This window comes from Aythya ferina, assembly GCF_964211825.1.
Source record: "Aythya ferina genome assembly, chromosome: Z".
Taxonomy (NCBI): Eukaryota; Metazoa; Chordata; class Aves; order Anseriformes; family Anatidae; genus Aythya; species Aythya ferina.
This window is the reverse complement of record NC_140299.1, coordinates 62048232-62120320: the sequence shown is the minus strand read 5'-3', so window position 1 is coordinate 62120320 and position 72089 is coordinate 62048232. Positions and strand designations below refer to the sequence as shown.

Here is a 72089-nt window from a genome sequence, read left to right as displayed (position 1 = left end):
TTAGTTATCAGTATCCAAGTGGAAAAATTAACCTTTTATCTGGTACCAAATCACTACAGTTAACACAGAAAAGTGATAGATCAAGTGATAGTCTGGGTGTGTCAAAATAACTCCAAAATGCATCTAAATATTGAAAATATGTGTAATATAGAGTACTAAAATCCACTCGGTGATGACATCATCACATCCTAGCATTGTGTTATGATTAATTCATGATTTTTTACAAGCTGAAGCTTTTATGTCCCATAAGTATCCCATAAATGGCAGAGTGACTTTCAATTTCTTGTGCTCCATTTCTTCTAATTGAATTTGAAAGAGAAAGCCAAGACATAAGAGCTAATTTATGGGTTTTAACTAGGAGTTCAAGCAGTAAAAACACTTCCCCTTACATGTTCACCAGTGTTACACTTCTCCCTGTCACTCCACATTGAATTTCCTATTTGGATTTGGCAAGCCATCATGCCACACTGCAAAATGAGAGGAAGCAAAGTACAATGACTAGAGAGATAGCAAAAGACTTGGGAGACTTACCCTGATACATATCTCTAACATGTCCCTGAGTCCTCAGCTTTTCTGGTTACACTGACATCATCTCAGCTTTTAAAACAAACTCACAGGGTGTCCTGCATGAATCCCCCTCTGGCTGCAGTGCAGACCAGGTTGCCATAGCCAGGTTATCAGTTGTGCTGCCCAGAAAACCTGCAGAGATAGCTCAGATCCCACCAACAATGCTTTGAGCTTCCATCTCAGATCACAGGGCTGTCAGCCTTAGTCCAAGTGAGCAGCCCTGAATCTACAGACAAAGAGACCGTAGATGCTCGCTGCTGACCAAGATGCTTGCTTTGCTGCTGACACAGAGACAGACTGACAAAATGAGAGTAACAGTCTGAGCTTGTGAGGCTCAAGATGGGCTCCTGATTTCTGGGCAAACACTGCCAGTGTGGGATTTCAGGGATGGAAACTGCTCTGCTGTGTCAGAAGGACTCAGGAGCAACAGTGCAGGAAAGAGCATAGGCAGACAAAATGGAAGGCATGAAGAAACACTGCTTTCTGATGCAGAAATAGGTGACAAGCACCAAAAAGAGATGGATGAAGAGTTAAAATGTAAAGAAAACAGCATATCTCCTACCCTGGCAATTTCCACACCTAAAGACAAATAATTGTAATGCATGGTTAGTGACTGGCACTGACTCAGGAGCAATGACAATTTATTTACAGCCCTACGGTGCTTATATAATACCGCTAGGAAATGGGCAAGTGTCTTCAGGAGGAAATGGCTCTGCATGTTCCTACCCTTTTAATTTTGCCATTGGAAATATTCTGGTTCAATTTTTAAAACATAATTAGATACATTCTCTCCTTACTCTTACTTGATTTAAATGTTTCCTTCTCTGTCCACCCTCAGGAAAACATTAAAAGAGTGGACCAAAGTGGTCTGTCTCCAGAGCACTTGGGAAGAAACTGAATGCTATTTTTCTGGAAGCTTAGGATTTTAAGAAATCTGTTCATGTTGAAGGCATTCCATATCTCTAATAAGTCACTGGGAAATGAAAGCACACCACTTAATATGTAAAAATAATTATGAATTAATTAGCACAGCTTAAGGCAACAATCACGAACCTGAAATACTGTCTACATTACTTTTACAACAGTTACATATTTAAAAAAAAAATACGTATTAAAAAAAATAAATAGTTTGAAGTACTGTCATGTCCTCCCTTGGAGATTTTCAAAACTCAGCTGGACTAAGCTATAAGCAATCTGATATGGCTTTGAAGTGAGATCTCCTCTGAACACAGGGTCAAGTGGACAAATTCTAAACTAAATTTCTATATGACTCCATTTTAATAATATTTTAATTGTGTTATATTTATATGTAGGACCAAGAAAGAAAACAAAAGGAACAAGAGATTTTTTTTTTTTTTTCAAAAAAAAAAAAAAAAAAAGTAGGTTTTCACACCATAAAATTAATCTTGTACAACTGGAAGGAATGGTCTTAAAGCATTTGACACAACACAAAAGGATGAAGGCAAAAAATTGAATAAAATGGTACACAATTGCAGGAAACACAGATTTGCAACTGCAGAGGAAAAGAGGGAAAGGGGAGGAAAGGAGAGAATGGGGGAGAATGGGGGAGAAAACAGAAGAAAGGGGAAGAAAGGGAGAAGAGCTGAACATGTATTAAGAAATATTCAGGAAATAAGCAGAATAAAATCTGCATGACTTACGAAACAATCCTTTTGTCCCACTCTTTTGGTTGGCTATGAGTTACCAGAGAAAATCCGAAAAACAATGAAATTGTGAAAATATGACCCCTGAGAAAGATCAAATTAATTGGGGTGTTTCTGACAGGCAGAAATAGATTGAGGACATGCTGTTAACTGACAATTAGTTGTCCTATTATCAATGTAATTATTGTAATTAGTATACAATAGCTAAAGAAATTATTGAATGTTTCTACAAGTAAAGAATACTTGCAAGCACAAAGAAGCTTACAAGGCACATGGGGGTTTTATTTCTGGAGACGGCAACAAAAGAAACATGAGATATATTGTCTCAAATGTTAGAGAAATGTTAATTGTTACTTATGCTATTTTAGATTGACCAAAATTGTAATGATAGCAGGAAAAATCTGCAGATGTGGGTTTATTATATACCTAACTCTGCTAGCGAATTTTAGACTTAGAACAAAAATACGGGGGTGCCAATAAGGAGGTGAGGTAGAGGTCTGCTGTGGGATGTTTTTTAAGGTTGCACTTTTAGCAATGCATATCCTACAAAATCCTTGACGCTGAACAGAAAGTAAGTTTTGTAGATGTGAATAAAATTTAAGTTTTCACAAAGAAAAAAAAAAAAACTATAAGCATCTCTTTTCCTACTGAAGGCTTATTTGAAAAAGCAAGGGAAAAAAAAAAAAAAGCAAAACTCTAGCACAGGAGTGTATTCAGACTTATGGTTTAATAAGAGATGGTGCAATAGTGCAAGGAAAATTAAGTTTGGTGCAGAAAGCACATGCACCCTGATTTATACATGGTTGAACAACACTAATAGTCTTATAAAGTCAGGCTTTAGGGCTTATGTATTCATGAATTTACTTTGCTCTTTCAATCTGCATTGTGTTGAGAAAGGGAAAAAGAAAAAACAACATTAAATAATAGTCTCCTCTGAATAGGACAAAAATATAGAAACAAGTATATTAAGCTGGCAGATGGTTTGGTGACCACAAACCTGTCTAAAGAACAAATAATTAAAGTAATATTTTCTTGAGAGTGTAATTTCTTCAGTTATTCTTTGACATTAAGCTGAGCACCTAACAAATAAACTGAAATCAGAAGACTTAGGGGAATCAGCCAAGCTCCTCTCCACTTCTCCTTCTCAAATTAAGGCATTATACAGCAAAAAAAAAGGTTGTACCAGATTTTATTTACACAGGTCATAACTATAATTCTGGCCTGAACTTTTCATGCCAAAAGAGAACAGTTTGGATTGGATCTCTGGTTTCTTACTGGCTGTTCAGTACTAGCACAAATAATGGTATTCTATTTTCTAAATGACAAACAGCATTTACAATTACTATATCTTCTGCAGAGATCTCTAATCATATCACTATCTCTAATTAATTAAGGTATATACTTCCCAGAGGCTTTAGGAAAAAAAATAAATAAATAAATAAAAAGTTTCTCATTTGAAATATGACATCAATGAAATACATCTGCTCAGAGGGAAATTAAATACAAGTACTTCAGTCCTTTGAACTGAATGCATATAGCAAAATAAGCAAAGATCTCAACAAAAGCACTATAACTAACCCACATTTTTACAAGACATACATGAACTTCACCAGAAATTCAATGATTCAATGTTAAGTCAGCAGTGAAATTCCTCTTATTTAAATGCAGTCAGAACTTAGTCCTGACTTTTGAAAAAGATTCAGCAAAGTGTTTTCTCCCCAAATATCGTTTCTCTTCATCTTTGAAGAGCTACTTGGTTTTCCTCATGAGCCAATAGAAAGAGCACAAAGCCAGATCATTGACAAAAGCTGCTTCTTAGGCAGTTCTTTGTTACGGGCTTGCAGGGAATTAACTGCAGCAAAATATGGTCTAAAATAAATGAAAGGATAGAAGGAATAAAAGTGACTCAAAGCTCCCAAAAGCAGTGAGTGACCTACCTATAAGGAAGATTAAGTGTGTGATGCTTTATGGAGACTAAACACAAATCACAGAAACTCAGATTGTTCTTGCTCATTTTATGCTGGTTCTTTCAGTTCTCACTCATCACTGGAAATAGATTAAAAGGTCAATACCATGAAGTGTGTGAGTTTGCTTATTGTCTATAGAGGACTGCCCTGTTTGAAAGCTTTAAACAAAGACAGCATTCAAAGAATTCTGATAATTTATTTCAAGACTAACCCTATAAGTCATGGAGAAAAGGAGAAAGGTCACTGTGATTCAAACCCATGCTTCCAATTCACATCCACTGGGTTACAAAAGCCAGAGCAGATTCAGCCCCAGGGCTCCACTCTCTAGCACAGCTCTTGCACAAAGATATGGACCCCACTTTCTTGGTCCTGCATTTATACAAGCAGACCCTAAGTCAGTCTATACACATATGGCACCATTACATACAGAGTAAACAAAGGCTTTTTTTTTTTTTTTTTTTCAGGAATGTCCTTACAGAAGTATTACAGAAACACTTGTACTAAAGATTCCCATAAAGGCATTCAGACTGATACTGTATTCACACCACTTCATCATGGCCTTCATGAACCAAAACCATCAACATTATACTAAAACCTCACTCAGGAGAGATAAATGGTGCCAAGTAGAACAACATAGGTCTTACCATTGCTAAACAGCCATAATAAATGATAAATAGTAAATAGTAAATAATAAATGATAAATAATAAATAATAAATGATAATAAATCTTGGTGGTTTTTGTTTGTTTTCTGAAACAAGCAAAAGCAGAATATCATTAAATAAGGATGACGTTTGCTATAAACTTTCCACTGATGAAAATTTTTTTTATTCTTACAGTGAGGCAGAACAGTAATTACGTATGAAAACCATTTAAGCTTTGCTTTTAGGCAAGATTCCATGAGAACTGAGAATGGTCCAGTCTGGAGTTCAACACATTCTAGAAACAGTATGCAGTTTTAATTCCAACTAGAGAGAAATAATACATTAGTTTCAGGTCCATATTTTAACCCATTATGCCTGTGACTGGTCATTCAGGACATCTGCTGCTCAGAGAACATGAATGGCACCAAAGTCACAAACTATGGACTCTGAAGAGATGCAGGAACTGAAGCAGATTGGTTTTCTCAACTTGCAGCCAGTTTATCCTTGGGAGGAAAATTAAAAAAAAAAAAAAAGCGCCAGGAGAACCTACATTTCCATCATTTCCCTTGAAATATAAGTTGAGAAGCCTCATTTTTCATTTTCACACACCAAAGACCCTGGGCTTCAGAAAGCTATATTGCAGAGAGATCTATTTGGAGAATTAGACATGGAGAAATTTGCAAGGCATCAAATCTTAAACCTTAAGGCCTACCATGGAAAATATCATTAAACTGCACAAACAGTATCTTGTCTGTCTCCAGCATACAACTAATCTCTAGCATACAAGTTCATCAGACTGTCTCATGAACCTGTCTTGTACTTGATGACGTTGGTGTGGTTTTAATCCAAGCCTCTATTTCCACAACACCATTTTGCCTAGGGACCACAGATTTGGCAAACATCTGCCAGGTACCGTGAAGTAAATTACCAAGTCTCAGCCACCTGAAAACATTTCCATGTGTTCAGAACAGCTCCAGTTTACACAGACTCTTTCAAACAAGAATCTCAAATGCTTTGTAGGTATCCATTAGACTTCACCCCTTAAAGCAAACTGGGTACTTAAAATAGAAGAGTGAACTGGAGACAAAGAAACCCAACAGCAAAGTTCTTATCTGCCTGAGCCAGCATTGTTGTACATGCTCTCCTCTGTGACTGTGACATGAAAGCAAAATGTTGGGAACCAGGAGAAGCTAGTCTTAATGTTTTTCTGAGATCTGAACAGGACTGAACTTGTGCTAGGACAGCTCTGGAAGGAACAAAGCACAAAAGGCACTAGTCTGATCTCTGCTGGATACTCTGCTTTCTTTCCTGAGCAAAGAAACTACACACGGTATTTTACCTTCTACAGTACTCCCTAATACTAATTAAATTATTGACTGTAGATGTTTGTGTTCAGTGTTCTTCTATAAGTTTAACCCCAAGATTGTCAAGTTAGGCCACTTAAATTGAAGACAACTTCATCCATAAATTAACAGCAATAGCTTTTTGGTCATCTGGGAACAGAAAGTTGACTGGTGCAGTCAACACACTCTGATGCCATCAGAGGGACATGGACAGGCTTGAGAGGTGGGCCCGTGAGAACCTCATGGAGTTCAACAAGGCCAAGTGCAAGGTCCTGCAACTGGTTTGGGGCAATCCTGAATGTAAAAACAGGCTGCACCATGAGTGGAATGAGAGCAGCCCCATGGAGGACTTGGAGGTGTTGTTGGACAAAATAACAGGAGCCAGCAATGTGAACTTGAAGCCCAGAAAGACAGCTGTGCCCTGGGCTGCACCAAAAAGCAGTGTGGCCAGCAGGGCAAGGGAGGTGATTGTCCCCCTCTGCTCTGCTCTTGTGAGACCCCACCTGGAGCCCTGTGTTCAGCTCTGGGGTCCCCACCACAAAAAAGGACAGGAACATGTTAGAATGACACCAGAGGAGGGCCATGATCAGAAGTCTGAAGCACCTCTCCTACGAAGAGAGGCTGAGGCAGCTGCGATTGTTCAGCCTGGAGAAGAGCAGGCTCTGTGAGACTTTACAGTGCCTAAAAGGGGGCCTACGGGTAGACTGGGGAGGGATGGTCTTTAAGGTGGTCTTTAAAGTCCCTTCCAACCCAAACAGTTCTATGATTCTACGATTCAGTCTCCCAGACACATTTCTCTTGACAGTAGATGAATCTTCTTCCTCTCGGATACCTAAGGTCAAAGTTTCATTATGTCAATAGCCTGATTCCAGCCATTTTCTTGTGGAAATAAGGAATAAGCTCTTGTGTATCTTAATATTCAATACTGGCAAGAAGTCAAACATGTAAACTGCAGCTTCAATAAAAACTGAAGAATGATTTATTTGGTTCTGCAAGCTTTAAAAATATATGAATAGAAGCAGAACAAAAATAATCAGAGATGATTGATAGAGCATACACGATCTTTTTGTTCCAGTCAGTTGTTTCACAGCCAAAAAATACAGATCCTGTCACTGATGGCTTTTGTCTCTAGCAAAGCTGAGAACTGTGATTATCTTGTTGGTACTGCAGTTTGGTACTATCCTTACTTGCTCTGCAAGATTATGAACAGAGTAAACCTTCAAAGGAAATACCTTCTCTAATCATTTACAAAGATGAGTTGTGCAACCAGATTCTTTGCACTTCATACAGTGTTCTAGTTGCTGGCACTTTGCTGTCACCATCCTCTGTTAATGCAGACTTCAAGATTTCTAAGGCACGGAAGTGTATTCCTGGCAGCAGTTTCAGTTTTCATCTCATAGAAACCTTTTCATAACAAAGTCTATGTAATTTTGAGTTCTGGGTCTCAGAAAGTGCAAGACTTTTTTTTTTTTTTTTTTTTTTTTTTTTTTCTATATACACCATTCAGACTCATTGCAGCACCTACTTGTTACCACTACAGAAACAACAACAAGAATTAAACAGCAACGATGCAGAAAGGAGGCCAGTACTCCTATCATCCCCAAAAGAAATTTCCTGCAGAAGCACTGATGTTTGCTAACTATATTTATTTCCCTCTTTCCTAACAACGAAATTTCCCTTCAAACTCCTTTTAGATGACCCTAAGCACATAAGGTTATCTCAGGTAAGAATCAGATTACATTACTTCAGGCATGTATCAAACAGGTAACAGCAAGAACTTGCAAAAGATTACAAGCAACCCATGGATGATATAAGAAGTAACTTTACAGAACAGGGAGGATAAAAATCAAAGCAATTAAATATTTCAAATAAGGAGAAGAAGTTTTATCCCACTTCTCACCTGGCCCATATTACATAGAATGATATGCAGCTGTAACAGAATCATACTGTTTAAGGAGAGATTTTAAGGATTATTTTTACAAGACTTTTAGAATTTTTACATTCAAACATATTCAAGAAGCTCAGAATTAATAAATAAAATAAAATAAAATAAAATAAAATAAAATAAAATAAAATAAAATAAAATAAAATAAAATAAAATAAAATAAAATAAAATAAAATAAAATAAAATAAAATAAAATAAAATAAATGCACCACAGAGTGGAATAGGGAAAAGTGGTAAGTGACACTAAAGAAAAAAATTATTATATCTGGTGTGATGCAAATGAAAAAAATTTACCACACAACCATAGAAGGATTTTGAGAAACTTTAGGAACAAATAAAAATGTTAATCATGCATTTAACTGTGGTGGATCCTATTTCCTTAACACTGCTCCCCAGAATGTTTTAACCTAGCGTGTGAAACAAGCCTTGGTCATTACTTGTTTTTCAATTTACAGTGGCATTAAAAATTGGGGCTTGTGACCTTCCCTTAGAATTCATTCAGACAAGCCCCTGGTCTGCACTGCCGGCATGTGTGTATTTTGGAAGATGTCATTAAAGAACTGTCTTCACATGGTGATTAGGAGAGCACAGCACAAACAGAAAATGACCTGAAAAAGTATCTTCTCTCACCAACTGCCTCAAAATGGCATCACTTAGCAATTAGCATTTCATTGATTGAGGTACACACTGCCCAGTACCAAGGAAACAGCATGCTGGTTAAATGTCAGACTAACAGTTCTCTGACAAATTGTATGTCTCAAATGTGAGTTTGTTCATTAGACACAAGGAGAACAATATGTCTGTTCACAAAAAAAAAAAAAAAAAAAAAAAAAAAAAAAAAAAAAAATCTGTAGCAAGAGAACTACAGAACTACTCTGCTCTTGGCCCCAGAACAAGAAGGACATGGACCTGTAAGACTGGGTCCAGGGGAGGGCCACAAAGATGATCAAGGAGCTGGAGAACCTCTCCGATGAAGAAAGACAGAGAGAGCTGGCGATGTTCAGCCTGGAGAAGAGAAGGTTCTGGGGAGACCTCATTGCAGCCTAAAGCAGGCCTACAAGAAAGCAGGAGAGGGACTCTTTTTCAGAGATAGGACAAGGGGGATTGGCTTTAAACTAAAAGAGGACCGATTTAGATCAGATATTAGGAAGAAATTCTCTCAGACATTGGTGAGGCACTGGCTCAGGCTGCCCAGAGAAGCTGTGGATGCCCCATCCCTGGAGGTGTTCAAGACCAGGTTAGATGGGGCACTGGGCAACCTGATCTAGAGGGAGTCGTCTCTGCCCATGGAAGGGGGGTTGGAATGAGATGGTCTTGAAGGTCCCTTCCAACCCAAACCATTCTGTGATTCTATGATGATATGAGAACTTTTGTAAATATTCAAAAGTCCAAGAGTACATAACTGATCTACTTCCAGTTCTCTTATGTTAGTTACTGTGAATGGAGCCACAGTGTGAAGTAAGATGCCATTAATTCTCCATAAATATTAGTTTATTGTTATAACTTGAAAATTGACAGATTGCTCAATGTAATTTATTTGGTATTTTAGCTTGGAATAAGGAAGTCAACAGATATATATATAGATATACTCAGATATATATATAAATTTATAAATGTATATATAATTTTATATATATAAATTTATATATATATATATATATACACATACTCTTGCTTGGCAAAATTGAAGCAAACAGGCATACAGATTTGATTCCAAAGTTAAAATGGTACACAAATACAAAACAGTTCTTTGAAAGGTACTTGAGTCTAAATGGTTGTCTAAAAATGGCTAGACTCAATGTCTGTCAAAGCTGAACTGAAGTATAGTAGCCTTAAGATCCCATTTGCAACAATGAGGAAGAAATTAGCTGGGAAAACAATTATCACCTAGATATCATGTTGGGGATCAACAGAGAGTTAAACTTCATCCCAAGAGGTAAACCCACTGTCTCAAACAATATTGGAAATTACATGTTTTAATAAATCTTGGGTATTATTGGTAGAATGTAGGTTTTGATTTTGTACAGTGGAAGTGTCCTATCAGAAAGCTATAGTTAACAACTGCACTGATCCAGGTGGAGAAAATAAAAAGTTTTGCCAAAATATTAACATACAGTTAAAATGTCTAATACTTTGAGAATTTAGAGACAGCAGGTCAAAAGCATTTAATAATTCATTTTCACTGTTTATTTTCTTGCAAAAGTAGGATTAAAAATTGCAGGACTCTTTTCTTTCTTTGAGTGAATACTTACAGCTTTCCTCACCAACCCAATTGTTTATTCACAATGAGGCACTCATCTCCCCTTTACAGAAAGCAGCAACCTTGCATTTAGTTAATACCTTCAATTTCCTCCTCTTACCAGATTTAGAAGTCAGAGACAAGCATGAAATGCAAAACTGAAGAAAGCTGGATATTGTACCACACTTTTTGTTGCTTTTCTTGTTTTGTCTGTTTGTTTTTACCTTAAAAATAACCAATGTGTAGAAAAGCAGAAAGTGCAAAGGCTCTGACAGATCAGACAGAGACAAGAGCACTCCGAGGCACCCATCTCTAGATGCTTCTATTAGTCATCGTTGTGCACTTCAGGAACCAAAAGTATTTTGAGCCCCACTGGGGATCCGAATGCAAAAGGGAAATTACTCTTGCACTGACCAGAGGACCATCTGGGTGGATAGCCTTGAGAGCACTCAAAACTTGCTTCCTTTCACAAGGACACCAACAGACTAACAATTCTGGCAGATGTTCAAGCAGTTTGAAATGAACTAAACGAAAGTAATTTAAATTAGGCATGTTTGGTTTGAGTCCATCAGTAATTCAACGCCAGCACGGTTCTACTTAAGAGATTTTAAACAATCCAATTGCTAGGCTTACAAAACTCTCAGTCCAAAACTGTGTCAGGCAAAATCAGTACAAAGCAATTTTATGCATGAATAAGATCGTGTGGCAGTTTACACATTAATTTTGTTTGTGAAATGGATTATTTTTCAAAGAATTTCACAGATAATGCATCTCATATTTGATTTCTGTGACTTGGAGAAAAGTGTAACATTGTATTTAAGAGTATCTTGTGTCTTTGGCCTTTTAAATAATAGCAATCAGCAGCAATTATACACAAAGCCTGCATAATCACTTCCATAAAATGCATTGGCAGTCTCTTCATCCTGGAAAAGAGCTTCTTTGGCATGGCCCATTATCACGTGTATTAAAGAGGTTAAGCTGGGGAAATCAGAGTGTGCCTACATTGAAAACTTTGCAAGTATTCTTCTACCCCATGTAGTTCTAAGGAATCAGTAGCACAGACAGGGCACAGTGGGAATAAAGCAACTATCTGGTAACTCAAAACTCATGTGTCTTCAGCTTCCAAGCTTTGCAGCATTGCTGGAACTGGAGGGTTGTTTAGCAGTGTCTCAGGGCACGCATACCGTAAGACATTTTTCTTAGTATTAATGGTAAGGTAGAAGATAGAAAAAGAAAGAAAGATAGAAAATAATCATTTGAGGAGGAACGTGTTAAAAGTCCTTCAGACTTTGGAGGCATGGAGAGACAGACTCTTTTAAGGCTTGTAGAAAAAGAAAAAAGAAAAAAAAAAAAAAAAAAAACTTTGTTTGGAATACGTTAAATTATTTTTGAGTGGTAAAGAAGATCCAGGATAGAAGAGTCAGCAAGACACAGACAATTGGAAATACGGATTACAAAAGTAAAGGGTTTATTAAAATAATTTTTGCCATCAGCTCCCCAAGAATACTCAGGATCCAGGTAGCAACATCACACTCTTGCTTCAAAAAAGCCTTAGCTGAAGCATAAGATCTTTCCTGCTAGTACTGGGCACAGTCAGGGAGGTTCTGCTTATTAATTCTTGCTAACAATGGGATTTAATCTTCCTCAACATAGGAATAACAAAGATTTTTCTGCTATATAATACTGTTACACCTAGCATGTATCTGCTTAAAATGACAGAAAACAGAAAATCCCTGTCAAAAAAGCAGTGCTGCTTGTCCACCACTAACTGTTCCCCTGGGTATGAAGACTGGTCAGTCAGACCAGAGAAAACCCAGAACTTGGCTATACAACACCTAAAACATCTGAAGGTAAGCAATGAGATGTTTCGACAGAAGCATGAGAGTTCAAGTGTCTTTTCACTTTTTGAGCCCAGCCTGGCCTCTTTCTGAATGAAAATATTTGCCTGGCAAGACCCTGGAGGTCCATTATTCCCTAAAGGACAGAAGTAAGGACAAGATTACCTAGATTCCAAAATCTAGGTTTGGAAATGTAAATTCTCTGCTACTCTCTATAAAAACAAAATAATATTTGGAAAGCATTTTCCACCTGTCTTATTTTTTGTGTTTCTATAGGCTCATGTGCATCAATATGAGTATATAGTTGTTAAGATCACTTTTTGCAACTGTAAGATCAAGTTAGAAAATTACTAGCATTAAAAGCTTCGTAATAGCTTAATTAAGCAAACTTCACAATCTGCAAGTCATTGGCTATATGTGGCCTCCTGAGTTCAATTGATAGACACTGTTCTTATATGTGTAAAAGATTATAATGAAGATAAATTCTCTACATGTAGAGACCAAAACAACAGCAAAAAAGAATTAGGTAAAAAATCATCCTTTGCAGAGACATGCAAAGTAATTCCTTCTTACTCCTCACCACTAGGCTGTGAACACGTTCTATGATGGTGTTAGCTCAAGCAAATAAAACCCTTATCCTTACAGGGGAAAAAAAGACGTGTTCCAGAAATAGTAGCACAGGGAGGCTGTTGTTGGGCTTACTACAGTATGTTCTAGTTATTCTTTTATCACCCATCACGAAATGCACAAAATATCAGCATGTGTTTTCTCAAGAAGCCCTACATTTTAAGATCTAAAGAGAGTATCTAAGTTTCTTAAGTCAAGCATACAGGGGATAACAATTCGGGTTTAAGTGCACCCAAATGAAGTTTGTGACTTTGGCCACCCAACATATTAGCACAGTAGTTTGAATGCAGTGAAAGAAATTAATTTTCCAACAAAATATTCTCTATTTCAGGGAGATAGCTTTGCTTACATAGCACTGCCAAACTAACACTCTTTTTTTTTTTTTTAATCTTTTTTTTTTTTTTTCACTTCTGTTCTTTCCAATTGTATTTCAAATCAATACTCCTTCAGTGGAATTAATTTACTTTGTGCCCAGGTAGACAAAATTGAAAATGTAATCAATACAAAAGAAAACTTGTTTGACACATCCGGGTGATAATGACCAATGTTTTTTATTTTCTGTCCTTTTTCTCTAGAATTGCTGTGCGAGCAGCTTTAAGAATAGTACTAACATGATACAGAAAGCTGTCCCATCCATACCACTGCCCCACCTGCCAGGCACGCGTTGGTGGCACAGCAGCATTCTAAAACAAAAGAAAAGTGACAAAGGAAGGAAAGACCTTAGAGTTTAGCAGGCCTGTGAGCACTGTACTAGGAAGCTGTTATTTGATTACATTCCAATAATAAAGAGAGGCTTACTTAAGAGATAATGGCACCCTATTATTTACTGGAAGGTGCACATAATGCTCCTGGAAACATTGGAAAAAAAATTCAGACAAAGACAATCCAATTTTGCCTCCCTCCCTCAGCCAGTAAACTGTGGATCCATCAATTCTGAAGTTACTCTTCATCCCAGGAGTTCAATTCATTTCAATCCAATCCAACCCTATACAAAATGCACTAGCAAAGTATACAGATTCTGTATCATGGACAATCATCCAATTTGGGCTACTACATGACAACAAACTGTTTGAAGTCCTACAGTGTTCGCAAAGAATATCCTGTTATCAGCATTTCTTCCACACAGAGATGAGGATTCAATTAAAAATGAGTGGTTCACTTGCAGTGGCACCATGTCACAAGGGAAAAGGCAATCTCACAAGTAAACAATTGATCTAGTGGAAGACAGAATCAGAGGGTATATAACAATAAAAGTGACATGTATAAACATCTTCATCACTGGAGAGGAAAAAGTATGAGAAAATAAACATTTAAATACTTGACAATCCAACCTTTCTCAAAAGGCATGACAGCTGCAGTTGCAAATGATGGCACAACATTTTAATCAGACATCTATAAAAGCATATGAATTATTTGTCATATAGAAGTATATGTATATAATACACATATATGTATATCATTGCTTCACATCGATGTATACCTGTAGTAAAAGCACTTCCACAAATAGACAGACTAGAGGAACACAGAATCACATTGACAGTCTTCAATCCCCCATGACTTCCCATCCCAAATCTTGGTTTCCGAGCTATTCAGAATGCTGCAGAGCACTTAAAATTAAATGCAGCACAATTCAGCAGGAAATTCATGACTGGGACACTAGCCCTACTTTCTCTTTGCCATTCTAGAAAACAGCAAGGTCACTCTACCACTCAGAAAGTGTGAGGATAAGTTAAGTACAAAAACATTAACCGGATTCCCTACCTTGGCTGAAAAATAATAGCATTGGAAGTGGCAATATGAAGTATTTCTACTAATTTGCTGCACTGTATTTTTGGTGACCTGAGTCACCAAATTTACATGCTTCTTGGCCTTAATGTTTACAAGTGTTTAGTCATTTTATCAGCATTTTAATTTGAATAAAATTTTCAGGACTTCCACTTCTTGTTCACAAACCTTTCAAACCACTAGATCTTTGCCAGAGCAATTTTTATAAGCATAACAAGCCTCTGGGAAATTACTGTTTTGAAGACCACAGTAACCAATGTCTCGTTATGGAGGATTTCATTTCCCAGAATGTTGATTCTCTAAGACAATCTGTATCTGGCTCTTCCTACACCCTAGCATTATTTTCTTCAATAAACCATCCCTATGTTTTTAGCATGTTTACAACGTTTTTTTGGCATTTGCAAAGCCTTCTGAATATTCCTTATTCCAGCCAAAAGTCTAAAACTTGTTACACTGGACAGGAAATTGCTCTAGAGACTTGAAATTTAGTGTTGTTGGAAAGCCTGGAGTATTTAGATTCTGTATACATACCTTGCTGAACAATGCTCCCACAACCCAGCCCAGGTTCACTTCCTCATACTGACTGGGAGACATCTCAAGACCGCTCCTCTTCCAAGTATGGACTAGAGACACTAGAATACCTGGGAAATCCACGTGGGGAAGTAGCAGCATCCTTTTGATCCGATGATCCACTGGCAAAACAAGTTCACAATTTCTGTAAACTGCACTAAAGTAGGAAGTCTCTTGTCCTCAAGGAAAATTTAGTGCACAAATAGAGTAATGCTTTAAGAATATTGTATTTGAATAAAACACATAGTTGTGTGTTTTATTCAAATTCATGTAGTTTATTCATGTAGTGGGAGGAGTATTACTAAAAGGAGCTCAGCTTGCAGCAAAGCAGCCAACTGCAAATTAATGTATAAATAAAGATTATCTGTCATATTCTTATGTTCTATAGAGCCAGATACCCATGGGAAAAAAAAAAAAAAAAGGAAAAAAAGAAAAACACTCATGTATAAACAAAACCCCATATGCAATTAAATGTCCTGCTGGAATAGCCACTGACTGCACAGTGATAGAGGTCTGTAATTATTATGTAAAATATCAATCAAAACCAAAATGATGAATGATGGGCAGCATTTCTTTAACAGACACAACCTGTTGACAAATGGAGAATCAGTGCTGCTACTAAACAAAATATATAGAAATAGCCAATTGAAAGGAGCCTGTATAAGTCTACTATAAAAAAATCTACAAGTTTTGTAGTGATTCCATTCCCTACAGTGCAAAAGAACAAACTGCATAAAGGGAAGTTGCTCCATAAGAACAACAATGTTCTTTCATAAGAACAACTTTTCCTCTACAGGAAAAACTTGCAGGAAGCAGCTCTTTTACATAAGATCACTACATCAGGGACAGGAGATCAGGGGCAATGCCCTCACACAGGAGGTACTGGCATAATCCTTCAAAGTTACATAGCCTGAGATCCTCAGGAGAAAGAAAAAAAAAAAAAAAAAAAAAAAAGAGTTACATCAATACCAGCAGCTTTTTCTCAGCATCTTATAAAGATTCTACAAAAGTCAACTATAAAGAAGCAGTCATCCTATTTCGGTGAAACCCAGGAACCCTCACCTCCTCTGATCCACAGCATGTAAATAACTGTGTGCTCTTTATTCTTACTCCTTATTCTGACACAGCTGTTTCATTCTAGCATTTTAATCTAGGCAGCATGGAATTTCAAAAAAAAAATAAAAATAAATAAATAAATTAAAAAAAAAAAAAAGAGCATTTGGTCAAATACTCACTCAATATTATGGAAACCAAGCCATTTTCAAAATATGTGTGTTCGCATGGATGAGAATTTGGAAACCCCAAAATATCGTTAGAGAAGACATCCTTATAGTACTTCTTGCCCTAAAAAAAAATGTATGAAAGTTTTCTAACTCTGCAGATTGATTCTGAAGGCTCTAGGAATTGAGGCAGTTCAGATAACAAAATGGAAAGTACAGGCAAATTGATTTACCTCATTAATTTACATAATCACCAGTAAATCTAGCTCACAACAAAGAGGAAATTGCAGAAGGTTTCTAATGAGTGAAACATTACTCATTATGTGGAATAACATAAAGCTTTATAAAACAAAAAACAGCAACAAATCTGACTACCTTAATGGTGGGATTGTTAACACAATTGTTATTAAACCTCTCTGGTACTTCCCTTTCTTCAATTTCCTATAGCCTTGCTGATTTTCACTTAAATGCAGATAGAGCCTGCCAGGGTAGCATTGTCGTAACTACTGGTTCATTCTTTCTCCTCCTGCTCTTCTCTCTGTTGTCCACTGCACATCTTCCAGATTGTACATTAAATGAGACATAAGTTTGACAGAGACAGCCATTCTATGATTCTACGATATGACGTGATAGACCACAACCCCTTTTGCAAAAGAATACTAATTAAGCCTCAAAGCAGCCCATCTTCTGCACAGAAAGAAACAATCTTTCTGTAGAAAAATATCCAATCACATCATCAAGGGCTTAATAAAAACATCTCCTAATTTTTATAAGAGTAATATGTTCTTTTCAACATCATTTCTCATACAATTACTGTACCTTACTGTGAGTACCATTCTGCAGACAAAACAGGCACCACTGTCTTCAAAAAGCAAGATGAAAAACACTTTCAATATGCAGCTGCAGGAAACAAGTTTAAAAATATATCTTAAGTACACAATGATCAATAATCCCTGTTTTTCTCTACTCCTATCCATTATATCAGCAACTACTCACTAAAATGTGTTTGCCTGGGAGACTTTTTGTATTCCCATTGGTACTTTAGGGATTTTCCAATATTCTTTACTTCGTTTTCTCAGAGATGAAAGCCTTATAAGAAATTACAACTTTACAGCAGATTGTTCCTCTACGCCCTAAATATTCTTTTCCACATTAGCTATGCCCAAAAGAACAAAGGACCCAGTGGTTTAGTGGCTTGACTTGCAGCTCTAGCTTTCGGGAACAGCCAGCCAGCAGCAACTAATGAGCAACTAAGCACTGCCAGTACCAGCCCAGAATTAGTACAACAGTGTGCAACCACTGATGGAAGCTCCCGCAGGATCCCCACTCCCAGGCACAACAGGAAGCAAGCCAGTGAAAGCCACTAACACAGCACCAGCAACCCAGGTATGGGATCAGGTACATGCCCTGTCCTTGGAAATTCTGGCACGTGGTTTGGGGAAGTTGGCTTCCTCCTCATTAAATTGTCACAACATGATCCCTAAACTGCATTTCTTGGCTCTCATGGAGATGTTACTTGTCCACATCCAAATCACACCATGGCTAAAAGAACACTTACATTTGCAATGTCCATGCATTTCATTTTGGTATTTTCCACTGCTACTGTCCTCCTAATACTTCAAATCTTTGCAACAGAGTGAGAGGATCAACAAACACCTAAATACCTCATAAAATTAACTAATCATTACATACAGAAAAGTTATGATTAGTGGATATTCCACAGCCATCCCATTGCAAAGAACAATATTTGTTAAACAAGGTTTGAAAATAAACAAGTTCATGGAAATCAGGATAATATTTTCCTGCTTGGCATAACTTTTCGGATAACTACGTTTTTTTCCTGTGTAAAAATTGCAGTATTGTGCCAAACTCTTAAGAGCAGATGGGTCTGTGAGATTTGTAATGATGTTGTCCTATAATATTTTTCAGGAAAGGAGAGGGTAAACAGGTTTAATTTACAGGGCTACAAGTTGTCAAGTTTAGGTCTTATTTTAGTCTGCTGGGATCCAACAGCATTGTCTTTATATGTCATCAACAGTATATTTCCAGTCAGCCTGGGAGGTCACTTAGTGAAGTCTGAACTTCTCCATATGGAATTTTCCTAGGTTAGCAATTAGAGACTGTTCACACAGGGAAGGAAGCATCTTAAGAAGAAGCATGGGAGAGGTATTTTTAAGCTGAACAGTCACCACCTTTCTCAGCTAGATGAGTGGAGTGCACAGATCATCTCTGTGCTGTTCGGGAGATGCAGGAGGGGTGGATCTCTCACAACTTACAGGAGAACAGCCATCTGTGGCCATGCTTCTCCCTCCAAGCACAAAGTCCCAGTGGCTTTACACAGGTTCTGGATCAGAACCTCCATCTGGGGAGTTTCTCAACTCTCATTATGTGATTTGTATGGCCAGATAAGTTTTCTTAGTGGTAAACAGAGATAGTTAATTCTATTGCAAAATTCCCCTTATTATAACATTAAAAGGTAAGGAATAGGTATAGTGGTCCAGTAACTGAGAAGCAATTACAAAGGCAAAAAAAATCATTTGCATTTTGGGCAATCAGATGCCTTTAACAGGAAACTGTTTACACAAAATGTACCAGATCCATTGGACTGGGGAAGACAAATTAATCAGTGACGTTAACCATATTATTTCTCAGCACGAGCTAAAAATAATAGTTCACATCACTCAGAACAGACTCATTTTCATTTATTTTTGCCTTTAAGCATAATAGCACAATATCCCCCAGTATGAATACCCATTAAAAAAAATATATGTTGCTCCATTTTAAAGCTTAACAATTGTGTGGTACAGTTACATCCTTGTTATATTCTGTGAAATGATTTTCACCTGCATTTTTTTCCTCATTATTAAGTTTCAATGTCTCGCTATTTATTTAGAAAAGTTTGACACATAGCCTCTTCATGAATTGTAAGCTTCATGGTTGTATTCATGAGAATATTTTTGATTATATAGATTAAATAAGAAAGTTACTTACAATACAATATTGAAATGCAAATTCTGCTTCACCTTTGCAGCTGGTGGAAATTCTCCATAGGTGTAAGAAACCCGGAAAAGAGAGCAAATTATTCCCAGCTGCATCCTGATGCACTTTCATTTAATGACTTAGGTTCTAAAACACATCTACGTTTCAAAACGGACAAGCACTCAGCAGTTCTTACTGATTTATTGATGTAAACAGGGATTTTTGACACCAACTTACCAAGTGATACAACAGCTAATAGCTCCAAAGTGGGACCATGTCCCTGTGTTTTCATTACTGCTGGGAAGGCAGGCAGAGGAGACAATAGGCATCTGGGAGGTGGCACAAGGGACACACCAGACAATGGCACAGTTCAATCTCCATCACTTTGGAGAATTGCACACTTTTTCTGCTGTCGGGTCACAACAAGTCCATGGCAAGTCATTTCTGGCCACAGGCATTGGTTTTGAAAACTGAAGGGAGGAACAAACAGCAGATCTCTCCTCAGCAGAACCCCACACAGAAAGACTCCAGGTGATGAGAAGACAGCACAGATCGATGGCATTACAACTGCTATGAACTGAGATGAATTCAGAAACTCCTGCCACATCCCTGACTAGCAAGGAATGACTGTGTGTCACAAAGTGCATCCATGACAGGGCTTCACACGGATCCCCCACAGAGTATATGAAACACATGCGGATCACACCAAGGAGGTTGTTCTCAATGGAAAACACATTGGCTAATAGTGGAGCATCCCCCGAGAAAGTGTTTGGTGCAACGCATTCCCACCTTCCACCAGGCATATCAAAGCAGAGCGACTGCCTCTGCTCCTCCCTGGACCTGAACCTTACCTGTTATCCTGATCCCATGGGGCCATAGCTCCACTGGCAGGGTGCTCCTGCACTGCACTGCAGGAGAAGGACACCTTTGGCATGGCCAGTGGAAAGGCAATAACGTTAACACTGTGCTCTCTTCACAGCTACTGCTGAATGTGAACATTCTGCAAGAGAAAGGATTTAATCTTCCCCCATAATTCTCTCTACGTACTGATATAAACCTTCCTGATTTGTAGAGGCATAAAACCATCCCACAATTAAGGAAATACTTATTTTCAGAGAATTACAGTTTTAAACACGAGGTGGAATATGATTGTGGAGGAACTTGTTCTGCTTATCCAGCAGGTATATTGCATTTTAAAAGGAGAAACCACTTGCTTCTGCTGGAGTAGGATATCGGCTGGATACAACAAACATTTCTCCTTTGTTTCATTGGGTTTGGGTTCAAAACCATTGATGGAAACAAAGCCAGTAGATAAGAAGTACAACATTTTCTGAAGACTAAAGAAACTGGAGAAAGGACTTCAAGAACTACTAAAGAGGCAACAAGCAAAAAAGAAAAAGAAGCATCAAATTAAAAGGAAACTCACAGGAAAAGAATAAGTCACAGAAAGGGCAAATGGAAAAGAGAAGCTGTACAGAAGTGAAATTCAACTCATTTAATTTCTGGTGTTTATAATACAGATATGCCCAACTGCATTGCCTATCTTCCCTGTACACTCAAAGGAGAGCTGGTGATAATCCCACCAGTGCAGTCTAGCCTGGCCATTGTGGAAGTACACTCTAGGATGAGATGAATCGCACACACATTTCACTTGCAGCGCTGTCCACCTCCTAACTGATGAAAAAGTATGACCTGTACATAAAGTCATAGGATGGTTTGGGCTGGAAGGAAACTTCAAGACCATCCAGTTCCAACTCCCTGACATGGGCAGGGATACCTCCCACTAGATCAGGTCACTCAGGGAATTATTTAGGCCCAGGTATTATTTAATGCATTTGTAACATTGCTGATACTGCAGCGTATGAGAAATAACAGCATGACTACACTCCAGCCTAGAGACAAACATAGTCTTAAATTGTTACTCTACTAAAGGAGCCCTCATTCACCCATGGAGTTCACCATCACCCATTTACTGCCACATTATGATTCTTCTGTGTCATCATGAGGGCCCTGGAGGGCAATATCTCAGTTAAAAACTCGCTCAGTACACCTTAATCTCCACCCAGAATTTTCAGTTCTAAAAGGTAGGTGAAATTTTATACTTCAAGGCTTGTCTGTGGAAAATCTCATTGTCAAAAAAAAAAAAAAAAAAAAAAAAAAACACACAAAAAAAAAAAAACAGTATTTTTATGGAGAAACCTAACAATGACAAGAAAAAAAAATCATCTCTATAAGTAATATTTTTTTAATGAAACTTCCCATTTCAAACTGTTTCCAAATGTATTGTCTATTGAATATGTATATTCAAACAAAATATGCAGTTTCAATATTCTATTGAATTCTATGTATATTCAATAGAATATTGAAACTGCATATTTTGTTTGAAAAAAAAAAGTCTGAATTATGCATTTAAAGATTCTTTATTCAAAACATTTTTTTATTCCCTGAAGCATTCAGATACTCTGGCTTTCCATTCCAATTTGAAAGGCAGATGAAATTTCAATATGTCCCAAATGGTGAAAACATTGTTTTCCCAGCCCACTGTGTACAGTTAACCAAAACCAGTTCTTTTCTTACCAAGGTCAGGTCTTTTGAACAATAGGAATTATGACATCCTCCTTTTTAGTTATGAAAAAAAAACTAAGATGGGCAATTGCTATAAGCATTTGTAATAACTTACAGAGAGTAGGCAACACAGCCAAAGCTCAGATGCCAAATGACTGACTCCCATTTTTCTTGCAGTCACCAAGAGACCGATCAATGACTACTTTTTTTTTTGCTACTCCAAGGTGCTGGGACAAATATAATCCTTCCTCCTTACTGGCAACCACACCACAGAATTGCACAGTAGATGGTGTCATGATTCATGTACAGAAGGAACAAAAAAAAAGCAGGAAAGGAAAGATGTCCTTATTTCATTGAAGCCAAAACCCAAATACTCACAATGGTTCCAACTCAGTATTTTATTAATGAAAAGACAATTTACATTCATACATATGCCCAGAAGGGACTGTTAGGCTCCTTGAGTTGAGTACCCCGTGGTCACGGAGAAGCATGTCACAGATGTGGATCCAAAGAGTCAGTACATGTCAGCACATGTTACAGTTATGTTCCCTAGTAGTATTGTTTTATATAAATTTTCCTTTCAGGGAAAATAAAATAAATAAATAAGTAAATAAATAAAAATAAAACAATAAAAAACATATGAGATGTTCTATTTTTTTGGACTTTTGCACATTTCAGACAGCTTTGGCAATGGCACACAGGGAGTAAGACCATCTACTTTCTATACGGGGACTATATGCAGCCTATACTCCTGATGCACAGCATGAGTCTCCATTCAAGGACAAACAGGAATGTAGCTGCGAACACACCAGCCACTGCTGTTCCTTGCTTTTCCTCATCTGCCCTGGGCTGAAAGCACAGGGCTGAAGTGCTACACTAATGCAGAGGCAAGACACAAAACACAGATTGTTCCTACAAGATGGGCTGATATTTAAATGTTACAAACTCCACTGTGAGATGGAAAATGGACTTCAATAGCTTTAAAATTGAATAACAAGAGTAAAAATAATAATAAAGATCTCTTTGTGAGAAGATGTTCTATGAATGTGTTTTAAAACTTCACTATGAAAAAACATCACCCTTCATACTCTTGAAGTGCACATGCAGCAACAGCGAAGCAAAACTGGTTATCAAACTCAAAATATAGTAAAGGCAATAGATCACATGACAACAGTTTCAGAAAACAGCAAAATACGCAGGGATAGGATAGTTCACTGCATCTTTCAAACTAAATAATTTTGCAGCAATTTGCTATTAACCTTCTTTAATTTCCATTTACACAGTTAACTCTCACTTATCAGAACTACTGCACATAGCAGCATCTTCCTTTCCTACTGAAAGCACTGGAAATGAATGCTAATCTTCTCATTCACCTATGTCCCTTCATTTGACAGTGTTCAAATAAAAAGTTGAGCCAGCTGCTAAGCAATGGGAATGAATGATGTCTTCAGCAATGCTATCTGGCAGTAAGGAAGGGGAGCCAAACAGTTTACTGGTAAAAATCTGTTCGTCCAGAGCTGGCTTCCAAAGAGTGGGGTACTTTAAATGTTAACAAGAATCCAGTGAATTTGGGAACTTAACTGCAGTGTGTTTACATGACTTAGAAGTAACATAACTTACTGACAAGGTTACAGCTTCAACTGCAGACACTGCAGGGCTTACTTACCATATTTTCATGATTTTACATACCAGTTATCCAAAGAAATTCCACAACAGCAGCAGGTGTGCAGGCTCCATTAAAACAACAAGTCAAAATAAAGGGAATAAATCATTCAGTGATAGACAGGCAGATAAAACAGATTTTTAAAAAGCATTCGGTCTCAACATATTTCTGATACTGCTGAAACAAAAGATGAAATTATCAATGGCAGGCATGAGAGTAACAATAAATTTTCTCTTGAGTCTTTAGAAAAATCACCTTATTTATCCCAGCACTTTAGGGGTTAAACAGCCCCCAAGCCTCCTTTTCTAAATTTCAAATAGAAATATATATTATTTTTTTCCTAGACAATTTGTAGGTCCCCACTTTACTTTATACAATTAGTTTATTCACAAGAAAATATTTTTCAGCATGCTAATTTATTTTTTTTCACATAAGCATTTTCAGAACTGAATTCCTTAGCCTAAAACAGGAAGAATTATGTAGCCAGTCAATTTTATATTAATTATTTGACTTTAATATGCAGAGACATTATTGACTAAGTATCAACATCCATATATAATGGTTCTTATTAGACTATGGAATCAAGGTCACAGCATCAATCTACAATTGATAATCAGTTTTCCAGAGTTCACAAGAAAAAAGAAAAAGTGGCAAGACATTAAGAATAGCATGCAAACATGAACTTTCTTCATGGAAACAATTTTCAAAAGCCAACATTTTCTTCCTTCTATTCAAAATGGTTCATAAATCTGTCCTTGATGTGTCAAGAATTCAAAAATCAATCATGTTTCATGCTTTGGTAAATTTTCACATTTCTGCAGGGAAGAAACTCTTCAGTAAAGATGTATTCTCATCTTTGTATAGATGGCAAACAACTGCTATTTTGTGTAGTGTGTGGTTTCAGTCTACAACAATTTATCTTTATCACCCAGAAATGCTTGACAATGCAGGACACCATTAATCCTGATTTCAAACTGGCAGATAATTTCACACATACAGTGAACTTTGGCAAAGTATATCTCATTACTACTAATTTTATGGTTCATGTTACCACTTCTTTAAATTACCTTAATTTTTTAAGAGCTAAGGTTAATGGTCTGTTTAGAGTTCTGATTTTGAGTTTAAAAAATATTTTTAAACTGGAAAATGGAAATTTACTTAAATATAATAATCAGTTAATAATAAATACTTGACTCCCTATAAATGGCTGGGCTTCTTATTCTTTGTCTACTTTAAAATTTGTACATATATATGTCCACACATATCTTCTATTTTTGCCACTAATGAACTTCTTCACACACTTCTTAACTACCGTATATTCTTTGTCTATAATACACGAATATTTGTTCATGCTGTACTAAACAACTCTGAATTTGGGAGATGCTAAAACCAGGAACTGAGCTTTTCAGCAGGAATCTCTATTTAGTGTTGTATCTGAATACTCTATAAATTATAAAGACAAACTTCCACCTCAGAAGAAAAACATTTGTTGTATGTTTAAGTGACCTACTGCATGTAAGAATAGAAAAAATAACAATTCTGTAGCAACCAAGGCACTTCCTGAGTCACTTAGAACAGTAACAACCACACAAAACAGGTTCCAGCAGGATGTCCTGTTCATCTTCTAGTGAAAGGCAGCTACAAGTTTCTGTCTGTCTGCCCTGTTCTGAAATTCAGGGACAGACACATCACATTGTTCTGCTACAAAATGTTCCAAAGCTTCATCATCCGTACCACTAGAAAGCTAAACACTAGTAAGAACACCTCGTCCTTCCTATTTGTTTATTTATTTGTGCATGTTATTCGCATTTATTTTTATATACTGGCTCTTTTAGCCAGCCTTCTGTCCTTACTCAAAGCTCTCCTCATCAGATCAGAATTGGGTGAACAAAGCTACCCTGTCTTTTGTGGGGGAAGCAGGCTTAAAAATGACAAATAATGTGATGGGAGAGCTGATGTCTAGTTCATTAATCCCAATTGTCCCCTATGCACAAATTAACTTACTCCTCTCCTGTCTTACCTGGTCTGTACTTGAGCCAGCTTGCTACCACTCAAACTATAATCCTAAGTGATGCCTAGTCAATCAATCAGCAGCTTTTGTGAAATGAAACAGCATTACAGATTCTGGACATCATCCATAAAATAAAATTACTGCAACAAAAAAAAAAACCCACCTCATTATCTCCTGAAAAATCCTCCACAAGCCTTCAGAAGAAAATGAGCAGGAGCTTGGGTAGGACAGGTATCCATGCTGCCTGTGTGATCTCCTCCCCTGCAAGCAAAGCCTATGATCACAACAACCAACACACAATACACTGCCCTCCTCCACTTATTTGTCATACCCCTCAAGCACAATGACACCTGTTCCTGTTCTGGTCTACAATGGGGTCAATTTAACCTTATATTTAACATTCTCAAAGTCATACAGAGTACTGAAAATTATCACCACCAGTACACAGTCAGTAGTGTTGCCAAAATGAGAGAAATGTGAGGCAATCACAGTATCATACCATGAACTGAAATGCAGCCAAGAAATCAAGGATTTTTTAAAAACTCAAGGACTTTTGTTAACTACTTTGTCAATGTCAGTATATAACCTTTTCCAAAAACCAAGGGTCTGCAACCAGAGTCATTATCAAGCAATGTGCCTCATCAAGCGCCTGCTGAGCACAACAGATTCTTTAAAACAAGTCAGTCCACTGCTATGTCAAACAGAGGTGGTCTAGAAATACATCCATCATATTCTGCTCCTGAAGCATTAGTCCACTATACCTCATAAACTTTAAAACTCTCAGAAATGAAGCTGGCCTAAATTCAACAGAGAAAACATTTTCCCTGCTTTGCTTCCCATGTTAAATGCTTCATGATAAACCTTGAAAAATCCTTACCATGTTACCTCTGATTTTTTTTTTTTAATTTTTTTTTTAAGCTACAAACTGACCAGCAAATAAGGGTGTTTGGCACAACCATAAAAATATATAACAAATCAAGCCTAAAAGGATCTGGAAAACAGGTATACAAATGAAACAGGCTTTAAGGATAAACAAATGATTCTCCCAAAAGCTTGACAAATTTGAAAGCTACAAGTTTGTATAGGAATGGTAACATTTCAGAAATTAGCTGAAAAATATGTTCACAATGAACAGATTTTTTTTTCCAGTTCATAATTGAAATGTTATGGCATTTTCACCTATGCCTAATGACAGAGTCCAAATAACCAGCTGTATTTCACTTTTTGAACAGAATGTTCCCAGGAACAAAAAAGCCAAGCTGTTTCTTTGTCTGAACCCAGCTGCTGATAAGAACATCTAATTCTCAATTTCACTGTCTTCTTAGAGGGTATATTTCAGTGACAAAAGCAGCTTCTTCATTTGCTTTCTCTACTTCATTGCTTCAACAGAGATTTACAAGTGCAATAAAGCACAGGGTCTTGTTCACAGGAACACCTCTCTGTTAAATCATCGTGGCATTTTCCACAATAATACTGGAAAATATTGGTTTCTATATGTGGAAATCAGCAAATAGCAGCTGTGGTTCTTTTTCCTCATAAACCCTTTATGCATATAATTACTTTATTTACCAGGATTGATTTTGCTTCTCCACCAATTTATATATTACATGTTAGTGGAAAGAACAAATTAGAAATGCAAAGAATCCATATGTTAGTGTTACAGTTTGCTTTATCTACAGTGTTACAGATTCCCTTCTGGTTCCTAATTGATTTCATAATTTGCTTGGATGCCCAAGAAACTGACTTCATAATGAGCTTCTGGGAGTCAATATTTCTATACAGTATATCTGAAATGCCAAGAACTAAGTTAAAGATATTTCAGAAAACTCCTGCAATCTAGTGTGCAATACAGCACAGTTTAAAATTAATAGGCACAGTTACTATAAAAATTCAGTTCATTTTCACCTATAATTGAATACTGCACAGCAGTCTAAAGGTAAAGCTACCTGGTGTCTGTAACTTGCTTCTGTAGGATCACACCTCACTCTCTTCTGTTGTGTCTCAGTTGGTAATTCTCAACTGCAACTCAAGTATAATTCTAGCTTCCTAATGCCAACAAACTGTTCTTTTAGTAGCTTTCCCAACAAGGCTTTCCTCTCAGAAAGGGAAACTGAACCGGAGAATGGTTTGCACTGGAAGCTGGACATCTCTCAGCATTACTATAACAAGTAGTCTGCTGTCCCCCTCAAACATAAGTCCCAAGCACTGTAAAAGAAGCCTTTAGGGATGTAAGGAGAGCAGCCTAAAAGAAAGCATGGCTTGAGATGCTAAGTAAAGGCAATACAACATCATTTCAGATTATTATCACATTAAAGTCACAACAGTCCATTATTCTTTCTACTAAAGTACTTCCACAGCAACCTCACCTCTGAGGTCACCACAAAAACTTAATATTTTCTGCATGGAAAACTTTTCTCCCATTTGTTCCAAATTTGTTTCTCATTAATTTCTATTTGCACTTACTTGTTGTGTTTAAATTGGGCTGTTATTATAGATGAAAATGGCATAGATTCAGCAAACAGCAGGGCACAAGGAACCTGCCTTCTTCATATTAGTTTCAAAGGCCTCCTAGATTACATTCTTCAATGAATACTCAACACACTGTTTTGATCTTGTATTAACAGACACAAACCTCCATTTCCTCAATATCAAAACCCAGACCTTCATCATATCTGAATTTCAGCAAAGTTCTTCTTTGGTAATCAATCAAATTGGGAACCCAATTTGAGGTAGCCCTATTAAGGACTGTTTGGATTGTCTAGACCTTAATAATGGCAACAATAAGTTTGATCCAGCAACGTGCCCTTGTGGACAAGAATACCAATGTCATCCTGGGGCTCATTAAAAAGAGCATGGCCAGCAAGTCAAGGAAGGCTATCCTCCTTCTCTGCTCTGCCCTGGTGAAGCCACATCTGGAATACTGTGTCCAGTTCTGGGTTCCACAGTTCAAAAAAGGTAGGGATTTTCTAGAGAGTGTCCAAAGGAGGGCCACAAAGATGATCAAGGGCCTGGATCATCTCCAGTACAAGGAAAGGCTGAGAGACCTGGGCCTGTTCAGCCTGGAAAAGAGAAGACTAAGAGGTAATCTGATCAATGTTTATAAATATCTAAAGTGTGTGAGACAAATGGATGAGGCCAGTCCATTTTCATTTGTGTGCAGTGAGAGGACAAGTGGCAATATCCAAAAACTGAAACACAGGAAGTTCCACACAAATGTGCATAAGAACTTCTTTACAGTGAGGGTCACAGAGCACTGGAGCAGGCTGCCCAGAGAGGCTGTGGAATCTCCTTCTCTGGAGATATTCAAGACCTGCCTGGACACTTTTCTGCTCAGCCTACTGTAGGGAACCTGCTTTTAGCAGGACGGTTAATCATCTTTAGCAGGACTTAATCATCTCCAGAGGTCCCTTCCAAACCCTATGATTCTGTGATTCTGTAAGTGTTTATGGGTAAGAATCAGGGGGGAGTCCAATAAGGTAGATGTCATTGTGGAAGTCTGCTATAGACCACCCAACCAGGATGAAGTGGCAAACAAAGTATTCTATAAGCTGCTGGGAGAAATCTCACAATTGCTAGCTCTTGTCCTCATGTGGGATTTCAACTTACCAACTGTCTGCTGGAAATACAACACAGTCTAGGAGGTTCCTGGAGTGTGTGGAAGATAAATTCCTGACACAGATGGTGAGTGAGCCAGCTGGGGATGGTGCCCCACTGAACCTTTTGCTTGCGAACAAGAGAAGGACTTGTGGCTGATGTGAAGGTTACAGGCCATCTTGGGCATAGCAATCATGAATTAATAAGAGTGCTTGGAAAAGAAACTCTTGGAAAAGAAGGGTGGTTAGCCAAACTGCCACACTGAACTTCTGGAGGGCAGAATGTGGCCTGGTAAGGAGACTGGTTGGAGGAGTCCCTTAGGAGGCAGTCCTGAAGGGCAAAGGAGTCCAGGAAGTCTAAACGCTCTTCGAGAATGAAATCCTAAAGGTGCAGGAGCAGGCTGTCACCATGTGCCAAAAGATGAGCCAGTGGGGAAGCAGACCAACCTGGCTGGACAGAAAGCTTTGGCTAGAGCTCAAGAAGAATAAGAGAGTTTATGACCTTTGGAAGAAGGAGCATGCCATTCAGGAGAACTACACAGACATCATGAGGCTGTACAGGGACAAAATTAGAAAGGCCAAAGCCCAGCTGGAGTTCAACCTGGCTACTGCTGTTAAGGACAATAAAAAATATTTTTATTAATACATAATCAAGAAAATGAGATCTAAGGAGAATCTTAATCCTTTAATGGATGTGGGAGGAAACATAGTGACAAGAGATGAGGAAAAGGCTGAGGTACTTAATGCCTTCTTTGGCTCAGTCTTTAGCAGCAAGACCAGTTGTTCTCTGGGTACTCAGCCCCCAGTCTGGTAGATAGGGACAGGGAGCAGAATGAAGCAGAATAATCCAAGAGGAAATGATTAGTGACCTGCTACTCCACTTCGATGTACACAAGTCTATGGGGCCAGATGGGATACATCCAAGAGTAATGAATGAGCTGGTGGAGGTGCTTTCACCAAGCTGCATTCCATCATTTATCAGCAGTCCTGGCTATCAGGGGACTGGTGGCTAGCAAATGTGACACCCATCTACAAGAAAGGCTGGAAGGAGGATCCAGGGCCTGTCATGGTGACCTTGGTGCCAGGGAAGCTGATGGAGCAGATTATCTGGACTGCCATCACACAGCACTTACAGGATAACCAGGCGATCGGGCCCAAACAGCAAGGGTTTATCAAAAGTAGGTCTCTTGCTTGACAAACCTGATGTCTTCTATGGCAAGGTGACACACTTAGTGGATGAGAGAAAGGCTGTGGATGTTGTCTACCTACACTTTAGTAAAGTTTTTGACAGTTTCCCACAACATTCTTCTGGAGAAACTGTCTTCTCGTGGCTTTGAGACAGGTGTATGCTTCACTGGGTAAAAAATCTGGCTCAGTTGCCAGGTCCAAAGAGTCGTGGTGAATGGAGTCAAATCCACTTGGAGGCCTGTCACAAGTGGTACCCCCAGGACTCAGTACTGGAGCCAGTTCTCTTCAATATCTTTGTCAATGATCTGGACAAAGGGATCGAGTGCATCCTCAGTAAGCCTGCAGATGACAACACCAAGCTGGGAGGAAGTGTTGATCTGCCTGAGGGTAAGAAGGTTCTACAGAGGAATCTGGATAGGCTGGACCAATGCTCCAAGGCCACCTGTATGAGGTTCAACAAGGCCAAGTGCTGGATCCCACACCTGGGACACAATAACCCCCTGCAACACTACAGGCTGAGGGAAGACTTGCTGGAAAGTTGCCCAGCAGAAAGGGACCTGGAGATATTGGTGGACAGCCAGCTGAATATGAGCCAGCAGTATGCTCAGGTGGCCAAGAAGGCCAACAACATCCTGGCTTGTACCAGGAATAGCGTGGCCAGCAGCACCAGGGAAGTGATTGTCCCTCCATATTTGACTCTGGTGAGGCTGCAGCTCAAGTACTCCTTTCAGTTTTGGGCCTCTCACTACAAAAAGGACTTTGAGGTGATGGAGTGTGTCCAGAAAAGGTCCAGAGGAGGGCTAGGAAGCCCCTGAAGGGTCTAGAGAATAAGTCTTATGAGGAGTAGCTGAGGGAACCAGGGTTATTTAGCATAGAGAAAAGGAGGCTCAGGGTAGACCTTATCACGCTCTACAACCACATCAAAGGAGGTTGTAGCTGGGGGGAGGAGGGTAAATCAGCCTCTTCTCCCAGACAACAAGCAGCAGAACAAGAGAAAATGGCCTCAAGCTGTGCCAGGCGAGGTTTAGTTTGGATATTAGGAAAAGTATCTTCATTGAAAGGGTGGTGAGGTACTGGAACAGTACACACCGTTATAGCGTTACATAAACGCACTCATTTTTATAGACATGCCAAAGACAGCACTCAGAATCATGTATGTTTATTTCATGACCTTGTCTCTGGTCAAATAGGAATAAACCTAAAATAAATCAAAGCATAGACAAGGTCTTTCTGTTAGTAGCATTCTTTTTTAACCAGGGGGAAAAGATCCAGATAACCTCGATAAATAAACACTTAAATAAAGTCAGGGGGGTTCAAATTAGAGAAGAATGGACAAGTGACTACAAAAAAGCTACATCTAGAAGGTCAGAAGTCAGGGTGACGGTAAACTCAACCCAGAAATAAGATACTTTAATGATATGAGTAGAAGAACAAAAAAGCGAAGCAACTATTCATGTGAAGGAATTTAAGATAACTAAACATTTTGATCTATTTTTCAAGTGAGGTGAGTTCACCCCACATTAGGCAAAAGCAAAACTGGAGAATTTAATGCAATGAAGGAAAACTGGGGAACCAAGTAATTCCCATCCCTGCATTAAACTGCAAATTGAGACTCAAATATTTCTCCCTTATTTGTCAGCAAGATTCCTGTCTAGAAACAGCAAACATGACACTAATGGCAAAAAAAGGAACATAAAACACAGAAAATGAACTAGAATTAGTCTTGCTGAATCTCATAAAACAATCCCCTACAATGTACCACACAGCAAACTATTCATCTGGAAAAGCCAGCTCAATAAAAGAATTGTGAGTTGGTAAGGAACTAAGCAAAGGAGAAAAGATGTGCTGTGCAAGGAGTTTTATAGTCCAAAATAAATCAGGTTGCATGAAGATGGATGGATTATAAGAATTGTGTGTTCTTATTAAAGGTAAAGCATGTAGAAGTATGCTAATGACATTTGCTGAAGTCACAACGCTCAGAGGCATTTTCAGCACAGATGAGGACTGAAACACCATACCAAGAGCACTGGGCAGTGGAACATTGAGCACCATTGTTCCACTGCTCAAATGGAGAAGAGAAACTTCTGTTACAGGATATGGCTTTATCTGTGGGAGGGGGAAGAGCAAGCTGCGTAACCAGAGAGTGATTATGAATCACTGGAGAGCTGGGGGAAAAATACAAGCAATTCTAAGGGATATCAATCATGGATTTCCTTCAGAGAACAAGTTTATATATGAGAATATTAAAGCTTGTTTCTTTCAGGAAATATTAGTACCTCTCTACAGAATAAAACACTGAGGTTGTTTGATCAAAATTCACAGAAAGTGTTTTTAACTGAACATACACACATACTTCATGTATGTTCAGTTAAAAGCACATTCTGTAAATTTTGGAGGAACAATAAATTTCTCATATGAAGAAAGAAACAGAGCTATGTGTGATAATCCAGCCAAATGACAGCAGAATGAGACCACAGATTTTACTCAGAGATGCCCGTGTGGATTATAAGGGAGGAAAAGTAATGTTTATGGCTAATTTGCACTCCAGCTAAATGTACGCATATTAGCCACAGAAGTAAAAATGTTTTTGACTGTTCTGACTAATAACAAGTCTGGCAATCAAACTAGCTTCAGACTGCATTTGAAAACTTTATGAATAAGATTATGCGACTGACGTCTTCAAAAGTGGGGACTGGACTCGTTTGAAAACTGGGGGTTCTCTTGCTCTGCACCTTGTTCAAGTGGAACAATTAAGATAGATTTTATATTACATAAAGTCTAGATGAAGTCTTGTGGAATCCCATGTGTTCCAATTGATATTCTTTGTTCTATGACAGTTCAAAGGAGCAACAGTAGGGATTCAGAGAGGGGGCACTGACCCACAGTTTGCAAACATCTTTCTTTAGGACTGCCTCAAGAATGTTAGCAATCTGAACTGGGATACAGGATAGAAGGAAAAAGGGGAGAAAGCACAGCATTATTTAAAGTGAATGGGGTTTGTATGGAAGAAGCAAAAGAGGAACAGGAGAAGAACAAAGCAGGAAAAGAAACTTCACAATGAAGTTACCTAGGTAAGGGTTTTTAACCTGCTCAGAGGTTGAAGGACCTTTGCTGTTATGAGGAAAGAAACATCTTTACAGTAATCATGGCAACAAGCTTCATCTTCATTCTTTGTGAATACACACTTAAAAAAAAAAAAAAAAAAAAAAGGAATAAACAAAGCTGCATACATAAATAAACATTTTAACAGCAGTTTCTCCTTCTAGGAGGAATGACCTATAATTCATATTCTGCAAAGTCAGATGTAAAGAGTTAACAATATCTCAATTCTCATTATTCATACATATTCTTTAAGAATATCTAGGAATTTATATTTAAGAATATTTATGCTGACCTATACTTATGTACAGCAAGTAAAAACAGCTACTCGTGTGCTACCCTGATGCAAAGGGTTTTTTTATTGCAGATCAACAGAATATTAAATAATTTTATATCACTTTTTGTAATTCTTCAGCATGGTGCAAAATTTACCTCCAAAATGCCAAAAGACTGGGCTTCCAGAAGCAATTTTATACATTCATAGCAGGTTACAGAACAATGTAGTCAGAAAAAGCACACAGACTTTGTCCTTCTGACAGAGAACTATTTTGCATGTCTTCACACTTCACATTTTGTGAGGAGCTAACTCTTTATTACAGTCTACTCCTGTAAATACTCAGGCAGACAACTCATCTCTGCACTTATGGATATTTCCTGATTGATTCAAATTCATCCCAAGGGATTCAAGAATATTATCCCTATGTTCAGGCCCATGGACAAAGCAATAGCCTGTCCATTGTAGGCTACTTCCTACTGCAGATGTACCAAAAGCACCTTGACACCAATATAAACAATACAGAAATAAGGTAGAAGTTTTTTTATCCATAAATTAAATTTAAAAACATCCTAATCACTGCTCTGTTAGATGACTTAAGACAGCTGAGAATGTTGCCAAGTTGCACATTTTGGTTATATCTGATAACCGAACAGCTCCAGAGTATGAAAAATCTCAGTGTGCTAATTCACCATGCCAGCCAGCCTGCCATATCCAGACTCTTATAAAGGCAAACTGACTGCTATCTGTAAGCTGAGCCAGAAACATCTTAGGCTCCATCATTCACAAAATCAACAAAGATTCATTACAATCTCTCAGCTTTGTTTGTTCATTTTTGCTTGGAAATATTTCTTCCGCATATTAGATCTGTAACTGTTTATCATTTAAAAGACCTACAGAGGACTTACAATGCCCGATGCTCAAGAGTGAAGGGAATGCAACCCATGCAAAAAGTAAACAAATAAATAAATAAATAAAAGTCAAATCCTGAGTTCCCTTTATTTCCAAGAGGGAAATATTTATATACCACACAGACAATGCAGCAGAAGAGCATTAGCATAGCACAGGACACAAAGTCTGTTCAGCAGGGTCCGTGCTCATGTGTCTTAAGGCTCTGGCCATTTTCCTGAACATAAACCAAATGGTCATATAGCCCCCTGAGGAGCCACTCTGTCAGTCATAGTTCACCCAAGCATGAGGCTGCCCTTTGTCCGTAAATTGCTGACCTTCACTTATACAAATCTAACCATAAACATGTAGCAGGCTCGTGCTTATATATATATATATATATATATATAAACACACATACACAAACAAACAGCTGGTTTAGCAGAACACTAACACAGCTGTAGTGAAAGCATCCATTTCTTTTAACAATCTCCCATGAATGCATGTTTACCAGCTTAATAGCTACCGTGTAGTGGACACCAGAAAATTAGCTGTGGGAAAACACTGCCACATAAGTGCCTGAAAGACAGTAGCTTTCTATTACAGTTTTAAAATTGTGAAGACTTTTAAAGGTTAAAATGCAGGAAGATACAGAAGAGTTAAGTTTTAGTTTTGTCCAGACCAATGTAAAGAGTGAATTGACATTGCTGTTAGCTATAATAATAATCTTTAACCTTTTTTATTCCCTTTTTATCAGAAAATATTTTTTCAATGACACCAAATACAAATTCTTTGAATTCTTTCTCCTGAAGAAAGACAATTCTCACATTACCAGCTTTCTGTAAATGGTAGACAGATTTTCCAGTTGTTTAGTATAACCAAGATCTAATTTGTTCAATTTTCTGCCCCAGAAAGCAGAATTCTTCAGCAGTTACCCTCAGGTAAGGGAAAACGAGAGAGCTATGCTTACACCTGTTCAAAAATTAGTTTCTCTGAGTGGAGTGTTGTGGCCTGCCAGAAAGGATGAAGGAAAAGTCACACATCCTGAGCTAGTAAAAGAAAACAAAAAGGGAAGTAATACTTTTAAGTTTATCTTCAGGTATCTTTGTTGGCTTGAGAAGGGTAATGGAATGGAATTTATCCACTTTTACTCATGAAGAAACAGATAACCTGAGACACAGAGAGCCACCCCAATTACTGGAAGCACAGTTTCATGGCTGCAGCAAATAGTGACCACAAAGGTACATGTAACAAAACTGCTTTGTCTACACTACTTCACTGATGGCTGCAATTACAGTCAGCAAGCACAGCTCTGAATGTGTTAAACAAGTATAAGGTCACTGCAGTTAGCAATCTCTTCATTACAGTTCCCTAAATCTTCTGATAAGCAGTGCATAGTCACTTTTTGAAACCTTATTTTGTTTTTCTTAACTTCATGCATAGACTCTGACAGACCTTAATAAAACCCTGTTTGTCTTCTACTGTACAGTTCCCCTTCACCCCTTCACTGTGGGTTTCGATTTTTATCCTCAATACTTCTGACTGCACTGAAAAAGTGCAAAGAGTAAAATAACAGAAAAATAAAAACATAGTTAATTTTTAAAATAAGATGGCATTTTCATTCATGTAATTGGATACATTTGCAAAGCAATGCACAAGTTAGAAAATATCAATGCTTTGTGGAAACATTTTTCATCTGCCATCTCTGAGGAATGCTCCAGTACTGAATTCTCAGTGCAAAGATATTTCATCAACTACAGCTAGCTTAGCTACACTACACCTAGCATAATGATTTGGTGAATTTGGTGATTGTTCAATATAAGGCTAACTGAACTCAAGCAAATTTCAGCAAAGGCCACAAGACTAAACAAACATATATTCTGGTATCACAGTATGAACTCCTTCCTGAGGGAGACTACTTCTTAGCCAGGAAAGAAATCCAGAAATTAGCCAGATCTTAGCCAGGAAAGAAATTCAGTAGCAACTGAACAAATAAAAATGCCTTATTTGTGCACCCTTAGATTACAAACACACTATTTTCATTCTGAACTTTGCTAGAAACTGCTATCAACGAAACAGAATATTGGTATAATTCAGTGGAGAACACAGAAGTCTAAATCTTTTCACTAGAAATTAAGTAACATTCTCCAATGATTCCTCTCAGAAATAGTGACCTAGTTATGCTACCTACACTAATGCAGCTTGTTTTCCTTTCAAGACCAAAATCACCTTTGCACAAAGATTACTGTGACAGCCAAGTGTTGTTTGTCAGCTTCACAGTCAGAAAGTCTGAATACGAAATGGCTCTGTGAAATCAAAGAGAATCATAAGCAACTATTTCTGGGAAGCATTTGCTGCTGACACACCTCCCAAAAATTAACTGTTCCTCTGGACTTGAAAATGAGTGTTCAACTTGCTGATAGGTGATCACAATGAAGTACAGAGGAAATTAAAACTGGGAGACCCAAGAGAGCTGTCTTGTCAGGTCTAATTTTCTATGTGCCAATGGGGAGTGCTTTAATTTCAGTTGCATGTGGATTCAGTTGGTGAAACTATGAAAAAGCTACAGAAAATTATATAAAGTAGTGTCTACAGAATACAACTTAGCTTTTAGAAGATGTTGGCTTTTTCTTTTTTGCATACCTCTTAAATCTTAGCATGTCATTTTACCCCAGTTTTCCTGTGTACATCCTTCCCCTCCTAATATTATTGCTTCTGTTCATCTTACAGTACCACTCAGGAGTTCTGGTGAGTAGCACAGCAGTATTTCTGCTTTGCAATCTGGTACTGAAGAGCAAGTATAAGACAATAAAATCTATAGTATACTTGCTGCTCCAGAGATTTTGTTTTGCTCCAAATAATTGTTCCAAGTTATACATGGGCTATAGTTAGAAAAGCAACTATATGATCTCTATTTTGCCTGTGGTGATCTAAGTCACAGCAGGACACAGTCTCCTCCATTCTACTTCTTTCTGGTGTCTCCTCTCACAGATCCACATGGAGAGGCACAAGAACCAGCAGTTTACCTTCCACAGGGGAGTTCTGGCAGGAACCAGACCATGATCTGTGAAAAAAAAGAAGTCTGTAGGATAGCTAAGAATCAAACCCATGTCGCCTGAGCCACAGTTCAGTGCTGACAGCAATCACCAAATTTCCTGTTCATAAATAAATGGCCACAAGTTTTTCAAAATACAACTCAAGAATAAACACATATCATCAGAGGTTTTCTAATGTAGTATGTCAAATGATTTTTTTTAAGAAGCACACTGCAAAAAATAAGATAGTGTTCTATCTCGTTTTACTATTCTAATTTCTACATGGTGCTGTTACATCTGGAAAAGGGGAGTGAGGAAGGATATGCATCTGTCAATGTGTAGAAGAGCCCCACCCACTTCTTCACGTTCAGTGAAGAGAGGTTTTTTTTTTATATTTTTTCCCATTCATCCTGAAAAAAAATACATAAGAGAACCTTATTAGCATGACATGGAACTAACAAGATGAAGAAAAAATTGCATTTTCACAGGGCACCATATCTGCTTTAAATGACTTTGGCTTGTTGCCCCATCAACATCTCAGATCTCGTCAGAAGACAAATTAGAGCAAGCAGGTTTTTTTTTTAAGTGCAGAAGCTCTAACAAAGATACACTGTGGTAAATTGGCTGCTCATGACTGAACTTCTCTTTAGCCTTCAGAATAATACTTGATGTTTAAAATAATAATACGATTATCATTATTACTTTGATTTCAAAGGTTTTGTAATCACCGTCAAAGAGCCCTGTTTCTCTGGTAGATAATATATTTCACTTAACAATTTTCTGATTGGGCTGTGTGGTAAGAGGCTCAATTTCCTGGCCCATGTTTCCTTTTAATAAGCAAATTCTTATTATCAAAATCCTCACCGGCCATTTTGAGATTACTCAAATTCTGGAGACATTCCATAAACCCAGCACTGCTGGGAAAGTCTGCATCATTCTTTCCAAAAACTGATTACCTAAAAGTTGCAGTTATCCCTCAGCACATGGCTAACTGACATCCACTTACATAAGTGCAAGTGTCAGTCACACGGACATGAATGACCAATAGGTGTACAAACAACTGTACTTACCTACCTGTTCCTTCTTTCTTCTACATGCCCTAAGTTAGTAGTTACAAAGCAGCTTGAGAAAATATCTCCGAGATTAAAAGGGCACAAAGCCAAATAATGAAGTCAAAAATTGTTTTATTTACTACTATATATTGGTCTTTCAGAGTAGTAATATATTTTGCTAAGAATGAGAAATCTGAAACAAGGACAGACAGACAATTTGTCAAAAAGTCAAATTCTCCTACTGCATTCTCCATCTTCTAAATTCATCAATACCAATAAATGATATATTCTCAAACAGAAATTGCTTGTGACAAAGCAGAGAGAATAAGGAACTGCATAGCCATTACAACAGTGACAGTGTGCTTCTGTCATGAACACTGACATCAATGGCAGCAAAGCAGAAGCTGTCTGTTATGCACAATTAAAAAAAATATATTAAAGTGTATCCCAACAAGGTGTCACTGATGACAGTTCCAAGTAAATATTTATAAACACAAATATCTGTTGAGCACCAGGTCTATTTGTCTATCCTATCCTTTCATTCGGCAAAGTGGTAAAACAAACATGAAAGTAAACAAATATCTCTTTGAATGAACATCTATGCAGGGGCAAAATTAAACTTTTGTATCTAAATTATATAATTTATTATTAAATTGCTGTGGACTGAGTTCCAAATACAGTAACAAACACTACACAAGTAGATCATTGCTTATGTATTAAGTTCCTGCTACATCAAGTGAGGAAATAAGACACTTCTGCATGGAACTCCTTTCAAGACTTATTCAAGATGCCAACAGCAGGGTAACTTTTATCATACAGTGATGTACTAATGTACACATAAAAATAAGTTATATAATTCAGCCTAATATATTTAGATTTGTGCTGAGTTCATTAAAACAAAAAGCAGTTCAGATAAGTTACTCCAAAAGACAGATCCTTAAATTATGCAAAACTGATGAGAGGATGGGACCCAATTCCAGGCTGGTACTGCTGGTTCTGTTTCCAGCTGGCACTAAGAGGTAGAAGTTTGACAAATAAGCATTTTGCCAGAAAATTCAGTCTGTGCCAAGTACAGCTAACTGAACTTTTTCCAGACTCAAAGTGCTATGATAAGTTGAAAGGATCATGATGTTCTGTTTAGCCATATTAGATTAACTAATTTGCTATACTCCTAGCTGATGTGCCAAGTCTCACACTAAACTTGAATACCTGGGAAGAAGAAGCTCCCATATAGCTCATGTATTGGCTTGATATTCAAATCATTCCTTCTTCCAAATTATTCACAGAAATCACAGAAAAGTGAGCTAGCTGTGATTGCAGGGAAACTACCTCTTTATTTCAAGCACGATCTCATGAAACTGGTGGATTTTAGCTAACCCACTCTTAAGAAGCTCTCGTGATGATAACTCCGTAATTTCAAAACATAACCACATCTACAACTTTATGACTGTTCAATTAGAGAGTGTTTCCTGATATCCAACCTTAAACTCCATCTTCAGCAGCAACTTGCTGCACACTTGAGGCCTATTCTCTCCCCTGTTTTCTCATTTCTGGGATAAAGCATTTCACTTGCATCATGATTTCTAAAGCTGCTATTTCTGACTCTTCTCCTGAGCGTTCTCTAAATCTCTCTGTCTCCTTTTTAAGAGTCATGCCCAAATGATACAACTTTCACTGAGGCTTCACAAGCACCAAGGTCAAGAACTATTGCCTCAGTTAGTACTACCCAAATCAGCATTTTTCTCTTCACAACTGCATAATATCAATTCAGCTTTATGTACAGTCTACTGCAAAAGCCTAATCCTTACCTCCACTCTAATAAGATAATTCCCAAACTCCACAAACACTTACAACAAGAGCAGCAATTGCACAAATACCAGTATAAACCAGACACTATACAATTGTCACTACTGTGCCAGCCAGTCCGACAGAATTTTGTCATTTCCTTTTCCCTCGTTGCTACAATACAATTTCCAAGTTGAAAGAAATAATAACCAAGTCATCAATAGCAATGAACAAGCACAGCCATATGACAGCTCAATACAACAAGGCAATACAAGAGTCAGCAAGACAAAGTCACTGATGACTTCACTGCTGGTAATAGTTCTGCTTGGAGCAGAAGGTAGGACTGGTGACCTCTTAGACGTTCTTTTGCAACTAATGTCTTTACAGGTCCTTTATGCAATGATTAAAGGCAATTAGCACTTTGGAGAATGAAATCTAATCATAGCCAAAGTTCTCAACTACAAATTCACCAAGAACACTTGGGAAGATCAAAGAGATCTGCCATTTTAGCTAGCATATCTGATCTTCACTAAGAAATATTCCCTATATTTATTGTAATAACTTTATTTCAGTATTTTTTTTTTAATTCTTCTTGTCTAGATTTTCTTCTTGCACATTTATGTCAAGGACTATTTTGAATACATTCAGGACTTGGTAAGAATGGAAAAAACAGCTTTTTAGAAGCTTCATTAAATAATTTCTGATATGCTACATATACAAAATAGAAGACAGGGTAACAAAATATACTTTTAAATCAGCAAGTCAAATACTGATCATCTGTACAGATTGATTGGGCTCTTTCCAGTCTCTGGGAGGGAACCCAGACTAATTTATGAGACCTTCAGACGCCCCTTATAGTGCAATGGAGACAGCTAACTGCTATTGGAACAAGACCTGTGTGATGCCTGTGTTTTGCACCAGGATTAAGTACATTAAGACTCCAGTAATAAATGCACTTAGACTCTGCAAAACATCATTTAAAATGCTATTTATTAGAGCTAGAAATATACAGAAAGAGAACAGTATGGACAACGTTATGTCTCATTAGATGCTGGGAATCCTGAGTGGTGTAGCATCAAACCCCACACCACAATCTACACACAGCATGCTGTGCAGACCCTTTCCATAGAACAGATTCCTCCATTTTGGACACTCAAGCTTTTACAGAATTTTCCTGCAAGGAAACAACTCTATTCAACATTTCAACAGTCAAACAATAATGATGTTCACTTGAGAAGTTCTTGCTGCATGCACTTGTAGATAAAAGTAAGGCCATGCAGCTGGTGTAACCTCCAGTACCCAGAGGGGGCTCCAGCATGTTCCCACTACTGCTCACTGGCTGAGGTTATCTTGCAGCCAAGGTATCTGTGGAGCCCAGCACAGGCATGGAGGCAACTCTGTATGGGCAGCACAGCACAGTGTAGGCATGCACCTGCCTAGGTGAATTGTTATGTGGATCACTAATTCCCTGATGTACAACAGTCTTCTGGTCAGGGTCAGTACACCTACTAGACCTTTTCCTTAGGATTAGATGTGTCACATCCCCTGTGTACCTTTTCCTCTGCAATAAAGAGCATACAGTCAGTAAGACAAGTCGGATGGCAATTTCTACACTGTTGAAATTTGAAGTTTCGTAGATGACAGCTGAGCCCCCTTCTTGCTTTTTTAAGACTGCTAGAACTAGCAAGTCTCATCTCTCATATGTGGAAGATGAGGAAAACAGACTTCTTGCACTCTTGATGCTCCTTCAGTTTAACTTTGAACAAACAAGTGATTTGGCTGAACTAGCTTTTCAGAAAAAAAAGTGAAGGGAATATCCTTTTATTAATTTCAACCCTGTCAGACTACAATGTCTGTCTGCATTAGGCTACCGTGGCTGGAAGTCCAATGCTAAATATTAATATTATCAAGTTTCAGTTATTAATTCAGTTTCAGAAGTTCCAAAATACAGCGCAGCTAAAAAAAAAAAAAAAGCGTAAAGAAATGTGCTGAAATGTGCTGAAATGTGCTAGTTGTGAACTTTGTGATCCTTGTGATCCAAGGCTTTTATAAGTAGCCATCAGCGCATTGGTGTCCTTCTATGGTTTTAGAAGCACGTAAAATGACAAACAGGCTTCTGGAACAAAAAGAAACTCAAAGAAAACCTACTCAATGCCACAACTTAGTGACTTTTCCAGCATAGCCAAAAAAATGCATTTGCAAAAAAAATGTATTCTTACAGTGATGCCAATACATAGTATTTTTCTGCACAGATCATATGTGATAGCTGAAGTGACAGTTTCTGTTACTAGCACCAGTTGTTTTTAATGAATCTGTAGTTAAGAATTTTTCCCTCAGAAGACCCTTTACGGCTCGATCACAGCTGGAACTCTTTCTCTATAACTAAGCTAGGCCAAACATGAATCCTGCCCATCCCTGGCAGAGCCTCAGCCCAACATCCCCAGCCATGGCCAGAGTAGGAATGAAGAGAAGTTCTATAGGAAGAACAACTTTTGCAGCCTACCTCTTCATTTGGAAAGCCTTTTGCAGCCTTATTTCAACTCAGACTCTAATCTTTCTCTCTCCTAACCCTTGCCTAACCTTTTCCCAAAGCCACTCATTGTGAGAAATCGCTATATAAAAAAAAAATTGTGGAAATGTTGGTGGGAAGGGACTAGAGGTCAGCCCATCCTCCTCTAAGTCCTTCGACTTTGTGGCGTTTGCCTACATTTTATATCTCTACAGTCACTGTAATTTAGCACTTGACAGATTAACAGTATAAATAATTTTTCCCCAAAGAAATGATTAGTGCTCATGTCTCTGCTACAGAGTGCTACAGTCTAAACCCTCTAATCCTAAATTAAGCACTTTGCTTTGACCTCTGTAGTAGTGCAGAACAAAGTAATTATCTCCACTTTAATCAGTATTTCTTTTTTCTCTGTTGTGAATTGAATGCAACACAAAGACCAAGTAGCACACATTCCATACGGGTCATAGAGCAAGATGTATTGATCACAAGAAAAACACTTCTTTCTGATTTGCATACATTGTACCATGAAAGCAAAATTGGACTGACTCACTTAAAGTAAGCAAATAACTGTGATTTCTGGTCGGTATTTTCACACAGAGAGCTCCCAAAACTTCATCTGTCCACCTGTGATTAGCAACCTATAGTATTTGCTTCCACGGAAGAAGAAAACATGTCATAACATGGTCAAATGCCTACATTATAAGCAAGATTTTCTCCCCAGTGTATCCGAAAAGAAAAGCAATACCACAATATATAGGCCTGAGAAGATGTTTCCTAAATGAGATCCTGACAATCATAATAATCATAATCAGCATATTACAGAGTTTGTATGACTTAGGAGATGAAGAACTCTTACATATGAGTGTGTATACAGGATAACGATGCATTTTCCTAGAAGGAAATGAAATTTTCTAGGACAATGAAACTGAACCCTACTTCACCTTCATGGTGAAAAAAGCTTATGTGCAGGCTTATATTTAGATTCATTAACATTTTAAAAATAAATTAAAACTTTCTTGAAAGACAATGGGGAAGATGTATACATTTTCCTTTTATTGAAGCAACAGGAAATTTTAAGACATGGCACTCTTTGCATCTTTACATCTGCTGTTTACACTGTCACCCAATAAGCCTGACAAGAATAAAATTACAGCAGTAGAACCACAGAGCACAAGAGAGCTTTAAAGGACATTGCGGGTCTCCTCCTCACCACTCATCAAGGTATGATCAGCTGTCTATGACCATTTCTGAGAAATCTTCAAGCAGTTCTCAAAGACCTCTGATGACAGCAGTAATACCAATTCCCACAGCAATCTTCTGTAGTGCTCCATTATCCATACTGCCAGAAAGTGTTTTTTAATGGCTATCTCTAATATTTTTTTTGCATAACCTCTAAGTTCATTGTTTTCTGTCCTACTTAGCACAGGCAGAAAACAGATTACCCTATTCTTCTCTACAACAAGCCTTTACATTCTTGAAGACTGCTAATGCATTCTTACAGCTCCCCTGCAGCAGTGATGTGTACAAAACTGTGTCTTTTTTTTCTAATACTTTTCTTCTTTGTAGCTATATGAAGTCTATGCAGAAATTCAAGAGTTTCCTTCACCCTTCTGAACACATTCTGAAGTCCATACTACCTCCAGCCTGAGTAACCATATTAGAAAAATCCCACTACTTCACATACATATTTTCCAACAACAGACTTATCAAAACTAAGGGTGGAAGGAGAGTCAAGAAGGCACGTAATTCCCTCTTTCCCCAAGAGATCATACTTGTTTAAAATTTAATCAGTTTGTTCTTACTTACTACTTCTCTGTGTAACAAAGACACAGGTGGAAGTTAATTAGCCTGACATTTTCCATAAAGTAGGCTTTACTTACATTGTTTACTATCAGAATCTGTACTGTTATCGTTAACTAAGTACTGCACAGGTGGAAGCCTTCACAACGAAGCTCAGAGGGTTCAACAAAATTCACGTGCTAAGTTACATATTCTTGAGTGCCATCTACTGGTACTTTAGCTATTCTGAAACTCAGAGCTACCTGAGCTCCCCTACGACCAACTCCGCTGAAAAAATAACAACATAGATTGCTCTTCCTGTTGACTCCTGTGATAATGTTTAATATCCTGTAACCAAAGCAGTATCAGAGGGTCTTCTGCAAAACAAGTGTGTGAGACACCATAAATTGGAGATCAGAGCCATACATAGGAATTGCACTTTTATTGTGCCCCTATATCAATCCTGATGAAATCAGCAGAGATAGATGCTTAGTTTCATCACATGACAATATGATTCTAGCTAATTTTAAAACAGGTTTATTAATATACTATAGAATTTACATTTTATCTTGACAAGTTTTACAGAATCTTTGAGGCCCTGAACAACTGGGTATTAAAGACATGCCTACTTCAACCTTTCCACAGAGGTCATAACAAATACAATTTAATACTAGAACCTTTAATACTAGAACCTTAGAACCACATTTTTGGACACGTGAAAACCAAGTACTCTAACTTTTAACAGCACCTTCCATTAACACACAGCTTGTCAGTCCCCAATCCTCTATTCTTTAGCATTCCTCTGCTCACCAGGAAGTTAATAGGCTATCTTGGCCCTCCTCTAAGCCTGGGAAGCAACTACCCTCTTACAGTTTGGTTAAGTGAAGGCAGCTTCTGGCACAAAATTCATGCAAACACATCTTTGAACCCACATCAATATCCTTCGTTAGCTGCTCTGCTTCTCCACCCACAGGGTAAACGGGTCCCTAAAAAGACATTTAAAAAAATAAAAATAAATAAATAAATAAATAAGGAAAACATTAGCCTGTATTAGAGGGCACAAAGATACCAAAAACAAAACAAAACAAAACAAACAAACAAACAAAACTGTTTCTCAAAACAAAAGTGCTTTAAACTTGAATATGTAACCCCTTAAAGTGTCCTCATTTGTTCTCCATAATATTTTGTTCTCTCGATAGAGAGCTGGTTCCTTTCCTAATCATTCTACTACACTGTGCAAAAGAAAAATCTCCTGGGCTTTTAAGCTGAGAATTGCAAACATTACTATATCACAAACAGGAAATGATATCTGAGCAACCTGCAATTAAATATGAATCGAAGTGATCTATTAAGTAAAACACTGAGCAGGCCCCAGGGACTCAGACAGCCCTGTGTGTCTGTTCCCAGTCCCCTTGGGCCACCCCTCTGCCCAGGCCCATGCCACCATGTCACCAGGGCTCTCAACCCTTGCCCCAGCAAGGCCATGGCAGGACTGGGCTCTGTCTCCTCACAGCCCTGGCCAGCCATGGTCCTGCCCAGCCAGGCCAACCCCCAGAGCTGTGTCCAGGCCTGGCCTTGGCCCATCCACAAGAGGTGTCCAGTGCTGATGCTGCCCCGTTGCCCTCAGCTGGGGCTGTGGAAGGGGCCCTGCTGCCAGGCCCTGTGCTGCCACCCTCATGGGGAACCCCCATGGCGTCCAGCCCCATGGAGCTGGCAGCCCTCAGCACACCCAGACAAGCGTAAGTGCATACAGTAGCAATGGATCAACATGATGAAAATTAGCATTTGACCTAGCTATTGATAAGTCATTTCCCTGACACTAATTAGAAATTATATCGACAGGAAAAGCATCACTCCTGCCCCTCCCAGCACACACCTTTTCTGGCTCAGCATCACAGAGTATTATGACCGTTAGGCAGTTGAAGGTTTCCATCATCTCACCCTTCTCCCAGGCTGTGACACGGTCACTTGTAAGCTGCATTTTCCCTAGGAAATCACTCAGGTATATAGGCCTACAATGTTTCCTGCAGGAGCATCTGCCTCATGCCAACAACAAGGAAGGGCAAATCTGTAAAAGACTGGGGTGACATGGTTAAAACACCTTGCTTGCCACAAACAGGTGGTAGAAAACTGTGACCAAGGAGGTTTCAGGTGAAAAAGGCAAGTCTGACCAGCAACAAAGACACCTATGCTTGGGGGATAAAAGAGGGAGGATGGCATAGGGAAAAACTATGAATCCATTCCTTTCCATTACACTTACCACATTGGAAAGCAGCACTCAGAGGTAACCACTTTCCGTCCACCCCATTTGCCAGATTCCTAGATAGATGCTCAGCATGCCCATCACCTCATCCCTGAAGACACAAACATCCTGTAAGACCATCACTCAGAAACAATTTGCGTAGGGCAACAAAGACTGAGGGTCTTACTCCTTGCTCTATCAGTACAAGATGGAAAAGCAAGCTCATCTGCATCTCCAAAAAGGTTGGCAAGCACTCCCAGTTGAGGACTTGGGGAAATCGTGTCTGTAACATAGTGCCTGTTGTCTTACTATCATACAGCCACAGGCACTTCCAGACAGAACGTGCTAAAGACAGTAAAATGGGACAAGGGCTCCTATGCGGTGTGAGCAGCACAGGCAGGCATCTGCACACCACAGGTGATATCCACCCTTCTCCTGTGTGTGAGGTTTTATATGCATAATGGCAGCAGGGTCTGTGACATGCACCACCTGTGTGAAACAGAAGGACACTCAGTATTTTTGAAGCAGCCCAATACAGTAGGAAAACAACTACAGATATATGGTTTCTTTTATACAGCCCCAAAACACAAAGCAAGGACAGACAATGACAGGAACCAGACTAAATCTAATCCAAATTACAAAAACCAAATGACATTCAGAGTACATATGGGGTCTGTCTCATCACCTGCTTCAACCTACTGACTCATTTGTATGAGTCATTACCAGGCATATAACCATCCAGCAAGCAGCCAACTGATACCGCCTGCCTGCAAGACAATCATATGCAAGCCACACTATGGGAATGGAGAAGGAGAAAGCAGTTACCTTATGTTGCTGCACTGCAACAGCACCCTAACAACCATTCTCAGAAAATCTGCAATGAAAGAGAAGTTAATATTTGCTCAGCCCAAGGAAGAGAAAAGTCTGTCAAGTAACATAACTATAAATTAACTAAATTATGAGTTCCTAAAAGATGGACAACTACACATTTAGACACCATTTTCAAGGCATTTCTTAAAAATTTGCAGTACAAATAACCTTAAAACCCAACATAGAAGTTAAACTTATCTCAACCAAGGGTATTATCACATCTTTTCACCTGATAGTGAGTGATTTACACCATAATTAGAAACCATGCCAAGTGGCAGTTGTGTAAACCAGAAACACCTAGGTCCTCCTTACTACATTATCATCAATGTCACTTCTCTTCTGTAGTGTAAATAAGGCCCTAAGCATTTGCTGTTACTTGATTCTGAGATCAAGAAAACCTACCAAGAGAGACCTACATATAAGATGACCTTAACTTTCTTTTTCTATTGAGGTTGGTAGTTAAATTTCAATTTCATTCAGGCTTTCCCTTCCAATAACAGTCTGCCAAGAACTCCAGCTGTGAGTCTTAAAAGTTAAAGGAGTTATCATTATGGTACATATAAGGTAAATGAATCATTTAATCTGTGATCTAATTTAACACTGAGTGCATTTAGCACTTCTGTGTTATAGCTTTTAGAACAAGCCTCCTTGTTTTGTTATTCAGTACACAAAAATAAAACAATTTCCTCGGTACTTTGCGGTAATTTTTTCAGTCAGCTTCTGCTTTTCTCTTTCAGAGCTATATGTCTGAATCAAAGCTCCCCACTAACACACCCCCCAAAATTCTTAATCAGCATTATGATTCCTGTTGGTTTTGCAAATAACCCTGGTTTAATTACAGATCAAGTTATGATCTAAGGTTCAACATCCTTAAATACTGGGCAGTTCACGAAGAGCTACATTTTGCAGCATCAGCTTATCTGCACCAGAATGTAAATCTCAAAATCAAGTACTTAGAGTTCTTGACTTCAAAGAGGTCAGAGAATGATTACATAGCAAGATCTCATTCACTCTCAAACCAACCACTTGAATTCAAAATTGCCTTAACTTCAGTGGTTTTATGAGTGTAGTAGTAACAGTACAGGGAGTTCACTATATTCACTATATCTGAAGAAAAACAAAGCCTCATGAGCCATAACCAGGTCCGGAACCCTGTATAGGTTCCATGTTTCATACACAATAAGGAATATACAATCCAGAAATACAGATGGAAAAGAAAACACAACTAAACACATTTCTGCACTGCTGAATTAACAGATAACATGAGAACATATTTAATACTTAAACATCTAAAAGGTTTATTACTAAATTATTGAGTTAACCAGCAATAAATTGGTAATAAGATAAAAGCGAATATTTGCCACAGAACATGTGGAATTTCTAAGCAGATAAATGCTGAGATGGTTCTCTAATGTCTTTTACCCTTGTCCTGTGCACTGGTATGCAAAGGGGGAGGCAACAAATCACCAAATTACAACAGTAACAAGTAAGCTTCATTGTGTTCATGAATCCATCTTAACAAAAGTTTGAGAGACACATCAAACTATAGGAGAATAGTCAACTGACATTTACAAAGTCTTGTAGAGATTGAAATACGTTAACTGTAATGCAACGAGTACTTCAGGTACAACAACAACAACAACAACAAAAAGAACCTGATCCTCATCTCTGACCACTTTTAAACACTTTAATATTTTTAAGCCAGTGAAGCTATTCCCTATTTACACTAGTTGATATTTATTGAACCAACCACAGAGTAAAAGAATATACTTGTGCCATGTTTTATGAACTCAGGCAAGGCCATCAATTTCATTTTTGCTTCAGTATTTGCTTTAATTCTGACTCACAAAAGTCAAACCCTTAAACATTATTAGTTTATGACCAGAAAATTTCAGAAAAAGAGAAGTAGTAAATTGTGAGAGATGGTTTCTAGTAGGAATACACTTCCAGATGGTGCTAGGTACCTAGGCACCTGCCTACTTTTCATTTCTTTGTATTTTCCATTTTTAGAAGGTTGATTATGGAAGCAACTATTACACAGGAGGGGAAAAAGAAAAAAAAAAAAGTCTTAGTTGAGCCTAAGCAGTAAGAGCTATTGAGAAAGCAACCTTTATTTGACCCAAATGGCAATAGATAGTTGAGCATTTATGAGAAAGCTGACTTCATTAATGAAAAATGGAGTATGAAAAGCAACAAGGAAGAGACAAAGATTTTGTGAGTGACCTGTTCAAGTGCCTCACCACCCTTACGGTGAAGAATTTCGTCCTTAAATCTAATCTAAATCTACCCTCTTTTAGTTTAAAGCCATTCCCCCTTCTCCTGTCACTACACTCCCTGACAAAGTGTCCCTCCCCAGCTTTCCTATAGCCCCTTTTAAATAGTGGAAGGCTGCTGTAAGGTCTCCCTGGAGCCTTCCCTTCTCCAGGCTGAACAACTCCAATTCCCTCAGCCTGAGGGAGGCAAATCTTCATGATTCACCAGCTTGCCTGACCTGAGCTGGTACTGCAGTAGGCAAACATATCTACATTTTCAGTCTTGAAAGCAAAATAGCCATGAAAACATGGTGCTGCACTCAAGTAGATTTTCTTGGCTGTGATTTAGGGTTTATTAACTTCAACACTGCTTGAGGCTGACATGACTAGTCTACTTCCAATTCCACCAGTTTAGTCATGGAAGACCTGCCTTTCATTCTACAGCATGGGTATGTTATATGATTCTTCATCTGTAAAAATAAAGACAATATTGCATAGCTATCCTCCTAACAGTTGAGTATGATTTGATTTCTGCAACACCCCCAAATAAATGTCACATATTCATGGGATACTTGCTGTTTCTGGATGCTCAAAACTGAAGCCAAATTCTGCTTTGCACTTACCATCTTTCTGCTTCTCTCATCACTTTTTGGATCCTAGTTCCTTGTCTATGCTATGCCCCAGTGAGGGAAGAGAAACCTTAGAAATGAGGATTTGATAAATCTTAGAACAATCTCAAACTAAAACAGAAAGAAACCCATATAGCAGAGGTTAATTCAGAAGGCTTGCCGTAGTTCTGAAAATCAACCAAATTGATTTTGCCACCATCTTGAGCTATGAACATATGGTCAGAGAGGAGACATTCAAAGCTTAAATATGGAGCACCCTAAGCTCTTGGGGCTGCATGCAAAGGAGTATGTTATTCATTTGAGAGATTAGGGTATATGAAAGCTGTACATTTGGAAAACAAGCGTTTGGAAAAAATGACACATTTAGCCCACCATATATCTAGGAGTAGATTTGTCACTTTTAAGACAGAACAAACTTGCATTTTGAGGATCACATCACACATTCAATACTTTTTAGACCTGGAACAGCCCAGTCATGAGTGCATTCACAGTTCCAGTAACCAGTATATAGCCTTCCATTAGTGATCTATCAGAGTGCCTAGCGTAAAGACAGCTGTTACAGTCAGCAATATGTCAAATATCCAGCTCTTCACAACTAGTGTTTTAGACATTTGTATAATTCCACACAAGCTATCAATTATCATAAACAAGAAGCTTTCTGGTCCACTTGATGCAAGTGCATTATCAGTCACAAAACTCTCAATAATTCAATAACACACTGATGCATACAGGCAGCCCTGCCTCACAGACCAGCCTGTGGCACAGTGTGAGCACTGGGGACACATGTAGAGCATGTGGCTCTCAGAGCACCCCTACTTTGCCTTCTGCTTTTCAAAGCTGTCCTGACTGTCTACAGGCTACCATTTGCAAATTTTCTAAGCTTACAGACATACTACATAAGTTCTTACAGTTTAATTTACAAAAATGTTGCATAATCTTTCTTTTCACTATATGTGGGTTGTCTCAAACCTTCTCTCCTGCAGATACTTTGAAAAAATGGAAAGAGAACATATAATTTCATAGTTGCACAACTTTATTTTTACTTTTGCACTAAATCTCTCCCTGATCCCACACTTGTGTAAATGAAACAGGATGACGCAGTAAAAAGACTCCTATCTGTAATGTATTTTCATCCTTACACTAACTGGAAACTGAACAGAAATGTGTGAGAAGGCATTTGCTCATACCTCTACTGGGCAACTCTATCATCCCTGAAAGGTGTTTTCAATTGCAAGAACTCCTCAGTGACTGAAAAAAAAAAAAAAAAATATATATATATATATATATATATATATATATATATATACACACTACACCCATCTTCAGAAAAACACAAGATGAGAGATCTTGAGAGATATTGACCAGCCAATCTAACCATAGTCCTTTACAAGAAAAGGAAACACAACCTTGCTTGGTAGGTTTTGGGGGCCATTTCCAGGTGCATGAAATGCAAGAAAGTGACAGTATAGAGAACAGCCACCTTCTATTTACCAAGAATAAATCTTGCTTGACTGCTCTGACTGCCTTCTATGATGAAGTGACCAGCTCTGCTGACAAAGGGAGACCACTGGATTTAAATCACATCCTGAGATTTTGGCATGGTCTGCTGTCTTATCTTAAAAGCTAACAAGGATGGGTGAACTGTATTGCAACTAAGGAAAGACTGTCTGGATGCCGGGGTCAAAGGGCAGTGGTGAAGGGTTCAAAGACTGCCTGTCTACCAGTTAATATAATCAAGACAGTTAATATAATCAATAACTGTAGCTCCAGGTCTAGCAGTTACAAGTGTTTCTCAGGAATTAATACTGAGGCTCATTCCATTTAATACCTTCATCAGTGACCTGAAATGTGGAAGTGGGTACACACTGAGTGGCTAGGTAACTCCACATGGGACACAGTGGTTAATAAGTTGAAGGGCAGGGTTGACATTAACAGTTGCTTCAACTAGCTGGAGAAATGAGCTGCCAGGAAGTTAAACATGCATCAGCAGCATGCTCTTGCAGCAGTTAAAGTCCATTGCATACAGTGTTTTAACAGGACTGTAGCCAACAACTTGTGCAAAGAGATTGCTCCTCTGTGATACTCATGAGGCAGGATCTAGAGTTTTGTACCCTTTTCACAGAATCACAGAATCACAGAATTTTCTAGGTTGGAAGAGACCTCAAGGTCATCGAGTCCAACCTCCAACCTAACGCTAACAGCCCTCCACTAAACCATATCCCTAAGCTCTACATCTAAGCGTCTTTTGAAGACTTCCAGGGATGGTGACTCCACCACTTCCCTGGGCAGCCTGTTCCAATGCCTCACAACCCTTTCTGTAAAGAAGTTCTTCCTAACATCTAACCTAAAACTCCCCTGGCTCAACTTAAGCCCATTCCCCCTCGTCCTGTCACCAGGCACGTGGGAGAACAGGCCAACCCCCACCTCTCTACAGCCTCCTTTAAGGTATCTGTAAAGAGCAATAAGGTCGCCCCTGAGCCTCCTCTTCTCCAGGCTGAACAAGCCCAGCTCCCTCAGCCGCTCCTCGTAGGACTTGTTCTCCAGGCCCCTCACCAGCTTCGTCGCCCTTCTCTGCACCCGCTCAAGCACCTCGATGTCCTTCTTGTAGCGAGGGGCCCAAAACTGAACACAGTACTCGAGGTGCGGCCTCACCAGAGCTGAGTACAGGGGGACGATCACCTCCCTAGCCCTGCTGGTCACGCTGTTCCTAATACAAGCCAGGATGCCGTTGGCCTTCTTGGCCACCTGAGCACACTGCTGGCTCATATTCAGCCGACTGTCCACCATCACTCCCAGGTCCTTCTCTGCCTGGCAGCTTTCCAGCCATTCCTCTCCCAGCCTGTAGCTCTGAGCAACCTTAAAACCTTGAGGTTTTAAGCAACCTCAGTGCAAGGGAGATATCACAAAGTGTGAGGAAGTCCAAAAGAGGATTGATTGCTACTGTGGGTCAGAGCAGATCACATATGAGAAGAGGCTGAAGAAACTGTGTTTCTCTAATCCAGTAAGAAAAGGTAAAAGAGAATCCAACTGCTCTCTCCCACTACCAGTCTGGGGTAACAAGGAGAGTCAGACTCTCCTCAGAGGGGCACACTACATGACAAACAGGTAATGGTCTCAAGTTGCAAGAAAAGATATTCCAGACACAAATCAGGAAAAATTCTTCTAGCAGTGGTTTAGCAGATGTTCCAGAGATGTTTGGGGATTTTCATCCTTGGAGATTTTCAAGAATCAAGCGAAAAATGTTCCATGTAATATGGACTAAGTTTGATGTAGCACTGGCTCTAACCAGAAGGCTAGCATATGATGTCTGGAAGCCTCCACCTACCTAAATTTTTCTACAAGTCTGTGAACAAGACAGATTATATCAGGAAGAGAAACATAAAAACAACTGTACAGTGCCCTTGAAAATTAGATCTGGAATTACAAAACAAGATTCTAATTAGAAAGTTATAAGACTATAAAATTTCTTCCAGCTCCGTCGATGAGTTTGTATAAGGTAGTTGCAAGTACACAGGCCACTTATTGCAAAGTTGATCGCTTCTGGTAAGCTTTTACTTTTCTAGAGCAGTCTTCTAGAGTGATCTAAGAAGAACCAAATACTCTAGACTGTAACTGAACACAATATTTATTGCACTTGTTATACAAACTACTACATAACACTAAACACTCTAAAAAACTTATCAGTTGTCTCAGTTACTGAGGATCACCAGCTCAGTTGCCATACCACCTGTCTCTGTGCATCAGTTTTATAAATTGCATATGAGAATATCCCCTCACCTTTATGGGTTTTTGAGATAATTTACTGATGCATGGGATGCACTCAAGTACTACAAAAAAAGTGCAACATTTGTCTTCAAATCAGCATTTGAATGTTATTTAATAATTAAAGTGCATCCTCCCTGCAAACTAAGAATGGAAGAACACCAAATAGCTGGTCATGAAGCATGCACCATCCATCCTGTTCATCTAATAAAGGGCTAAGGAAAGGAACAAAACCTTAAAAAGGGAGGTTGCCCTAGCATTAAATAGATACTCTTAATATAAAAGGAAAAAGGTTAAAATGTGCAAAGGTAACCTTGATCCTGCTGCTTCCTACATTTTGAGGATCTGACTTTTTATTGTTAAAGTTATTCTTCAAGTGCAGTAAAAAAATGTAGAACCAACAGGCAAGAAACAGCTAATTAGACCGTTGCAGCCTAGTCAGTGGGATTATGTTTCTCAGAGAAATTCATTTCACATGCAGTAGTTGCAAACACACTCCTCGGTGTTCACAGGTGAAAATTAGCATTTTTGAGACAAAGTTAGACTACTTCATCTAAGGTCAGCACACACTTACCATGCCCAGTTTTCATATCAAATCTTACATTGCCTTTCAGTTCACATTTTTGCTTGCAATGAATCTTACAAATGCAGGTTGCACTCACCTTGAGGAAAGACAGGACCAAATACCAACACTATGCTACAGATAATGAAAGATAAAAAGTAAATTTCATTTCCTGCCAACATGTTTTCTATGGGCCCTTTGATCTTTCCTTGTGCTGAATACTGATAACACCCTGCATTCTATAATGTAATTATACCTGTGTTGTCCTCATTGATTGAGCATGACAATTACAGACCACTGTGGAAAACTGAAACTGTAGCTCAGTCCTCCACTGAACCTGTTAGTCAGATAGGGGCAGGGAGGCAGCAGACTGTTGTTGTTTAACCTGGCAGACAGGTAAGCACCACATAGACATTCACTCACTATCCCCACTCCCAGTGGGATGGGAAAGGAAAATCAGGAGAAATAAAAAATAAAAAATAGAGAAAAAAAAAAAAAAAGTAAAATTCATGGGTTGGAATAAAGACAGTTTAATAAAACAGAAAATGACAGGAAAATAATTATAATAATTGTGATAAAGGAATATTCAAAACATCTGATGCACAATGCAATTGTTCACCACCCTCTGACCAACGCCCATCCCATCCCTAAGCAGAGCATCCCTCCCACCCTGCTGTGGCCAGCCGCACCCCAGTTTATTGTTCAGCATGATGACATATAGGATGTCTGGCCAGTCTGGGCCAGCAGTCCTGGCTGTGTCCCCACCCAGCTCCTGGTGCACCCCCAGCCTCCTCACTGGCAGGGAAGCACCAGAATCTGAAATGTCCTTGGCTCTATACAAGCACTGCTGTGTAACAACTAAATCAGTGTGTTATCAGTATTATTCTCATCCTAAATCCAAAATGTAGAACCATACTAGCTATTAGGAAAAAAAAATAAATCTATCCCAGCTTGAAACCAGGACACCAACACTTGTCAGTACTTGAAGGGGACTTACAAAAAAGTTGCGGATCAACTCTTTTCTCAGTTGGATAATGACAGGACAAGGGGCATGATTTAAAACAAAGTGAGGGGAGATTTAGATTAGAAGTTAGGAGGACATTCTTTGCTCAGAGGGTGGTGAAGCACTGGCACAGGTTGCCCACAGAGGCTGTGGATGCCCCATCCCTGGAGGTGTTCAAGATCAGGTTAGATGAGGCCCTGAGCAGCCTGATCTAGTGGGTGGTGTCCCTGCCTATGGCAGAGGGGTTAGAACTATATTATCTATGAGGTCCCTTCCAACCCAAGCCATTCTATGATTCTATGACACGGAAACTTCTTTTTCTTTAGACAGGTAACAGGTGTTTACACCAAAGGCTGAGTTCACCTGACCTTAAAACCAGAAAAAAAAAAGGTAAGAAACCTCATAGATTAATCCAAATTTGGACAACCTACCAAATAGTTTTACTTCCTGAGGAACATTTACTCTCTCTGTGAGATGAAAAGGTAAAATAAGGGAGCAGTTTTCTTCAAAAGTTAGAGTAGAAGGCTTAGCATTACATAAAGATACTCCACAGTTCATAGTACTGGCTAACATATAACAAACAAATCTTTTTGAACTGGACAGTTCAAAGACAAAAAGTCTCTAACTCAGTCCATTCAAGATTCAGAGACACCAAGGTATTAGCAACCATTGTTTTTGTAAAACTGTGAATTGATCCAAGCTTCCTCAGCCCTTAAAATATAATATATATATATATATATGAATATATATATATAATATAATACATTCCACAAAAGCACTTCCAGTCACAGGAAAATTATTTTTCTTGCCTCTTAAGTAATAACTGCAATTTTAATCTCCAGTGAGGCCCTCTGTAGGGGTGAATAACATACTCTAAAGAAGACAGTGTTCTAAAACAAATGTGAGAAAAAACATACATGCATCTTCAGACACTCAAGTGGTGTAAATGACCTTATGTTTACATATCACTTACTTTTCAGTGCTTTCTCATCCTGCCACCCTGAACAAATTCAGAGCAAACTTTTCCTGCCGATTCACAGCCCCACAGTTAAGCAAGCCCTGAGACCAGAAAAAGCTTTCCTTAGAAGGAAGAGAAGATATTCAGCAACATAATCTTGCCAGCAAAATCCGAGATTCAGGACAGATTAGATTAAATTGTGTCTTGTAGGCACAACTCTTCAAGAAGACTGGTCCAGGGACATGTGGTCATTGCCACAGCACGCAAGGTTCCATGCCCTAGAGAAGCACATTATCCAAAAATCACACACTACCCCACAATAATAAGATACTTTCCTTCTCCCCACAGATCTTCTTATCAGTCAGTTTGATGACTTGGTAGCAAGACATATAACTCCAGTATCTCAGAAAGAAGATTTTCATCACTGTAGATAATTCATTCACCTTGGATGGTGTTCAGCCTCCAAGGGAAGGTTTTCTTTCCTATTTTTAACCATTACCAGCCTTACTACATGGTATTTTACTAGTTGATCATGGGCATGTTAAAAAAGGTTCCCACATACCATGCTCAGGTGAATCTGATGATCCATACCAGCTGTCTACAAACACTGCATTCTTAATTGCATGTAACAGTATCCTAGATACGCATGGCAATGCCCTCTGTTTGATTTATTTATCCTAATTCGGCATAGTTCATCTAATGCTTTTAAATGTCATTTTAATAAGAGCCAACTAACCACCTTTCAGTAATATCAACCATAATGTATTTCCTTAAAAAGCAGCATCACTAACTCCTCTGGCTCACTGCCTACAATATTTGTGACAATTTATAAATAATTGCAAAGTTATTTAGTGTACAGGTATTTTTCCTAAGATATCTCATGCAAATAAATCCAGGAAACAATTTTAAATGTTACAATATGATACCACAGTCTAATTATCCCCATTGTCTTTCAGGGTTGGTTTAAGGCCCACCTTATCACCTAGAGACTGAATTGGTTACTACTCAGGTGGAGGTTTTTAAACACTTCTTACTGAAAAAAAAAAATAAAAAGATATTTTCCTGAAGACTAACACAATCATCTTCCCTGTCAGTTTCTTGAATATTTATAATGTTACAGTAAGCTTGGGCTTGATACTGCCTTTACTCCTGGACCAGTGGAGGCAGTACCAATAGTATTCCAGGGAAGAGATAAGCATAAGCAAAGGCCTAAGGAAAAAGGACCTGGACCTACTCAGCACCTCTAAAGCTCTTCTTCAAAAGATCCGTATTTTCACATCAACTACCTTCCCATCTCCTGGACGAACACAACTTATTCTCTTTATACACAGCATGATGGCATGTCACTGAAGATGCAGAGAGCCGGAGCCAGAGTTGGGCTCCTCCTGCCAAGAATGGGAAAGAGGAGACCAGGTCAGGAAGCCTGGGAACAGGTCTTGAATTAAACATTAGCAACTTCTGCTGCCCACAGTGGGACAGAAGGGGAACAATCATGTCTTGGTTCACACATACTCACCAACACATGCCTTGACATCAGGAGCAACAGTAAACTTCAGCTATAGAGGCAGTGCAGAGTACTCTTCCCCATCTCCTCCTGCCTCCAAGCAGACACCAGCACCATGGCTGGTCCAGGCAACCTACAGCTGTAGACAACTGCATATCTTAAATGTAGCCTAAAGCCAGCTCTGCATGATCTCCGAAGTTAGTAGCCTTCTCTCCACTTTATTTATGTAAAGAAAATAAAAGGAAATAAAATAGAATGAGAACAAAAAATATGTAAGTCCTTAAGTCCACATATAAAAACAAACTTGAAGAAAAACTAGGGAAAAAAAAGGATCAAGAGACCTTCATATATCACACTGAGATGTTTTATTCTCAGTAGATACTCTACAACAGATTATGTGAGAGTGTTTAGTGCAGTAGTGCACTGCTGTTTTATAAAACAAGAAGCACATTGGTTTTAACAGGCTAAACAATTAACCTCGAGGAACATTTCTTGCTTCTAAGGCTAGATAAACCAATGTCTCATCTTGGTTTTTATGAAAATATGCATACAATGTCATTCATCTGACATAAAGCCTACCCTCAGATGAAGAATTCAAACTTTTGCTGTTGTACTCCACTGTATCTGAAAGTGGAAGTTACATGCGTATAAATCCAAGATAGAATACAGCTGGGAATCCTTCTATATATATGAAGTTTAGTCTGGATGAAATTCAGATTTGGAATGACAGAAAATTTTTACAGCTGTCATCATTTGACATTTTGTAATTTTTAAAGTGATGTTCTATTCATAGCTGAATTCTGGCCTCTGTTTTGAAAACTTCTATAATTGCAATCTGAGCTTATCACTCCATGTGGAAATGAACTGAACACACTCAGTGCTTTGTTTTGTTTTGTTTTGTTTTGTTTTGTTTTGTTTTGTTTTTGTTATGGTGGAAAGTTTTGGAGACGAGTTCCCTAACTACTAAAAAAAGACTTTTATGGTGATATTTGGATTGAACTGCATTCAGAGTTCGACCTTCCTAAAATGTGTGTTTATTTTTATGGTTACAAGAAGCCCAAACTATACTTCTATAACTGTGTCAAGGGGAACAGAAGACAGAATACTGTATAGATTCTACATATTATAAGCAGCACAACTCCATGTGCACTAAAACATCCTATTCCTAAATTTACTGTCTAACTTCCAGAAGTTAAAATTTCCATGCTTTTTCCATCCTCTTCTGACCTGTTAAAAATTGCTCCCATCATCCTGAGATCATCAATCTTGCAGACACCATGACTGTTTCATGACAACAGCTTTTAGTACATATTACATTATTCTCACAGTAATCAATTTTGTATAAATAATTAATTCATTTCATTTAGGTTGTCTTCTATTATAGATAGGCCCTGGCTATGAGCTATTTCTGAGAGCTATTTAGGGCAAGAGTTAAACCCAACCTCATGCCATCTATGTTATGAACTCAGATTGCAAGACCATTTAAAAATAAATATTTAAAAACAAATATTCCAGAAGCATTTTATGCATGGGGCCATGACTATAAAAGCTTGACAAAAACCAACTGGTGAACAAGTTCTCTTTCCTATAATTGCTTACTCATACTTTACTCAGTTTGATCCTTCTTCATGAGTCTTGTATTCCAACACACTGCAGAAGTAAATGCAGGCCCTCTGGTGATGACTTAACATGTTCTTTTGGGAAGAAGTCTATTATCTAAAAACAAAATAAATGTAATATTTTAAAATAAAACACATGGCTTCTTCTTGGCTTTCTTCCCAGTGGGTTCTCCGATGAATCTTCAAGCCATGTTTGCTTTTAAACTCAGTTGACAGAAATATTTTGTATTTAAACACATGCCTTCATTCTTTATCTTAAGTGAAGTTACAAATCAACTATAATCAGGGATGGAGCTTCAGGCCTAGAAAACACTCACGTATCCCTAAACTTCAGACAAATCCAGATTTTGGGTTTACTTTGAACTCTGCAGTCAGCTCCTGTGAAAAGTTTGGGTCCCAGTTTGGGTACCTAGAAACCACAGTTTCTAGGTATTTGCAAATATGCACACATGTACATGTATAAATACTGAGTAGAGTCACCATCATCCTAGGCTAGAAAGGAAAGATGAATAGTCTTGATGTCTCTCCTCATAAGGAAAAGTTTGAAAAAGCTGATTATCTGGAAATGTCAAAATGAAAATACAATGAGCAGCAAAATGTTTCCCAGGAGGAGCCATTCTCTCCCTCTTTCTCCTATTACTCCTATTAACTACAGTGAAAGAGTGTGGAATCCAGGCCCACCCAGTCCTAAGTATTTAATAATAATAATAATAACAATAATAATAATAATAATAATAATAATAATAATAATAATAATAATAATTCTCTCAGCAAGAATGGTATAAAAAAAAAAAAAAATCAGCATAGATTACATCAGCAAAATCCATACTTCCAGAGACACTTCTCTCAAATCCCAAGCAGTTAAGCTGTGGATTTTCAGAGCTTAGAACATAGCCATTGGCATCGCAAATAGAGGGAAAGCTAGAGAATGTCTCTTGAGCTAGGTAGGAGAATCTGTTTACACAGTGGAAAGCCAGAGCTTGCGTGCACACTGCAGCAGTAGGGCAAGTGGTCTGCCTGCCTCTTTGAAACTGCGCCCACAGTTGTCCTCAAATAATCATCAGACTAGTGTATAAATATGGGCTTGAGAGGGATTCAGATGAAGATAGGCTAAGGATTCCAGTGTTGGGTCTTCCTCAAGCAGAGGATGTTTATAATCCAGGTGACTGTTTTACAGATCCTTTCCTTGCCTGCAGAACTGGAGTCTGTTACAGCCCTGTCAAACTGATGCTTACTCAAGCAAAAGCATTTTGGCTTTGAATATTTTCCAGTTCACTCCTCTGTGCATTAATCAAGATGGTGGCCATCGCAGCCACATTTTCTCCTGTTTCAACCTGCAGCACTGACAACACAAATCCCTTTGCCATGGGTGTCCTCTTGATGTGCTGTCTCCTAGAATCACCCAGCCCCAGAGATTTTCACCACATGAAGTGAAAACTGCTACTGCTTTTATTCTAATATGGCTATTACCCTTCAAGTAGTTTCCCAGAAGCTGCAGTGCAGCAATGCCCTCTCATCAGCTTGCAAGACACATGGACAAGTGCAATGAGCAAGGACCACTATTTTTCATTGACATGCTGATCTCACAGCACTGAGGAACCTGGAAAGGCACTCCACCAAAAAAAACCTCTCTCGAGTCACATATTTCTTCTGACCTGAAATCCCCACTTCCTATTCACTGTAGCTTGCTTTACACATACAAAATACGTGCCCACCAGCCTCTTCCAGATCACATGCTCTGCAATCATAAGGTTTCTTTCAGCAGAACAAGGTGCAGAGGCAATTGTTTGGGATTCTCTCTGTAGTGCTTGATCTTTTCCCAAAAATAATAAAACATAAAAAGGCTATATGCCATTGAGAATTATCACTGCCAATTAGCTGCATATAACCAAATAACAAATAAAAAGTAATATCAGAAGAAAACACTTATTAATCAGAATTCATCAGGAGGAAGAAAAATAGAAAGAACTAAACAATGGAGAAATTAGAATACCTTATCCATGAAATCTTTGTAGTCCCTTCCTCTTGGGAACAAAACACACATTTCTAGAGGTCCTGACTGATGTCACCTTCCAACTTGATCAGTCCATAGTACAGAATCTCCTAAATTGGTCTCAAAAGTAAAAATAATAACTTAGGTGAAATCCTTTCCAGAAAGCCCAAGACATGTTACAGTATGCAAAACACCATGTTTAATAGCAGCATCTTTCAACCTCTCTTACAACAAAGAAATCTGTAACTAAGCTGCCCAATGGACATCTTATCACCAGATTTTAACACGTTCATTTATGGTTTTTGTCTTGTGAGAAATCTTTTCTGGGGGAAAGAGGATCCAGTGAAAAGCTTATCAAGAAGCTGAGGCTGTATGCACTCAAATAAATTTTTACTTTTTCTTTAGAGACCTGAGAGAATGATGTAATGACAGAATACAAAGCAAACATGCAAAAAACAAAGGGCATCACTAGCTGCTAAAGGTCAAAGCCCACAGTCTTATGCGGATATTTCAAATTCCTTTGCAGGATTGTACCTTTAAAATACACTTTTAAAATCAAAACTAATGTGTGTAAGTGGGGCAATACTAGGTAAACAACCTTCAATTTAAAGGGAGAAAGTGTCATGACAGCTAGTGAAAGTATTTAGCTGCTGGATGGGAGGGAGCAGTCAGGCATGGGGATGTTTCTTCAAGACAGCAAGTTTTAAAATGCCACATTATCTGTTGATCAAATGCCAGCTGCTGTCTGGGGCAGAGCATAGAGAAAATGCATGTTCCAAATACAACCACTCAACCAAGCTTTGAGTGGATCACAGAAGAATAAAATACTGAGTCCCTGGTGCTTATCCCAAGTTAGAGGAAGATGCTGACATGTCAAAATGTTTCCTTGTTAATATGTAATTAATTAATCCTTACAGCAGCCCCGCATTACTACTCTAATATCAGAGAAATGGAAAGAGACATAAATCTGAATAAATGATTCACCAAAATGACATAAGACCAGTGATAAGGCCAGCATTAGTCTTCCAGTTAGCTCTGGGTTCAATACATTTGGCATATCAGCCCCAAACTTGTTAAAATCACTTGATTCATCTCTTTCATTAATTCATCTAAGTATGATTTAAGCATCATGCCTTGAGATCAAACCCTGTGTTTTGTACAGTTTTTGGAAAACAACAGCCCTAAATGTATGTTTCCAGAAAGTCGCAATCACAGCAAAATGTGAAGTAGTAAAAACAGCACTCTGCCCTTGAAAGGAAGTAACAAATATTTCACAGAACTGGACAATTTTTTCTTTCTCTTTGGTATAAAAAATACACTGCTCTATATTTGTAAGTATGAGCAAGGAGCCTCTATAAGGTAAATTTTTCATACCAGAGTTTTGTGGATACCAAAGCACTCGTACACAAATTGTGCTACCAGGTAACTCCACAAAGGAATTACTGCCCTGTTGTCAGGGATCATCCAGGTTTTCCACAAGCATTGTCTGACAGTTTTCAGTAATGTCAGGTCACAGAGGGTTCAGAGTAAACAGTGAGAGTACACCTCAGCCAGCCATGTCCCCACCAGAGCTTTTTCTTCTGTGAGATCTGTTGAGCAAATACGCAGACACCCCTGTGCTGAGTGAGGGGTAGGCAAAACTTTCGGAGCTCAGAACCCACACACAGCACAGCTATTTGTTGTCTGCCTCTAAGTCTAAACAAGGCTGCCTCCCTCGTCTGTCACGCACAAGTATTGTGAAGCAGAAGGGTTTTGTTTTCCTTGTGTATTTTTAATTGAAAAATTGCAAGCAAACATCACATATGTTGGGTCTTTGGCATTTCTATAGCAACACATTGATTTTGCCTTCGGCTCAGTGCATAATGAAAAATAGAACAGCTACTGTTATTCAATCACAGGGAAACCAGAGCTAGTGAGAAGGGTTTTTCTTCCCAAGTTGGATCCAGCGAGGGTGTATTTACACGGTATATTCTGTGAAACTCAACCCTCCCACACTTGCAGCTGTTCTGCACAAACCACCCAGGAGCTGCTGTTGGTACAGTGAGAAGCCCAACTGTGAGCCCAGCCTGAGAGGCAGGATGTACTTGCTTGGGCTCAGCTCACTGTGACTCTCAGTTGCCTCAGCCTGGTGGCTGAGCAGCATGGTGCCACACAGGGCTGATGCGTATGGAAACTTTACATGCAAGAGGCTTCCTCTAACAGTTACCAGTGACCTGGATAGCAGTGTACTAAAAAAAAAAGAAAGGAAATGAAAGGTTATCGGTTATCATAAACCTTGACACTTCCTGTGAAACAGACAGAAAGATCCTAAAATTGTTGTAAATGTAATGGTCAGCTGTTGCAGTTTGAGAATTTCACAACACTGTACACCCTAGCAGGGAACCAGAGGATTTCTCATAAGCAACTGCATGCTCCTGAAGCACATGTCTCCTGCTTCCCTTTGGAACTAAATGTTCATACCATATTGCCCCTGAACTATGCAACTATACAGGAGAATTTAAAAGAAAGAAGCTAAACTTAAAAAAGGTGCAAAAGAAACAAATTACAGAGGTCCTTCTCCATTATATTCATGCGGAGCTCGTTGTGATTTTTGTCACAGTTTTATGAAATCTTAAGAATTTGTTTGGATTATATTTTCATGTACTGCTCTGGAGAAAAGGCCACTCAAAACTTTGGGGACTCCATTCACTAGAGGGATATTGGACCACCTTTGTACCACTTCATTGCTGGGCACTGTGTTATTTAGGCATCCACCCATTCCGTTCTTCATTAGAGCTTGTGGGGAGAAGAAACCTTTTCATCTTTGTATTGAGAGCAAATGTTAAAAAACACAGAGCTTGAAGATTCACCTGGGCTCAAATGTGTCCTGGCTATTTACAGTGGAAAATTGGAACAAATATTCAGTCTGCAGCTGCAGAGCTATTAACAGAGGTCAACGTTTTCTGTTTGATAGGCAAAAGACTGAGTGCACTCAAAGTCAATGGCTGTATGATATATTCTATCTTTTTACTTCTAGAAATGATATATGAAATTATTTCATATGTATAAATCAAAATAGATGTAATAGTTTTCCCCTATTGCTGTGCACATGTTTTCTAATAAATATTTTAAATATCCAACAGCATTTTTGCAGGGTGTTAGTCCTTGGTCCTTCTTGTAATTTTTTATTTACTGGGTAGTTAGAGTCGCTGAACATTGGACCAGCAGAATAAGATACTTGATTCCTTAGGGCTTCTGCAAATATTTGTCAAGCCTGTTACAAAAATGCTCCCCACAGAGTAGGCAAAACCAACACAGCACTCAGTTGGAGTAAACATGCCCACATGTTGCACTGTTTGCCACTAGCAGAAGCTTGACAGAAAAGGGACAAAGTCACTGTGTGCCGTACCAACACAGTGGTTCTCAGCAGGGTGCACAATCCTTCTGCTCTGCCCTGCACCAGGTTGTGGAGTCAGTGGGGACACAACACTTCAAGAACAGTGTGACTAAACTGAAAATATGCCAGAGGAGTCTGACAAAAGTGATTAGTGATTTAAACACATGAGGAAGTCAAGATGAAAATACGTAATGAATTGGGTTAGAATAGTTGGAAAGAGAACTGAAAATGGTCTTCAGATACACAGAGAATTTCAGCTGAGAAGGCAGGAATCTGTTTTTCAGTTCTACTCTAAGTAGGACACACAGTGAGGGATTCTTCTCAAAGGTTACAGGGTTTTTAGTACCCTATTCTTAGCTAACTAGCTCACCCCTTTTACGCTATAGGGACCATAGGCATCTAACTTTCAACTTGCTCCTTCTAGTAGGTGAACACGTTGAAGCTACTTCTTACAAAGGCAGCATTAAGGCACTTAGACCTAGCTCCTCAGAGAGATCCTAAGTCTCAAATTTACAAATAACTTTATAATAAATGTTATAGAATTGTAGAATACCCCAAGTTTGAAGGACCCACATGGATCATCAAGTCCAACTCATAAATTATAAAATGATAGAAATGCAAATGTTAGCTAGTTTATTTCAGGAAGAAGCTGTAACTTTATTTCAGGAAGTAACTGTAATTTTGAAAGTGGCTAGCACATAGAGTTACTACTTTTCATTTTATGGTATGTAACACGTGGTTTGCTTTGCTGACAGTTACATTTCAGAATGGCTGTCACATAGGAATGGGAGCCACTTCTGCAGTAATATATCTGTTCAAATTAAGAAAAATATCTCACGTAGAGCCTCTGTGAAGGTACTTTTTTCCCTAATGGCAAAAGCCTTTACTTTTTAAAGGTTAATGAGCAGTCAGAAAAACTTCTGACATGTGAAGCAAAAGGCAAAATTTTTAGAAATGTAATTATATTTTATTATTTCAGAATCCAGACCAAAGCGATTAACATTACTATGTGGATGAAGAGAAGATTTAAAGAAAAGAGATTATAAGTAAATCATGGACTAAGCTCACCCTTTGTAAATCTCACAGGGGTCTGTAAAGCAGTGGTCCAACTTTGAAGAGATTACCTAAACAGAGAAAAGGAAACCTCCAATGTTATAAGGCTTAAATTCATTATCCAGGAGCTAGCACACCTCCTGGATGCTTGATTATATCCTGGAGAGCACTGAAAAGCCATGGTTTAATCAGTCTGTGGTAAGGGAATACTCAAAGGCAGTGGTGGAGACTGTCGGCTTGGGAGTGCCACCTCAAGTGCACATGTTGCCTTGCCCAAGCCACACAGCAAGGATCTCCTGCCTCGCAGGCATGCTCTCCTTCCTTGCACAGGCTGTCAGCACTGAGCAAGTGCAAGGGGATCTGATCCTCCTTCAGGAAGAGCACTGCTGAAGAGTATTCAAGCCTTTCTTTATCCAGAACAAACCATGTAAAACTAACTTATATTCCTTCATCCTTTTGGCTGAAGAAATAATATTGGAAATCAGTAAGATTAAGTACAGTAAAGAGGAAAGCATATATATGGAGGAATAAACACATACATGCATGCAAAATGGAGGAAGGGATATGGAATAGACTAAAAGTAGATCACAAACTGAAGACAAGTGAGCAAGATCACATGATGACAAAATGGCAAATCTCAATTCATAATACTGCATGCAAGATACACCACCTAATATGCTGCTTAATTTAGTGCTGGCGAGGCATTATCAGGGGTATTTTGTCTTGTTGCTGATACACACTTAGAGGAAGACTGATTGTTTAGAGACAGTTCAGCAGACAGCAGCAGTATTACAAAAAGCAAGGAAAACAGTAGCCAAAAAAAAAAAAATACAATTAATTAGTCTACAAGGAACATGGAGATTAATAATCAAAGCAGTCTGCAAATATATAAAAGGCTGGAGAAATGAAAATAATGATCAATGGTTCCCCATGTACAATGCACGAGGTGCCTGTCCTTAGAGAAGACTCTTCCAGTTCTGAGAAACTGTTTGCTAAATATCTTTGGGTGAGATGACCTTCATGTGTTGTCTTTGTTCCAGAAAAATGAATATACTCTCTGCCTGACTGAATTTCCTTCAGTTAAAATGTCTGATAATAAGCTAAAGCAAACCAAAAAAGTTGTGTAAAAAAGCAGAAGTAGTAAAAGTAAACAATTTTTTAGAAAACTTGATTTACGTGGAAGGGTTTTACTACAACAATACATTCAATCACTATTCAAGTAAAGCATTTAATCCTTTTTAATTTCCTTAGATATTGTACACATGTTGCCAAGGAGGATTATCTAAGTAAGTGACATTTAAAGAAAAATGTAAAGAGGAAAGATTGATTTTCTGTCTTTGAACAAAACATTTGGGAAGAGGAAAGTCTTCCCAATGTTGTTTTCAGCTCCATCATTTCAGGATTGTGAAGACCTATGAGTGTTTCACTCATATGAAATGTTTGGATTGAAACACAAAACGTTTCAGAAATGCTGAAATAGGAAACTATCTTATTTCAGGAATACGTGGACCCTGCTGGTGCTCTGACAAGCTGTTGTGCAAATTTTCTTGCATCTGGGTGTTCAAGGTGGTGTGCCAGGTTTCCCTGGTTCAGATGCCCTGTATCCAGTATCAACAATTTCAGGGCCAGAATTTCAGCTCTGCAGCAAAGCTCCTGGAATCCCACAGCTCCTGCAGCTGCTGCCTCCTTCCAGGAATGCCAGCAAGCAGACTGGAAGGGATTAAGCTCTTGGACTCTCAGATCCTCACTTATGCAGACAGCCAGAAAAGCTGGGCTTGGCTGGCTGTCCCAAAACAACAGTGCCTGCCTCTTTTTCTGCTCCAGAGTAAAGCTACAAAATAGATTATCACTGGGCTGGGAAATGAAGGAAAATCCGCCAGGTTTCTAGACAGCTTCTTTCAGAGATCTTGTTTGGATTTTAAGTAAAATTTGCAAAAAAGAAGATATCTTGAAAGAGACATTTGGTACTTTAAAAAACCTGCACTTTCTTATCAGATAAGTTAGCAAGTTTTACAAGTGTGCAAGAACATACACAGAGAAACAAATCTGATTGTGAAATGAGTGCCCAGCTGTAACTTTCTATTTCAAATATAAATAAAAATAAAGCAAACATCTAGCACAACCCAATGTAAAGGGCAGCAGCAAAACCAATTTTAAAAGTATTTGGCTTTAAAATTAAACTCACACAATCAGTGCATGGACTTCCTTCCACAGGTAAAAGGTATAAAGTTTGAAAAGATCCTGTCAAATATAACTGTAAGCTAGTCTGAATTTCACATGCTTTATATATTTTCATCTTGACAGTCTGTTAATGAGAAGAAATAGTAGAGGTCAAAATGTTGATATGCTGGCAAGCAGTTACCTTTAAGCAATATGAAAGTTTCAAAAGTGAGCTTTAGCTTTATTGCTGTTTTCTTGCAAAATAACTTCACCGTGGAATAAAGTTTGTGAAGATTTGTACTAACTTTCATGTATGCGGTAATCAGTTTTCTGAGTTTTAGAATACAGACTGGAAATCAGTACTGGAAGTTTTTAAAAGCCACATCTCATTTCTCAGAAAAAAAAATAATAATAATATACATATGTATATATATGTGTCAAAAGTAATGGTGGTAAATATAAGGCTGGATCTTGAAACTTTTAGTTACTTTAAACCTAAGTCACTTTCTGTCTTCCCTCATGGAATAGTAGGACTTTTGCATAAATAAGAAATTCAGGAATTGACCAAAACCCAGGGCAACTCTGGAGACATGAGGCCAAGTAGAAATAACATTAAATTACTCTAAATGAGTATTTCTTATTAAAGGAAGGAGAAAAGTGTCTGGAAAAGCTGGAGTGACCAAGGACGGAACACTCCCATACATGACAAGAGTTTTGGTAACCTCTTCATATTTTCATACATCCAGAAGAGATATCATTTTCATGAGGACAGTAAGGAATGGAATAATTGTATTTAGTCACTTATCGCTCCTTTGGAAACTCTCCTTACAAAGCCCTTCCACATGAACTGCCACAACTCTCCTAACCTGTGTGTGTGGCTGACTGTAGAAGTGAGGAAGGTTTGGTAGAGGCTTAGAAAGCTAGAGGGTTAATGGCTACAATAATCAGTGGCAGGCAGAGAATATATTGATAAGAATATCAATACGTGACTTGTGGTGAGAGAACAAGAAACAAACACCATGTGGAGGACAGCATCCCACCAGGGCTGAACAAGGTGGATGTTGTTATAGGGAACTCACCTCCTGGATGGGATATCCCCTGCCTGGAAACAACGCATACAAAAGGTGGAGAAGGTCATCACAGGACCTGAGAAGAAGCAGGAGGTGGGAGAAAGGTTTAAGACTAAAATTTCTGCCAGTTTGTATCTATGTGGCTGCCATGCTACTCCCCTTCTGCAGTACGAACTGAGGCTACAGCAAGCCAAGACCTGGGTCTGGGACCACTTGTGCTTTCTCACATGTGGAGTGAGGGAAAACACATGATGCTGACCCCAATGTGAATCCAGGGAAAGCTCTGGGGCCACCTCCTCTTCCTCGGGTTATGAGCAGCTTTGCTACCAATCTTTGTAATGCAATCCGAATGACTACAATCACTGCATAACTTTATGGTTAAATTGTGAATAGATTTTGGTCCCTCAGTATAATGAGGGTAACACTGTGGACAATACGTAATATAAATATCTTCCCCCCTCCCAGCCCCCCCCCCCCCCAAAAAAAAAAAAGAAATAATTTTTTTGGCCAGCATTAACAGACTTGTTGCACTGCCAAAGCCCCACAAAACAGACATATCACATACATAAATATCGTAAGTACCCATCCTGAGGGGGACGTCATCCATAGTCTCAGTATGTTCTAGACAGCATGCATTTCACTGTCCAGGGTTGGGTCTAAGGGGGTCTGGAAAGTGTAGCTACAGAGGAGATAGGGTAGAAAACACACCGTATACGTGTAAGATATATATATATGCATATCAAGCACCTGAAAAAATGAAGCAAAGCCAACAAAAACCATACAAGCAAGCCAGCTCAGTCAGGTCTTGGTCATTTTGGACTCCAGCTTTTTTTTATCTCACTATATTGATTGGTCTCTATTAAACACTGTCTGCAGCTTTCATTTACACAATTCTTATCATGAGTTGCTGTTTTTTCCCTGTCCTTAGGTAGAGCAACTGCATCTCCACCTACCTCTGCTGTCATCATATGCTGGCTGACTTAGCTGGCCAGGCCATGGCCTTCTCCAAGTGAATTTATGCTCCTTCGGTCACAGCCAGCTGCAACTTTTCCCCTGGAGCTTTTCTGCATATCTCTCTGGTGGATAGTCCCTGCAGAGACAAACAATTTTGTATTGAAGCCTGTGCCCACAAGCATGAAAGGCCATTGTGCAATCCTCATATGAACTGGGAGGCATCACTAAGACACACCACAGTTGTTCTGGACCTGTAGTTGCAGTGCTTTTTTTAGGTTGTTCTTTCTAAGACTTCATTAGGATGATGTGAAAGAAGATCTCAAAACCATCTATGATGCTTGAAGACATTTCTCTCTGCCAATTTTATTTTTCTTCTTTACTTGGCCCTGGCATAACAGTATTAGCACAGATGCAAAGAGTCATTATGTTGCTGCCAGGAAAAGATCTTTGTACTGACATCTGTGTTTAGAAAGTGAACCTGACAGGAGCGGCAGCCCTGATACTGATTCCTAATCCCCAGTACCTTACAAGTGATTTACCTCACTGCCATGCCAATACAAAAGGCTCCAATATAGGGATTTTAGTAATCATTTTATTCCATTTGTACTCATGTAAGTCATTACACATTTGACATTGAAAGAGAGACTTGTCTGTTTTATGGGAAGTCTCTAACGTGAACAAATTGTTTTTCTGAAATCTTCATGTTGACCACTTTGACCCTGTTACTGTCTGGAATTCAATACTGTGTGTAATAGTGGCAGCAAAACTGGAAATTACATTAGGAAAGGTCAGTAGCAAGATGCATATATGTAAATTGAAGTAAATATATATATATATATATAATTCAAAAATTATTAGGTTTATGTGATGTTTTGACCTGCCTACATTCCAGAAAAAAATATAATGCAGCACTTAAATTATTTATTTATCAGCCTTTATATATATATGTGTGTGTATATATATATGTATTATATTATATTGCACTTTTTTAGACAATCCCAATAACTCAAGTCAAAGATACACACCTCAACCAGTCCACACTGGCTGTAGCTTTTATAGTCCAAATACAAAGAAACATGACTTGGAAACACAGGAAAGGTGGTTTTGCAAGTTACTAATATTGAAATTTATTTTTCCCATAGCACTGGATGCAATGCCATACAAGCTACAGCACACAAACACACCGGGAAGTGACTCTCACTGCACCAAAGAGCTAACAGTGTAAGGAGAAGGATTTCTTGAGAAAAACTGCAAG

At 38.5% G+C, this 72089-nt stretch overlaps 1 long non-coding RNA gene across 1 annotated transcript; it reads right to left on the bottom strand.

The window, feature by feature from the left end:
- Positions 1–62250: 62250 nt before the first annotated feature.
- Positions 62251–69951, bottom strand: LOC311426765. Its single transcript, XR_014687011.1, has 3 exons — positions 69890–69951; positions 66666–66721; positions 62251–62341 (listed from the first exon to the last, which is right to left on the bottom strand). It is a non-coding gene; the product is annotated as an uncharacterized lncRNA (long non-coding RNA).
- Between the last annotated feature and the right edge of the window lie 2138 nt (positions 69952–72089).